This window comes from Stegastes partitus, unplaced genomic scaffold (genome assembly GCF_000690725.1).
Source record: "Stegastes partitus isolate 25-593 unplaced genomic scaffold, Stegastes_partitus-1.0.2 Scaffold68, whole genome shotgun sequence".
In the NCBI taxonomy this organism is placed as follows: Eukaryota; Metazoa; Chordata; class Actinopteri; family Pomacentridae; genus Stegastes; species Stegastes partitus.
This window is the reverse complement of record NW_007577799.1, coordinates 1-71834: the sequence shown is the minus strand read 5'-3', so window position 1 is coordinate 71834 and position 71834 is coordinate 1. Positions and strand designations below refer to the sequence as shown.

General features: G+C 40.3%; 4 protein-coding genes across 5 annotated transcripts; 1 reads left to right on the top strand and 3 right to left on the bottom strand.

The window, feature by feature from the left end:
* Positions 1-14214: 14214 nt before the first annotated feature.
* Positions 14215-28140, bottom strand: hnf4g (hepatocyte nuclear factor 4, gamma). Of its 2 annotated transcripts, none has more exons than XM_008276277.1 (11): positions 28110-28140; positions 20905-21070; positions 20427-20521; positions 19569-19675; positions 19290-19439; positions 19055-19142; positions 18481-18633; positions 17451-17500; positions 17002-17188; positions 14721-14840; positions 14215-14336 (listed from the first exon to the last, which is right to left on the bottom strand). In XM_008276277.1, exons 1-11 carry the CDS (start codon positions 28138-28140, stop codon positions 14215-14217), a joined length of 1269 nt encoding a protein of 422 aa, XP_008274499.1. The 2 variants fall into 2 exon arrangements, with proteins under 2 accessions (XP_008274499.1, XP_008274498.1); XM_008276276.1 differs by lacking the exon at positions 28110-28140 and adding an exon at positions 24386-24515.
* A 395-nt stretch (positions 28141-28535) lies between these two features.
* gpr141 (G protein-coupled receptor 141) lies at positions 28536-31179 on the bottom strand. Its single transcript, XM_008276275.1, has 2 exons — positions 30952-31179; positions 28536-30492 (listed from the first exon to the last, which is right to left on the bottom strand). The coding sequence occupies exon 2, from the start codon at positions 30490-30492 to the stop codon at positions 29530-29532; it is 963 nt and encodes a 320-aa protein (XP_008274497.1). The 5' UTR covers positions 30952-31179; the 3' UTR covers positions 28536-29529.
* Positions 31180-35894: 4715 nt separating this feature from the next.
* Positions 35895-47946, bottom strand: pign (phosphatidylinositol glycan anchor biosynthesis, class N). Its single transcript, XM_008276274.1, has 29 exons — positions 47657-47946; positions 47010-47283; positions 46683-46804; positions 46171-46269; positions 45771-45877; positions 45281-45405; positions 44988-45118; positions 44758-44877; positions 44629-44669; positions 44460-44519; positions 44179-44271; positions 43304-43359; positions 42873-42951; positions 42596-42778; positions 42334-42473; positions 41327-41426; positions 41027-41119; positions 40495-40586; positions 39881-39986; positions 39694-39802; positions 39364-39466; positions 39144-39246; positions 38566-38652; positions 38288-38343; positions 37612-37687; positions 37279-37352; positions 36905-36947; positions 36732-36784; positions 35895-36584 (listed from the first exon to the last, which is right to left on the bottom strand). Exons 2-29 carry the CDS (start codon positions 47234-47236, stop codon positions 36461-36463), a joined length of 2802 nt encoding a protein of 933 aa, XP_008274496.1. The 5' UTR covers positions 47237-47283; positions 47657-47946; the 3' UTR covers positions 35895-36460.
* Positions 47947-48364: 418 nt separating this feature from the next.
* On the top strand, positions 48365-71494 carry LOC103353364 (lisH domain and HEAT repeat-containing protein KIAA1468 homolog; the record flags this gene model as incomplete). The annotated part of the gene is made up of 20 exons (XM_008276300.1): positions 48365-48880; positions 55391-55480; positions 58342-58413; positions 58554-58609; positions 58772-58885; positions 59186-59380; positions 60739-60833; positions 61309-61438; positions 61680-61831; positions 62691-62766; positions 62854-62949; positions 63845-63868; positions 68574-68686; positions 68840-68930; positions 69795-69866; positions 69985-70125; positions 70242-70406; positions 70520-70664; positions 70767-70923; positions 71371-71494. Coding segments are annotated over exons 1-20 (2562 nt in total), but the record flags the coding sequence as incomplete, so codon positions are not given.
* Between the last annotated feature and the right edge of the window lie 340 nt (positions 71495-71834).

The window sequence follows — 71834 nt, the reverse complement described above, 5'->3', positions numbered from 1 at the left end:
AAAATGAAATAAATGAATGAAATGTGTCACGAACAAAATGAAAAAATGTACATGCACACAGTAATACATACAGCGACAGAACAGGTAGATCTGAAGTGAAAAGTCAAATAACCGATTAGCTGATCGACCTAAAAAACTTGGCAGGGAACATTAAATTTTTTAAGCAGTTTCTTAAATGTGAATCTTTAAATTACTTTCTTAACTATTTGGGGGGTTTTAGAACTGTTTGACTGCTGTTGTTCCCTACTTTTGGATATCTTACAGAGCAAACAGTTGATCACCAGATAAAAGAAATCAACAGACAAATCAACAATTGAATAAATAAAATGTTCGTTGTTAGAATCTTGTGCATATTAGGAGCAAGTTTTAATCACAATGCAGGGATGCTTCTTTCAGTATAGCACAAACCAACACACAATAGCAAAGCTTCTTTATGTAACTTCTGAAACATCACTTTTTCACCTGCTGATCATCAACAGGCACCTTTTTTTTTTTTACCCACTTTTCTATTTACCAATCCAACACTGTTTATCACTGAAAAAAGTCAAAACTGTGGTGAAAAATCTTGTCAAACTTTTTAATTCAACTTGTCATGCCAGTGGACGACTGACACAAATTCTGTTGACAGACCTCAAATACCCAAATGAGCTCAGTGGAGTAAGCCATGCAGGCGGAGGTTTGCTTGTGTGGAAAGTCATTTATAAACGCCAAGGGTAGCCATTCATGCTCAATGATTTAGGACTTTCAAAACACATTTCTAGCTCATTTGAATAATAATGGTCATAAAAAACACTGCCTGAGGCGCAGCAAGCATACATCAAGCAACAACAAATGCCTTCTGAAGTTGTCGAAAGGCCCACAAACACGAAAACAATTAGGACACACAACTTAATTTGCAAAGGGTATATTTCTCAGTTACGCCTTGCTCATTTTAATGAGTTTGAAGGCAGTAGTGTCCTGTAGTTTGTGCTGCTGATTGATTGACTGTTGCAGCCATACAGTGCGGTCTCAGACAGACCTCTATTAAACTTCACTACGTGTATGTAGATGTACACACTCGGGCCTGTTTACGCATACACATGCAAAAACATATTTTGCTTTGCCTGGTTTCTTATGCCTGACTTAATCACACCAGGTAGCTGATGATAAGACGTCCAAACACCCTCATGCACGGACTCACACAAAGACGGATCAAACAAACCTATCCACTTCAAACAGATGACCCCGTGATTGCCTTACATCAAAACTAGCATGCAATTAAGGCTGAGTAGTGTTCATCAGCCTCGCCTCGCTTTGTCCAGAGGCTTTTCATTGTCCAGCACACTTAGCGGCAAACATCAGTGTAGAGAATCAAAAGATGAGTGCAATTACACATCACCAGTGCGTGTAAAAAACAACAACGAAAAGAAAAAAAAAACCGACCTTTAACTTCTGAATAAAAAAGAAAATTAGATTTGAACATTTATTCTTGCCATGCAAGCTGTCTTACATAATTTACCAAACTGTAAATATAACCCTAGCACATGGCTGTGTATAGGTAAACATATTACTGTGAAGCATGCCTGTTAATCTGTGTTTTTCTTCTGTGAATGAACCGCAGGTATTACAGAATACTCGAATAGTATTTTTCTATCTGGTGGGAGTGGTTAAAGCAACTTTAAGAGAAAAAAAAAAAAAACTGGTTGCAAATATAACTTCTAAAAAGACTATCTTTTCCCTTGAGAAGAGCTAAGTGAGAAAAAAAGAGATTTGTGAAATTGAAAGCTTTTGTGCAGTGTGTTTGTGAGTAAAAGCTCCGATTCATGCCTTTTTTTTGCATCTTCAACTGCAAGAAATGTGATACAGTCTTGCATTTGTGGAGTTGTTTAACTTTCAGTTTGCTGGTATGCAGTAAAACCATCACAATCACCAGGCATTGTGATTGTGAATACATTATTTACCGAAATAACCAAGTGAGACATAATTGCCATTGTCAACCAGACAAGCCCAATCAACATTTATGAATGTCTGTGAATGGATACCTAAGCATTTTAAATATGGTGTACATTTTCAGTAGGAATGCTTCACATAGCATTACAACATGGCAAATGTGTACATTTTCATTTGTGGAATAGCGAGGAATGTAAAATAATGAGAAGAGCTTGAGCAACAAAACAGCGTCTCTTGACTGTTTCCACAGCTTGTTTGCCAGGTGGATGCTGCACACTTCCATAAGGTTTGAATTACAAACTGACTTTTCCTGTTCCACCGCTTGTCATACACCGTGGCCTCGCTGATTGGCTTTTATTGTCTTTGTAAAAATGAGAATCACACATCGTCTGTCTCCACTGGAGACCATGTACACACATCCACACATGAAACAGCACGCAGAGATACACGTACGCTCTTTACGAGCAGAGGACAATACCCACTGCAGCCTAGGTGGAAGTGACACAAACAAACACGCGCAGCTCGCTGACTAAAAAAGCTACTAGCAAACAATGCAAAGTGAAAAGATATTAATATTTAAATAGATCATTTGCAAGATTGGTATAATTAGCGGCTCATATTCATGTATTCACTTCAGGGATATCACATCGAGACATGTCTACTTATTCAAATAAGATGCAACATGTCACAGGGTGCATATATGCAAATGCACATATGCCACTAATTACACATTGCCTGTCACAAAGAGAGAGAGGCTTTCAGCAAAAATGTTCAAAGTTTTCTATGAACTGTTCAACCAGGCTGCTCAGGCTGCTCAGGTCTAATTAAAACATGCATGTCCCCAAGGCCTTATCAAAGCACTGTAGAAATATGTACATCTCAAATAGAGGAGAATTAGCTAAATAAAGGACCTCCCTGGTGCTTTTGTCCTGCTCAGATTCCAGGCTCTGCACTAACAAACTTTATTTCTGATTGATACTGATAGTCCACCGCAGGGATTTGAGAATATTTTGACCTGAGGCGGGGGACTTTTATTTTGACATCTTTTCCCCTGGCACAATCCCAGATTTGATACTGTGCTTGACACCAGCTGTATTGAAGGCTTCTGTGATCAAGATTGTTATTTTAATGAGGTGGAAATGAGATGTAAACCTTCTAGGAAGTGTTTTCTAATTAACCAAATGATTTGGCCTATAGGGCTGGCTACTGACAAATCATACATTGTGTACCACACAAGGTTGATAACAGGATTTATTTTAAGGCATCAAAGAAAGTGAAACTTTACTTTTTACAAGAGGACCAAAACTTTTGAGTGATTCTCACTAGAATCTAATTCCATTGTGCTTTGACTTGATGTTGAAACAACAGGGAATCATTTATAAAGTAATTAACTATGAATAATTAGACGTTGGACTGTAAGGTGGCGCAGTTGTTAGCACTGTTGCCTCGCAGAAAGAAGGTCGCCGGTTTGCGTCCCGGTGGGGGCACCGGAATCTTTCTGTGTGGAGTTTGCATGTTCTCCCCGTGCAGCGTGGGTTCTCTCCAGGTTCTCCGACTTCCTCCCACAAGTCCAAACACATGTTGAGGTTAATTGGTGATTCTAAATTGTCCGTAGGTGTGAATGTGAGTGTGCTTGGTTGTCTGTCTCTAAGTGTAGCCCTGTGATAGACTGGTGACCTGTCCAGGGTGTCCCCTGCCTTCGCCCTAAGTCGGCTGGGATAGACTCCAGCCCCCTCGTGACTCTAGTGAAGATTAAGCGGTGTATAGATAATGGATGGATGGATAACTAGAAGTTGTACATGCATATCCTACCTGATCTTGGCCCCGTCTCCTAAAAATCAGGTTAATCTATAACTAAACTGCATTCTCAATTACGTTAGAGCAGGGGTGTCCAATCCTGGTCCTCGAGGGCCACAATCCTGCATGTTTTAGATGTTTCCCTCTTCCAACACACCTGAATCAAATGGTCAGCTCATCATCAAGCTCTGCAGAAGCCTGATAATGATCGTGGACACCCATGCATTAGCTCAAATGTATTTTCTCCGGGACTATGCTTGTTTGTAACGTATCACAAACACATTTCAAATCAACATATCTTTGCTGTTTATTTGATTGTTTTACTGTCTCCCCTGGTGACCTAGAAAATGGAGGAGAAGCAACAAACGTATTGTAAAAGGGTTGTATTTTAACCTGAACCTGAAGGGTAGATTTGAATCCAAAGCATGATATTTTCTTATGTCTAACCAAGTAGTTCTGGTGCCTGAGCCTAACTAAACAGCAAGAGAAAAACAAAATTAAATTGGCAACAAACTTAAACTTCAGTCTATGAGTAATGGTCCCACATAGGAGCCCATGTGCTGCCCAAAATCTAAACAATACAATGATCTCAAACTACTGTGCATGTGTAGAACAAAGTCCTCCCAGTGGATAACAAAGTAGTATCGAAAAAAAACCCTACATATCTGTGATGTCTTCAGCTGTCCGGTTGTGTGTCTGCAAGGGAGAATAATCAAGTTTTAAAAGGCTAAGTCATCCTTTCCTTGTCCATGTGTCCACAAGGGTACGCATGTTGTAAATTTCATCATCTATCCAAGTTTGCGAGGGTTGGTGCAGACCTCTGTTGCTGCTGAAAATGTGTGCAGCACCAACTATGCACACTACAAATGCATTATCTGTGCACCAGCCAGTAAAACAAAAAAGGAGAGACTGGACAAGGAGATGCTCTGTCATCCACACCTTTATAATCCATCATTAAAACATTGCGAGTTTGGAGGTGCTTTGATTTGTAGGTACAGTAGCACAGTGGCTATTTCTAAATTCTCCAGAAATCCTGTGCAGTATACACCTACTGTGCCCGTTATACTTCAGAAATAATCATATTCAGCCCAATCTATAACTAGCTGCTATAAATTCTAAAAAGCACAGCCACAGCCAGCTTTTCTGTAACATCCACGGAAGTCCCATGTGTTTTCCTATGTTTAATATGACAGGCAAGGCGACCATCTGTGCAGCAGACCGTCACATCCTCTATAGTATGTATATTGTAGTGTGAATGAAACCGCAAGCGCATCCACCTCCTAAAAGGGTTTCCGCATCCCTGTGCACTGACTGAAGTAAGATCTTTCCAATATGGAGCAAAATTGAAGTCTATCTGCCTTTTAAACCAGCTAATTGAGTTTTTTTTTTTCATGCTCTGTCTATAAAGTTGACATATTATTAAACAGTGGGGACAATCTCTACGATGTTTCCTGATAATTCCCTGCCCGCGCTGTTTGACAAACAAATACACAACAAACAGTGAATATTTTTATTATTTTATGGCCAAAATCGGTGAAAGAAACCAATCAGTCCATTCACTAAAAATGGACAAGTATAGCAAATGCATGTGTCAAGAATAATTGTCAAAATGGACAACTGCGTCTCACTTTCTTGCTTTCAAACACATCTACATTTTTATTAACATATACTTGCATTTGCACGCATAAACACAAAGGCTGAAGCATCCATTCTGCAGAGCTCAGAGGTGTCCAGAAGCCTGTCTGTGTGAGGAAAATGTATGCTGCTCAAATCAAAGTGATGTTGCACACAGTAATCTTTCTCTATTAAGGATGTCACTTTTTGCAATCTTTTTGCAATTGCAGCCTAATATCCTTTACCAGTCCACTGCTGGGCTGGTGAGCTTCTTACGAGCGTACATACACACATACACTCACTGTCTCATCACACACATCCACGGTGTGTAGGTATCCCACTGAAGGAGTCAGTCATGTGTATCTTTCAGATAGGAGCTGAGAAAGCTCTTGATTAGGACAGGAAGTCATGTGTGTAAAATTCACACTTTTTTTTTTTTTTAACCGCCGCCGTCTTTCTATACATGGCGAAGGTAATGTGGGTGTGTCGAGCACACATCTATAGAAACCATAATTAACTGACGTTAAGGTAAATAGTAATATAAAATTAATTACACGCTTACAGTGAATTCCTTTGTACCTGTTAAAGTGAGCTCAGTTCTAATTTTGTGGTAAAATAATTAGATCTGGGGCTGTTTTGGAAATGAAACGCCTTGCCTCTTCTATGAAAGACAAATTATTTACACTTGGTTTGTTTCTGATGATAAAATTCAAAATGAACACCCAACAGTCATGTGAAGTGGAGATAAAAGTGAGTATTGTCTAATTCTTCTGATCTTCCTCAGGTGCATTTAGATCTTCTTTTCTTCTCTTGATTAAACTTCATTTACTCAGAAATGCTCTGATTCACACTGATAGTTCCACACATTTTCCTCAGTGTGCCAGTGCTGACCAGAAGCCACATCTGTTGAAGCAATTAGCAAGTCATGCATTTAAAATATGTATATTCTATTGGAAGCTTCCTACATTTCTCAAAATGCCCCTGAAAAACATCCAGAGAATGTTCTTGTATGTGTCGAATCCAGCTGTTCTTGGACTCGAGCATGGGTGTAAGAAGCAATGAAAATGGAAAACAAGAGAGCCAGCTTTTCCAGTAGAGAAAAAGTGAGGGTCACAGATTACTCAAGACACAACTTGTCTTATGACAGCAATATTGCATTATGGACTATTGATGCAAGTGTCACTGGAGAAATTGCCCTCTCTGCCTCTTCTTTGATGGATTTTTCCCTGACTGCTGAACATGAAAATGGTCAAAAGCCCTTCCTACTTGATGCTCAGAGGCTAAAAACAAACATCTGAGATTGGATGGTGATGTTTCAGATATAGAAGCTGATGATTTTTCAATTTTCTCACTCTACCTGCGCAGGTGTGACATCATGCCATTTATTTATTTTTTTTGCTATCTGCCGCAACGCTGAGTAATCAGACTTTGATTTATTATGATACATATTTGTATATGTGTTTTTGTTGTTGTTGTTGTTGTTTTGCCTTGCATGACTGTATGGATCAAAAATACCTGTTTCTGATTTTTTTTTTTTTTGGCTGACATTCATGATCTCTATCTAACAAAGCCCACTGACTGGTTCACCAGTAGTAGAGCAAGGGTTTGTGTGAAAAGTCTTGATAACCAGCTTGGTTGTTGTGAAATTTTGGAAGTTTAAAACGTTGGCGGTCCTTTAACCAGTCAGGTTTGTGTCATCAGAAGGCCGTAATTTCAGTTGGCCCTGCACCAATGAAATTTCTACCAGTCTCAGCTGTACTTTGCCTTTCGTGCTAATTAGCAAATGTTAGCATGCTGTTACACAGATAATGAGATAAGATAATGAACATGGTAAACATTATTCCTTCTAACCATTAGTAGCACTGTAACCATGAGCATGTCAGCATGCTGATGACACAGGTTTGACCTCTTGTCTTAACCAGTGTATTCAGTCCTGTCACACCGAAGCCACTGGGTCTGCTATCGCTGCTCTTAAGAAGGTGTATCACTGAAGGCTGTCATTCCAACAAAACCCTATAGCATGTAATTTAACTGAAACCACCTTTAACCAGAAAAGTGGGTGTAAGAATCTAAATCATCTGCTTGTTTGATTAGAAAGAAAATGTGCAGAATCTTTGGCCTGCATGGTCAAAAACAACTACGGTAAAAGCATTTTCAAACAGTGGTATCCAGCTATTCCAGGCGCCATAGTGTATAAATAAGGGCAGTATTCATGCACCCTTATTACTGTTGGATATCATCTCTTATTGTGCAAAACATAGCCCACCTACATGCTGCAATTTGCAATACATTTCGTATTATTGACCAAGGTCCATAGGCCCCCTATAATTTAAGATACCAAGCACAGACTTCTACTTGCGCTTCACTACAGGGTGTCTAATATCCTTTGGATTGAAGGTGCTTTAGTTTCCGCAGCAAACCCCTGACAACACGAGATGGGTAAAAAGGTAAGAATTTCCTCAATGCAGATGGAGTTATCTGAAATCATGGCTCTAGTATTCGGTCCTCTCCCTCCTTCTGCCTTCTCTCCTCCTCTCCTCCGTTTTTTTTTTCTCTCGCCCCTTCTTTCTCAATTGTGTCCCTCGCCTCTAGCAAATGGGAGTCATTTGTTTGTGTGAACTTCCCATAACCCGCAGTGTGTGAGACACTTATCATTCAGAGTGGTGCTGCTTCGTCCTGAGTTGTAATACCTCTTCTCTTCTCTTCTCTTCTCTTCTCTTCTCTTCTCTTCTCTTCTCTTCTCTTCTCTTCTCTTCTCTTCTCTTCTCTTCCGGTTGACTTTCACCATGGTTTATCATAAACGATACTCCATATTTGTCTATTCTTTCTTTCCCCCCTCATAATCCCTGCCACCCCATTCCCCTCCCTTCATGGTATATTCCCCCCCTTCTCTCTCTTCCTCTTTTCCCTCTCCCTCTTTCTCTCCAATCTCATTCCCTATAATCTCGGGGTACAGAGGACCATTTTCATTACTGCACTACTCATCTTATCATCCACCCTGTCATCTCCTCTGTCCCCTGTCCTTTTTATATTCCTTTATTCTAACGAGTCTGCATCTCAGAACCCATCACTGGTCCACCCCTTTTCATTTCCCTAATGTACCCCAACAACTACACAGACACACACACACATGCACACACACTCTTACGTGGACCTAACCCCTAATTTCATTGCCCTAACCTGTTCCCCATCATCCTGACATAGAGTGTATCCCAGCTCCTTGGAACCATGTAAATCACTGTGCGCGTAGCCACCAGTACAGTGTGTACATTTTATTTTATTTTTTAAAAAATCTTCAAAATGAGCAGTAAGGAGACAAAATAGATAACTTAACAGGGAATGAGATGATAAAAGTGGGAGGGAAGGAGGCGAAAATAAATATGGAGACGGAAAGAGGGGTGAGACAGGGAGAGACAGACAGAGAGAGGAATAAGAGTGATTTTAAGGAGGGAAAGCTGTCACTGAAGGCCGAGGTGAGCCCTCACCCTCTTGCTTGCTTTAATCCCTCATTTATGTGAACTCAGCTTTGGAAATGAAGCTGTCGCTGTATTTTCCTTCCCTTCACCCATCCTGGGGTATAATCAGAAACCACACATGCATGCAACACACACACACGCAGGACAGAGACACAGAAAATCACTCAGGAGAGGTTTTAAATTCATTCCAGAGTTAGAGGCAGAGATTCATACTGCCTCACCTTGTCTCCTAGAGGAGGAATCATCGGATACGTTGGAGACAGAGGGGAATTATGGGTAAATGCACTGGTGAGGAATGATAGTCTGCAATCTCCGGTTGTAATCTGGGACCGCTGACACATGCCATTCATTTCAGACTGTACCAATATTCCCCTGCATGGTGCAGAGCCTAAGTGTGTGACTTTGCAATCTTTTTCTGGCAATTTTTGAGACAGAAATCTGTTCAGGCAGTTTGGAAATAACAACAAAAAAAAAAAGTTGCGTTTTACAAACCTGAAAAACACACTTTTTGAATAATTTTTGAAGTTATGTGAAATTACAGATGCAGATAGGATGAAACGGGAAAAAACAAACAAGAAAACCGCAACATATGTCAGGATGTTTCTCGCTTTTGTTGATAGGATTTGAGAGAAAATGATTGATATACAGTAGACGCTATGCCTTCCTAAACGCTGCACCCTATTGAGTGATGCTCATGGCTTTGCAATCTTATTAAATATTTTTAATTACATTCTATTTTTTTTCTCCATTTTTTATCATTTTGACTTAGGATGACAGAGGAAGGGGAAACATACATAGATAACAGCCATTAAACAGCGATCTGTCATGCTGGAAACCATAGACTTGCACTGCCATCTAGTGTTTATGAAAGGAAGAGGCTTGAGGATGTGTTGGGTGGATTCTTATTTGATGAACAGGCGGTCAGAAAAGGGGGAAACAACTTCTTGCTGTCCAGTTTTGCAAATTCTAAACTGCATATAGGCATATAAATAATACAATATATATTAAATCTCTGCAAAAACAGATGCTAACAAGTGTCCCGATGACTTTATAATATCAGATGCACTTAGTGCAGAAAGGGAAATTCATCAACAGTGTGTTTTCATTTAGCAAGTTAAGTTTAGAGTAAATTATTTATTAGAAATGTCTTATAACAAATAAGCCTGTCTTGATATTCCAAAATTTTGCCATCGTATTAACTTTAAAATCTTTTGCCCCCTGATCTTAAAGTAAACCATAGCTGAGCAAAACATAATGACCTTTAAGCCACAGAAGAAACATTTTAGGAAATTACAGCCCTCATTGACAAGTCAAACTAAGATACAACTAAAAAAAAAATAAAAGATAAGAACATTTCATATTCCTGTCCATCCTTTATCCTTCCATCCCTCCGTCGCTTCATCCCTCTATTTCTCCTCAGGTGGAGCGAGTATCATACTGGTGTGTAATAGCGTGCTGTCAGTGTGGGCCGCGGTGAGGTGCGGGGAGGAGAGCCGGTGCGTCTCAGATGAGATATGTGACTGGCATGCTAACACACAGTTTTATCTGAGGAAAAAGAGAGAGACAAGGCCCCCACATCTCCTCACTATAGGCCTTTGATTAAAGCTCCCTGGGTACACACGCATGCACACACTTCCAAAAAAAACGCACATATAGGAGCGTACACACATGTACCCGCTCAGATTATAAATAAATTGCGGGTAGGAGCATACACACACTTACTGTATATGCACATACACACGTCCTCCCATCGTAGGTGATGTTGTTTTGACCTAAGCCAGGTAGCTTGTCCATTATGGAGTTGATAGGAGGATTTGGCCATGTTGATTCTAGACAACATCATCTCCTCGCCATAAATAACCTGAGTGTTTTCTCTGAGTCACACAACAATATACAGAGAATAAGAGCTCTCAGCTTTATCCCCCGGCCTCATCCACTGCGCGCAAACACTCACCCATACCACATAAACTCCCAAGAAAATGATTGTGTGTGGATGGACATAAACAAAATCACAGATTTAAAAGTACAGTTGGCCCCAGTGCAGCTCAGTTTCAGGGTAAATTACTGTTTTGCATTCTAGTTTGGCTTCACTATTTGTCTCCAAGCGTGTTCTCTTGGATGGACGACGGGGGGAGGCTGGTTTGATTTTAGATGAGCAGCATCATCCGACAGTGTGGTCTCAATAGCTTGCCAATAAAGCTTTGGATACAAACTACATATCCCTGACCAATGGAACTATGGGGGAGCATAATGACTTCCATGAAGGAAGTAATGGACAAAGCACACCGAGTATTACGGCATGTGGGTAAACCATTTTGAAATACATTTCCGTCAATTTATCATCATCTGTCTGTCTATATTGTGTTCCTTGCAGGATCAAATACGAAAAAATGTCAATTTAACTTTTTTTTTTATATTTATCAAAAAATGTGCTGAAATGATTTGCTGTGGCTCGAGCAACAAACAGATCGGAGAGGAATCTCTTTTTTCGATTGCATACTTGGCTTACTTTTTTTCCCCTATTCATCAAAACAAGAAACATGAAAACACACACAAACACAGAGACACACACACACACACACACACACACACATATACATAATTCAAGCAATCCACATTGACCGCTTCATTCATCACTTCTTCAAAATTGTTTAATCAATATAGAGATGAAGAAATGTACAAAGTATCAACACAAACCAAACTAAAAAAAACCCAATAATAATAAATGCATTTGATTCAAAGAACTCAGCAAAGCAGGCTGATCATTTACATGTATTTTATCCTCCATTTGACTATGTACAGCAAGTTCAATATTACACATGATCCCTATTCCTTTTTGCGGTTAGTATGACATCATCAAGAATTATTTATAAATGATATTATTGCCATGTTGATCTTTATCCCAAACTACTCATATTTAGCTGCTATACATGTTTATTAGAAATATGTACATCATTGTGTAAGTGATATATTTATGGCTCAGTATGACATACAACAGAAGAATTTTTGTTGTTTTTTTGTAATTCCATCCGTCAGTTTCTTTCAATGCACATTCTATATTGAGTCCATAAAAATCATTAAACAAACAAACAAACATTTCTGTGGTTCAAAAAACAAAATAATTGATCTTAGTGTATTTTAGAGGTTAATAAATCCCGCTGATTCATACTGTCTAAACAAAACACTGTTGTCATTTCTTATTTAATAGCTGGCTGGAACTTTTTCATTCAGTAGCTGTTTGAAATTAATTTTTTCCACTGTTGTTTTTTTTTTTTTTTTTTTTTTTTTTTAATTTTTTTTTTTTTTTTTTTTTTTTTTTTTAGAAATCTCCAAAATTCCAAAGACAGAACCATCAGGACTGAAGACATTTCTGCACATCTATGCCTCATCAAGTAAGTATTACTCTAATACTTAAATACAAAGCAATACAAGATATAATCAACAGTTCAAACCAACCCAAGATCAGAGGTTCAGAACCCTTTCATGTCAATAAGCCACATGTTTATGATGATGTGCCTTACTGACATGAACACCCAGAAACTAAAACCAAATCTTTAGTTTAGAGATTACAGAGATTACATGGCTTGTTTAGTTAAACCATCGTTTAGAGTTTGGTGCATTATTTCACTTCATTTTAAGCAACATATTAAAGTTTGAGGGATCTATTTTCCTGTAATATCACAGATCTTCTGACACAAACACAACTGGGCATGATGAGCAAACTTGGTTTACAATTATGGCAGCTGAATGCATCATTAGGATTAGTTTAGAACCTACAGAATTAGTCGGGCGAGCTCAGAAATGACCAAACTCATCCTGTCCCCTTTAAAAGCAGCAACAGGTGAAACAAAGTGAAAGAAACTCAGAAGGAGAAGCGAAGTGCCTGAAGTTCTAAAATAAAAAACAAACAAACAAAAAAAAAACACCATAACATCCCACATTTTAATATGCACCCGGCCATAATAATAGGCAGCGTAAGTTATAGAATGAACTGGCAGATAATTGGTGCTGCAGGAATAACAGTACAGCTGGTTATAGCTGTGCACTTAATTAAATAGACTCATTTATGTCTTAAAGCTACCATAAACAAAATAAACACAAAACAAGTTTCTTTGTGAAACATCGGACCTCATTTACCGAACAAAACAAAAACAGTCCTCATATCCTTTGGAGATAAGCTGCACCAGGTTGGCTACCACTGAATCTGTCTGGAGGTTTCAATAACAAACCGGCATCCACCCAGTGCCAAGTATACATTTAGGAGAGGTGTGTGTCATCCAGTTGATCCGAGCAGACGGAAATCCACAGAAAGCTTAGTGTGCTTTAATTTTGGTGCCATTTATTTGCCACCTTGTGCCACAAGCTTTTATCTTCACCGCCCAACATGCAGCTCTGACTCCGTATTTAATTATGGGTCGGGGTCAGGTCAGGGCTTCTATTAATGGGGCAGGTTCCACAATTGATTTAGAGACAATCACAGGTAACAGATCAGTGCATCTGAACCTCTCCAGGAGTCTGTTCCTTCCACGTTTTCAAGCCTCCGCAGCAGACTCCAGACCTCACACACGTAAACTTGTTTCCACCAACATGCTTTATTTGTTCTCTGTGTGTAGGAATGGAAGCCGCAAGAGCAAATATTTATAAATGCGGATTCGATCCCAAACTATAAAACTCAGTCTAATAATCCACTTGATGTGAAATAAGTTCTTACTAATGATTTCTATTGCTGGAGCTCAGGACTCATCCAGGGGACAGCGGCACTACTCCAGACGTCTAGTGTGATGCTTATAAACACAGAACATGCCCTTACATGACGGATCCTGCTGCCATGTCGGGAGATTTAAATAATTAATGAAGTTGCTGCTGTGCCATTCATGCAAATTACGCACCGTCACTCTTCTCATACCAGAGACTGTTGTGTGATCACCACAGGTAAACAGTGGTATGGGCAGTTTTTAACCCAAATTAAGTTTTTATTTATTTTTTCTTCAAATGTGCACCAGAATTGCATTGCGCCACCTTGTGCAAGCAAGTGTCAGCATACCCTGAGCTTTGGTTTTGTAGTGCTGGGAAAAAATAAACAATGGCACAGATGCAAAAAAAAAAAAAAAAGAACTTGCACCAGAGGAAAATTGCATAGAAACTGTGCTTACCTTAGTGCTTACTTGTGGGAAAATAGAGCCCCGCAAGAGCTCCACATAGCTGCTGCTTTCATTCTGTCTAAGCTATTGTTGCAGCCACACCAGGAGTCACAGTAGAGAGAAGAAGGGTGAAGTCTAACCACAGACACTGAACAGAGATTGCTGTCATAATTTTTTATACCACGACTGGGATAATGAACAGGAGGGGGGGGGGAGCTGATCCCGTGTCAGATTCTTTGACAGAGTGCAGGAAGGAGTCAGGGGTCTGTCTGCGTGGACGGCGAGGGGCTGGTTGGAGGACAAAGAGGCTGAGGAAAGTGTTTGTAAATTTCCGGGGCAGGACCCTGCGGAGGCGACGGGATGGGAGTGTCTGGAGAGGCTGCAGAAGGAAAACAGTGGCAGAGAGGAATTTTTAGCTTCCTATGTGTTTATTTGCAAATGAACCTGCTTTTATTTGGGGAGGGAAAAAAGTAAATGACATTGTGCGGCCATTAGGTGGTGTACTATAGCCAAATGCATTTTTTATTGACAAATGAAAGCAGATGATATGACCAATGTCCATCAATTCCTGCAAATTATAGAATTACAAGTTGCATTTAATGTGGTTTTACAATCAGGATTTTTGGTTTATTAGCTCAGTTAATGGAAGTGCACCTGGAACAAACTTTTTCATTGGAACAGATAAATTGTCCGTCAACTTTGATGCATGTGCTACTTGTTGTAGTGAATGTTTGATTGCATGCATGTTGAATTGAAACCTTACCTATTTGTGGAGTGTGAGTGACGGGCATGGTGCTGATGACCAGTGTGTGTCCAGTCACTGGGTCCTGGGCCAGCTGGGTGTGGGCTGCATGGTGTAGGTGTGTGGGCTCTGATGTCAGGCCTGAACACAAAACACAGTGGCTCAGAAATAAACCGCAGCAGACGGATGCTAATGGATGGAAATTAGCCTTGCGCTGAATCCGGCATATTTACTGCAACCTTTATTTGTGATTTTTTGCAATTTTGGAGGATGATAGTTGTTTTGCATTTGTTTTCTCTGCTGTCGTGTGCTGTCCATTTCAGTGTGGAGTCTGGATGTGATTAACTGTGTTTTCTGTAGTTTTGTGTTTCTTACCTGCAATTTTCCCTCAGGAGATAAAAAAGTTAAAGTTGAAAGTTGACCTTGTGTAAACTATTGAGATTGTATGTTCATTAATATGAACTGTCCCGTCCAGAGAAAGACAGAAAGTGTTCGAGTGGTAACCAGCTGACAGAAAGATGCTTTAATAAACCAAGTAAAGTGAGGGTTTTTTTGCTGATTTCAGTTTGGGAGTTTGCATGTTCTCCCCGTGCAGCGTGGGTTCTCTCTGGGTTCTCCGGCTTCCTCCCACAAGGTCCAAAAACATGTTGAGGTTAATTGGTGATTCTAAATTGTCCGTAGGTGTGAATGTGAGTGTGCTTGGTTGTCTGTCTCTAAGTGTGGCCCTGCGATGGACTGGCCCCTGCCTTCGCCCTAAGTCAGCTGGGATAGGCTCCAGCCCCCCGTGACCCTAGTGAGGATTAAGCGGTGTATAGATAATGGATGGATGGATGGATTTCAGTTTGTGCTTTAAAGTGTACTGGCATATGTACGTGTTTTAGATCATTTAGTGGTTGTGTTAGATCAATGTGGCTTCATTTAAAATAGCACAGGAAACCCGTGTATTCCACTAACCTACCTGGTGACCTGTCACTTAGTCTAAAAGTCTTTACACCTCACATTCAAAAAATACACAAATAACTTTTTTTTTTGCACACATATATAAGGCATTCAATTTAATTTTGCTAACTTGTTGTTTGTTTAAGAGGTTGACCAGTTGTCGGTTTGGCTAATTATTGGATCTGATGTTCAACATCCATCCATCCATCATCTATACACCGCTTAATCCTCACTAGGGCCGCGGGGGGCTGTAGTCTATCCCAGCCGACTTAGGGCGAAGACAGGGGACACCCTGGACAGGTCGGACTACACTTAGAGACAGACAACCAAGCACACTCACATTCACACCTACGGACAATTTAGAATCACCAATTAACCTCAACATGTTTTTGGACTGTGTGGGAGGAAGCCGGAGAACCCGGAGAGAACCCACGCTGCACGGGGAGAACATGCAAACTCCACCCAGAAAGATCCCGGTGCCCCCACTGGGACGGGAACCGGCGTCCTTCTTGCTGCGAGGCAACAGTGTTACCAACTGTGCCACCTTGCAGCCCGCAAAAGTATATCAGTTTCGAATATCAGTTATTGGTCTATTTGATTACTAATAATCAATAATAATCACAAAAAAAAAGTTTGACCCGTAGTTTGGTTTCAAACTGCATCTCTATACTTTATAAGTTGCTCATTCACATTACTATATATATCATCTCGACTACATTTGAATAGTGGGGGGTTTTGTTTGTGTTGTTGTTGTTTTGTATGTGTATTAGTTCCACATTCTGACAAGACGTTGGAAAGTAAAACAAATGCAGCTCTTTCTGTACACTGTCTTCTAAGTCAAGTTGTCATATTCTGGAGGAGGTTTTTTTTTTTCTTTTTTTTTTTGTTTTTTTAGCATGTATGGTGAAACTGGAAGACATTTTTGGAGATGACTTTTTACTTTATTTCCATATCTCATCTTATGCTTGAGTTGTCTGTCACGGCCCTCCCGTGGAATGTATTTGATGCATTTTTACTTTAACTTCAGGCTTCCTTATTTATACACATTTAGATGTTTGCAGATGTCCCGAGCAGCATCTCACAGCCACTTCAGTCTATTTTGGCTCTTCCTAATATATACTGTATGTGAATTATGCAAAGTTGGACCACCTTTCTATAACATCCTCAACTTTTTACCCATTGTAAATATCCTAGAAAACTTTGCAGAGCATGTATACTTTTAGTTTTCTACATTGCTTTAAAATTCTACAGTTCCCCACATTCACGGCTGAGGAGCTCCACTGGAGCATTTGGTGGTGTTTGCTGAAGGTCAGCCTATTTGTCTTTCTGCAGATTTACAAGCACAGACGTCGGCCAGCCTCACCTCCCAGTAGCATCTCGTGCAGCAGGTTGTCTATCTTGGCCAGGCCGCAGAGCTTAATGAACTGGAGCTGTTCGATCATCTGCCAGGTGATGCTCTGCAGGGTGGGCAGCAGGAGTAACAGTTCTCCAAAACGACCCCTGGAGTCATACTGACGGTCATTAATGTAGTCCTCCAGACTCATCTGAACCTGCACACACACATACACAACACCTCTAGTTTTTAACAATGAAAGCAAACTACTCATTTGTCCTTGCTGACTGATATATTGATAACAAATGTGTAAAAATGTGAAGTGAAATACATAGTGAGGCTAAAAATGAGGTGAGTTTGCTTCTGGAAATCAAGAAATATAGATGTTCATTTGTAACATTGTTGTAAAGTCTAAAAAAAACATTCTAGAAATTGCTTCAACTCCACAATAAGCTATAAGGGTCAAATAGTTGACCTACCTGCAGTCGCATAGCCTTAATCTTCGAAGGGTCCCGCAAAGACTTTGCATCTGCAGATTGGAAGGCAAAGCATGGAAGAGGGGGATGCATTAAGGTAGGGAGGGATGGAGGACAGGATTGAAGGACAGGATAGGATAAAAAAAAAAAACTGAAAGATCAGGGATGGAATTGAGGATATGAGTGAAATTGATGGAACGATTATGGTCAAACTGGGGCATGAAGGCAAAATGAGGGGATTTAGTAAAGGGGGGAGAGAAAAAGGGGGGGGCCAGGTAACGTAAGATGGGGGCAGGGATTGTGGTGACACTAGACCGAGGAGGCATAAAGAAGGGATGGAGGGATTGGGGTCTAACTAAAGGAGGAAATGTAGCCAGGACACATTGGAAAAAGAGGGATCTGGGCAGAAATGTCGATAAAAAGTCCAAATTTTGATTGCTATTTTTAATGTTTTGTAATTCAAAATGTCAGGGTTTCCCATTTCCATCCTTTTTAAATCTTCATCTGCTTAGTTTCTGGGGGATTTTGTTTTTCTTCTAATATGAAACAAGACTTTAAACATGGCATTTATTTAGCTTTTAGTATGTCACAGTTAATTTGCTGTATAATATTAAAAGAAATAAGTAATTTGTGGTCCTTTACAAAATATGGCCCCAATTCTGTGCATCATGATGTGTCATAAAGTTCTGTGCCACAATTCTTGCCAGTATCAATTCCTAGAAATTCTATTGCTGACCTTTACCAAGCGATCGTAGTTCCCTCACATCTATTTAAAACTAGAACCATCCTCGCACTAGTTCTCCAAAAATCCCTATTACCCAAGCTTTTTGACTTGCCGTAACAAACAGACGGAGATTTAATTACATGTAATTGCAGGTTACAGTTTTAGAATGGACAAGCAAGGGTGCATGTAAAAATCAGGGCAACCACTCACCCCCAGTAATGGCTACAAGCATATGTGATTAAACGTATCTCACAAATGACTTGATGGCTACTGGGGTTAATGCACTAAATGTTACTTTTAATTCATTACCTGGGTCAAAGAAGACAATGGCCTTGAGGGCTGCATACTCGTTCTCATCTATTTGAATATCCTGGAAGGGCTGGACCAGCTCATCCAACACTCTGTTGGCTACCCGACATATCTCCGGTTCTGGACTGTTCCTGTGGATCACGCAGCCATTACCTGCAGAAACAGGGATTATAGTTAGTTGAGGAGAGGTGGCGGGAACTGAAAGGTATGTGGGTGTGTATGAGGTGGGGCAATGGTGTGTGCTTGTGGGGAAGGGTGAGTGGGATTGTTGTAACCTTGAGAGAAACATGCATTTAATCTTGTAGACTTTTATGTGTCTTATTTAAGGGTTTCAGCAAACAGGTGTGGGGAAGGTGTTAACACAAAAGACCTGCTTGAGTGTTTGTAGTCGACAAATCAGTGTACAGTATAATGTTGGTGCATGTCGCAGTAATGAATAATGTCGTATACAAGAGACACTTTTGAAGTCAAAAAGAAACAGAAAGACTTAGTTAATCATTCACAGTACTTCAGTGCTGAACCACCCGGTTAGACCACACATGCACAAGATGTCATTCTAGGGGTGAGTTTCTACCTAAAAGCAGGAAGTCCTTGAATTGCATTGACCTTTTGGCAACCCCGAGCAAGAGGTGTTCACCTGCATGAGCCCTGAGCAAGCTCACCTGGGGACAAACACAAACAGTTAAATAAAGAACACCAACAATGCCTCACCTTTTTGCAGTTACGTACATCAGACAAATGTCATGCTGGCACTAACCACAACCAAAACAGAAAGACAAAGCTCCAGAGCTACAGTCTGAGTTTGTTACCTGGTCATCCAGTGGCAGTTCTCCGAAAGCAGGAATATATTTGGCCCATTCCACCAATACCAATAGCTGCTGTCTCATAGAATCACATACATCCCCCACAGTGGCCGACTTCTGCTCGGATATGTCTGCTATTCCTACTGGAGTAGTGATCTGCAGGAAGAGAGGACAAAAATCTGCTCATTTCAATGGGCAACTGCGATTTAGTCACACTCATGATGTGATGAGTGATCAGTTCACAAACAAAGTGTTGAAGCAGGAAATGTACAAAAGGATTATCACCTGTTGGGACAAGGATTCTGCTTGGGCCAAAATAGTAATAGGCGGCAGGTCTTGGGAGTCAGGGATACTTCTTCGGGAGCTGATTCGATCCCTCTCGTTCTGTACGGCTATGACACGACAGTTAAAGTTACTGTGTTAGCGTATGCCTGCATAAATCAAATAAAATGGGAAAGAAACCGAAACTCCTCTACTTTCCTTACTGTAAAAATCAGCTCACTTTCAAGCAGGACTGTGAGCCGTAAACTCGTTCCTGGTTTATGCATTTTCAAGAATTCATTAAAGCTGGTATTTATCACTGTTAAGAGTTGGTGGGGAGTCTTGATTGCAAATGTTGACAGGAGACACTAAGGCAGTTCATATTTCGGAAAATAGCCATACAGGCTGGCAGCAGCAAGAGGAGTAAAACGTTAACCAGTTGCAATCCAGAACAACATGTTTGAATAACACATGATTAGGTGTCATAAAACTCTGTGCCAAGGTTATACCCCTCATAAATACACACACACACACACACACACACACACACACACACACACACACACACTGAGCAATCTGTTTTATGGCTGAGCCAATTCAACCATCTTGAAGCAGCTTCTCAGATTCTCTGACGACAGTCTGTCTTTCAGTGCTGCTGGTTTAAGCCTCTGCTTTGTGGCAAAAATGAAAATAAACTACATTGATTGCTCATTGAATGTGATGTAGCTCCTCTGTACAAAATTAACAAGATATTTGAAAAGTTGATCTTTCCTGTGCTTGTATCTTTGCATCTAAATTTTAGTGCAGTTTTAATATTGAAGCAAATATATTTTTGCTGATTAGGTGTAACAATGTAGTCTTATCCAAGGGAGGTTTCCCTACCTTCTTTTTTCATGCCAGCTCTGAAGCATTTGTTGAGTCTGCAGAAACGACACTGGTTCCTCTTATCTTTATCCACAATGCACTGTCTGCTGAACCTTTACGTGACGAACACACAATGATATAGGTAACTTTACAATGCAAGACATGATGACTCAATGTACTGTAACACAAAGTAATAATATGTACCACAGCATAATGACTGGACTGAAAAGAAAGCTATCAAGATATCTGCACTTTACAATAGGGGTGCACATAAAAGCATCTTTATGCGCACACTTATGAATGTACATTATGTCCTGTAGTTACCAAACAAACACATAACATTCCTTGCACATGGTAAATGTCAACTATAGTATACGTACAGTACCTGTCTTCAGTGAGCATTCTACATAAAGGTGTATATGTCTACTGTTGCTTGTTTGTTTGCTGTGTTTATGTATGAATGTGTGCTCACACAGTATATCCTTGATTTGTATACCTGCAGGTATAGACGTGGCTCTTGCGTATAGAGCGCCTGAAGAAGCCTTTGCAGCCATCACAGCTGGAGGCTCCATAGTGTTTCCCTGTAGCTTTGTCTCCACAGATCGCACAGTTACTGCTGACCCCATCTGGACCAGGCAGGCTCGGTTCTGTCGGCATGCTGTCTGAAAAACACAAAAGCACGTGAAGGTAAGCACACATATAAGTGCACAGAGACGTGCATCTTTATGTTATGCACCTAAATACCCAAGAAACGGTATGCATATGTAGTTCAGTACACAAAATAGTTAGGCCTTAGCTTATGTATGAATTTATGTGATCCATTGCGCTATGGCATCTAACTGAAGACACTATGTAGAATTTCTATGCAATAACAGCATCTCTGAAATTATTGGGTCTTAATTCCTCTGACTGTCCATGTCAGATCTATGGCATGTCACATAATGCATTGCTGCCTGCTGTAATGTCTTTTCCCATAGCACCTCTGGGACAATAGCAAAGTCAGAAACAGGGTCTACGTGATGTAATTTTCGTCATCGCCCAAAGTCAGTGAGAGCCCACCACAAGGGCAGTAGTGTGCATGATCAGCAGTAGTGTGGATGCATGGGATACATAATCTACTGTGCATGAATGGAATAGAGTTCTCTCAACAGACGTCAAGTGAACTAGAAAGTAGTATAAGGCTAGTTTTAAACCTTGAGGACGAGCGCACAGATAGGTATTAAATTTTGGCTGATCACGTCTCTGGAAGGGGTCCATGCAGACTCTAGTGTTCTAGAGTAGATGCTGACATTTATGTCACGACCGAGAAGATCCTGGTTTACATCTTGCAGATGTAGGAAGTACAAGCATGAGCCTTGATTATACTCTTGTGTGGACACTGACAGCTGTGAAGACCCACAAATACACAGTTGTTGTTAGTATACTACTTCCCTACCCTGCAAAAGTTCATTTTAAAGACTCTGTTTCATACATGATACTGGATCGGGGATGTAAACAGCTGCTACAGATCTGCAAACATCTCGTCCATGAAGTCACAGCAGAACATTACATATCTAAGAATGCCAACAGTACTTCTGAGTATGTACAGTATTGCTGTTGTTGTTGTATGGATTGTCTGTGCGGACACGAATTTTAGGTTTCACGCAAAGTCAAGGAGACGTGTAGAAGATAAAATTATGTTTGCAAGCAGGGAGAGTGTAACACAAGTAGACAAAGTAGAATGCTGGTGTGATATCTTACACATATTACAGGTGTGTATGGATAGAATACGGTGGTTTGACTGACTGTGCATGTATGCAGTTTCCAACCATGCAACACCCATGCACCCATGGACGTCCACCAGTGTTCATGTGCGACCCTAAGCGAAGGCTTAAGGCCCCTCTACAGACATCTGTGTGCAGCCCAAAATTTTTGTCTGCCCTGATTACACCGCAAGGCTAGTAGTGTGCGTATATGAAGAGAAGAGAAGAGAAGAGAAGAGAAGAGAAGAATGGAGTTCTGTAAGCGAAAATAGTATTATAGCCCTTTTTCCCCCCCTTAAATATTGTAGGTTGGTTTAACCACATCATTAAACTACTCCCTATTTAATTTCAGTGCTTTCAATAAACAAATAATCTGCACAAAAAAAAACAAAAAAACTCAGGAGTACCAAAAATGACAAAAGGCGTGGAGCAATTGCAGGAGAAAAAAACAGGCAGATGTTGCCAAGTGCGCATATTACACAGATGTGTTTGCTGCAGGACCTTCTTCAACACCTGTGGCCGAGGGTGGTGGTGGTGGTGGTGGCAGTCACATTGACAAAGGTGAGCAGAGGGAGTGTAGAACTTCCAGTAAGCAGAGCCTAATAACAGGCGAGCTGCCAGGCACAATAATATGTCATAGAGATAATGGTGATTTGCACAACACCATCTTGCTCTGGAGTTTAAGTATCCATTCAAATCTTGATAAAACTGAGCAAAAAAAGTGATAGCAGTGAATAAATTAGCTACTGTTTGCAAAGTTTTGTTGATCACATTACAGTAAAAGTCAGTAAACAGCAGCGCTCTTTTGGGAAATGGAAAAAAACAACCTGTGGCTGTACAGGTTACGTAATGTTACTCTGATTTGGAAAACAGCAATCACCTCATTAATCATTTATCATCTACTTGTCGCAGTAAAACATACATTTTTGCAACGTCACCTTTTGAAGGTATTTTTACGAGGCTACCATTTGCATAAGGCTCCTCAATTCTCTGTCATTACATGGCTGTAATGTTTTGGGTTTTTTTGCGTTTAGGGAGGTTGGTTTACATGTTAAGAGGACAGTGTTATGTGGTGCATGATCAATTGTGTTTTTGTTATGGCAGTTTTTTTTTTTGGTCCCAGCCCATAGTGAAGTTGCACAGGTTTGCTGGGGCTTTAATAACTGCAAAGATATTTGCGTGTGTTTCATTTGTTAGTATATGCATTTGCAAATCAGGGAAAAGAATCGCATGACAGTTCAATTACCAGGCATATTAGGCATTATCGTCAATGTCTTTAGTTTTACTCTCCTCTAATCATTGTCATCATCACGACAATCACTATCATTACCACCTGCAGCAGCACTGTCCCCATAATTTACACTGTAATCGTTGCCATTTCTGCATATTTATTGTTCTGTTGAAGCCTACGAAAAACAAAACGTAGTATCATAATGGAAAAAGCTCAAGATGTTCCAGCACAGATACATCCACACCCTTAGTCCCACACCAGGCAGCCAGTGTGAGAACAATTAATGTTTGACTAACTTGGGTATCACTAAGATGCGTGCGTGCTTACTCCTCAATAAATACCTTTATGACACATACCTGCAGTTCCCTTTTTAGCATTCTGATTTCATCCCTCTTTCCTTCATAACCACAGATTTCCTCCTGCACACTACCTCCGTATCCAAGCAGCAGGCAAATGAAATATCTACCCCACACTTGTTGCAAACTGGATGCATTTACTTTTAGCTAATATTAAAATTACATGAAGTTCCACATCACTCAATTTAGGCACATGGACTATGCAAAAAAAAAAAAAAACCCACAAGGTTTTCCCCGTTCCTTAAACAGCAACTCATTTGCCTTCAGCTGCTCTCACGTCACATTATCAAAAAATATCCAGCCTTACAAACCACTACCCTTCCTCATCCTGTTCTGAGGCCGATGACCCATGCCAAATCCTCCTTCTCATAAGATACATCACGTTAATGAAGAAGCTGTAGATTTGTAAATACACAATGCCACACTCTTCTCTTTTCTTTGTGCACACCAGCTTCTTTGTTGTGGTAAATGTGTGAGTGAGCTGTATTGGTGCTTGACAAGAAGTGTGTGTGTTTAAGTCTGTTTTATCTGCACAGTGTCCTAATGTGTGTGTGCTGAAAAACACATAAGTTGTTTGTGTCTGTATGTTTGTTTTTGTGGATTCCTCTCTATCTCTGTATGTAGGTGTCAGAATCGAAACACACTTACCTCCTCCTCCATAGAGCACCTCTGCATTCTCAAAGCCCAGTGTGCTGTATGAGGGATCCAGGCCTTCACAGTAGTTGGCTACTTCCATATCTAACAGAGATTTACTCTGAGCAGCAGAAGGATATTTCATTCCTGTTGCAACCTGGTTAACCTTCTACCTCTTCTCTTCTCTTCTCTTCTCTTCTCTTCTCTTCTCTTCTCTTCTCTTCTCTTCTCTTCTCTTCTCTTCTCTTTTTGTTTTTTTTCTATCCTCCTGTCCCTGTTCATCTAATTCTTACAGACATGACAAGGGAGATCCCTTGGCATAAAAGATCTATAATCCCATCCGATTGGGTCTTGAACAAGGAGAGGGGAGGAGCTGGGGCTAAGACTTCTCACCTTATTACACCTCACTTATCTACCCTCACACTTATCACAGCGATGAATAGATAGTGGTGAAGGAGATATTTCTCTTCTCTGTCTCTTTTATGTACTTCTTTTTCCCCACATGAGACAGATTTCATCACATTTCGAACGGACAGCTCGTACACACTGCAAAATGTGTACCTGCATGCACAATGGGCTGTTTGTTTGTATAGACACATGCCATTCATGATTGTGTATGTGACTTGCCCATGTGTGTGTCTGTGTGTCCTTCCCAGGTTTCCTAATCTAATCAATAGCAGAGTAAAAGCACCACCACCCCAGCAGATATAATCTATAAAAGACACAAAGTGAAGTAGAAAACACTGATAACTTCCATTAACTCTTCCACAAACACACTCCTCGGGTTTATATTCAACTCCTCTGTTTTTAGGTCTACACACTTCTACATAAACTGACCATAAACATCTCAGATAACATCCTCAGTGATCACACTCAAGTTGATGCTGTGCTCTCATTATCTTTTTGGTTATTTAATCAAATATTTAATTCACCCAGAGCATCATTTTTAAACTTAAAATAATTTTAGAATCAGAATTTTTTGCAATTTTTGCAACTTTATGCCAGTAAATATCAACATTTGCATTGCTCTTCAGTGAAAGTCTTCACCTGGGCTGATACTCTTACACCATCTATTTTTTTCTCCTTCCTTTTAAAACTCTGTCACACTTCTTTAAACCTCTATTACTATAAAAATAGACCAAGTTTCACAAGAAGTGTATGGTCTGTGGAAGAGAAGCAGGGGAGTGAAAACCAAAAATGAAAGTTAAAACCCTGAGCGCCCCGTCTTCCTCTTCAGGGGCAGGCACGTTATAAACAAGCTCTAAATTACCACCATGGTGTAAACCAGTTAAAATGTTCCTTCCTACCTTTTTTTTTTCTTTTTTTACACCAGGGGTTTCATTGCACTAAATCTTATTGTGTGGTTAATCAGTTTGGGCTATTGTGTTAGAGAGGGCTGTAAATGATAAGACGCCATATTATGGGAGACTCGATGCCCTACATCAGTAATGAGCGGGCCGATCAGAAAAGCACACACTATACGAGCAACCGTGGGGATAATATATTGTCACTTTAGGCACAGTACATCAGAATGCACATTACCGCAGATTACTGACTGGGCTCCAAGAGAAAAAGCCATTAGTATTTGGTCACAGGGTAATAACAGATATAATATTGGAGGCTGGAATAAAGAGGTTAAGAGGCAAGAGTGAGGGGTGGGAAGAGAGAGAGAAGTGATAGAGAGATTACATTTTAACCAGGCAGTAAGGTTAGGCCTCCTGACTCATCAAGTTTTGTGGAGAGTGGGGAAGAATTTACTCTTTACAATCACGTTCCCAATCACCGCTGAAGCTGTAACTACAGCGGCATTAAAGTGGATTTAGGAAGCATAAAGTATGCTTTTAAGTACGAAGACATACGGCGGAAAGCGTGGATGTGCACGGCGGTTTTTGTGAGAGGCTATAAGAGGTGATCAAGTCGGTTTAATACACCAGAAGAATTCAAGACTCACTGGGCTTTTAAGCTTGTAGACATACACAATAATAGAAAGAAAGAAAAAAAAATCAATATTCACTGAAAGGTAAACATCTTTAGTCTATAGCTATTGCTAAACAAGAAAAAAAAAAAAAGCTATAAAAAAAAATCTCTTCTTAGCCTCACCTTCTCTCTGAAGTGCAAGAACAACAAGCATAGTGATTCAAGTCTATTGCTGTAAGAGTCCATTTGATCTTTTTCTTTACACATCTGGGATACGTGAGAAACCATAAGCACCTCCTGATTTGGATGGATGACGATGTATTATTCAGAAACTGTGAATCTGATCAGCTGTACATGTTATTTTAGATCGTCAGTTTAAGAGTATTGTGGGGACATTTACGATTATTTTAGAGTGAAAATAGCAACAAGCTGGAAATGCTAACAAGGTCGTGGGCATGCTCAGGTTGTTGATTTTGTTTATCTCACAACAAATATGTAGAAAACATGTTCAGAAAACGTAATGTCAAAGCTGATTCACCTATTTTACAGGTGAATATAGAAGTTTTGTTTAAAGAGAGCATGATTTACACAGTTAGAACAACAAAAGGGTACTATGACTTCTTCCAGGACATAACCGAGAAACCTTGCATCTGCCTAGCAACCAAAAGCTCTCCGCGACCATAAAACCCAGCGCTAAGAGGCTATCTCTGTGTGAACTGGCCATAATACTGTCGCCTCTATTTAGACTGGAGGTTTTAATAGTCACAGATGATGATTAGCCACCTAACTCACTTTAGTAAAACCCTACTTCCTGATACTCAGGCAACAGTTAAAAAAAAAAAAAAGTACTCAGTTCAGTAGATCTGCATGCATTCACCTCTAAAACTCTACATCATTTACTGTGAATTTGCTTTTATTTGTTGCCTCATTTTTCCATTCTGAAACCGCTGCTGTCATGTTTTTTGCGGAAGGAAAGAGAAATGTGAATTTAAAAAAATATAGTTTCAATAGTCAACTGCACTTCCTTAAATTTTAGAGGTATAAGCAGGCTCAGGAAAATGCACAACAAATGCCATGTGTTGTTAGACTGCACAGTTACCACAATTACTTTCACAATTTAAGGAAGTTCAATACAACATCATATACATACTGAAAAGAACTGTCAACTCTCTGAACATCTTAACAAAACTTCACCATTGCAATCTTCACAAAATGACTTCAGCTCTGTGGTTTGTGCCTTATTGTGTGTACATGTATATTTAATGTTCTAACCATGCCAGAAGTGACGTAAACATGATAAAAACTGACTTTTTTTTTCGCAGGTAAAAAGAAAAAGTCCTTGAGTTTACTGACTGGGTTTATGTTCAGTTCCAAAATCGTGGTGTGTATCAGAGAAGTAAAACACATTGTGAATGAATTACCATCTTCCTCTTAAGCAGACTGTTGCTTTTGTTACAGATTGTGTCCTTGTGCGGGTGAAATGGGTTATCACATGATCTTTACAGCGCAGCATGCGTGACAAAGTGAGTCTTTCTTATCTGTTTTCGCAAAATGCCGTTCGCGGACAGAGAGGTGAGCTCTGGCTGCGAGACGTACTGTATAGCGGCGGTGTTTGTGTCAACGAGGAGTTCCACCATTGCCACAAAAATACAAAACCACGTGATTTAGGAGAACATGTTGGCGAACTTCCTTGAAAAACTGCTAAAGGTGGCTTCACTTCCTCGATAAAAGTAGCGACACATCTCAATATGCTCACTCTTTTTTTAATCCCGATATGTATACTCTGCATTTTAGTGATCTTATAAGGTAAAGCTCGACTTACCTGTGCTTCTGTTTCTGCCTGGGATGTGCATTTATCCAGGTGTACCGTTGTTCCCCGACAGCGAGCAGCCCTCAGTATGCCGTTAGTCTAACTGACACCAAGCTTGGGAAAATGGTTAAGGTGTCCGACAACATTAAAAGGTAAGGCTGGAGAGCTGAGCGGCCTATAATTCATGAAGCGACACATTGGATGGCGCCACCATAGCCCTGTCATTAGATCGATTTACTAAACAAACTCAAACTAGGGTGGGGATGTTAAACAGTAACCCAGCGCCATAAAAACTAAAAGGAAAAGATCACCAGGTGTGTGTGTGTGTGTGTGGTTGTGTGTCTGTGTCAGGCAGGACCTCTAACGTCACCTCCGAGGGCAGAACGTAGCAGATACAAGAGGTCTGAGGTAATGTTTCACAAAATAATGGGGGAGCGGTAATGATTTCAGATATTTATTTCTCTTCTTAGCTATGAAGCCAAACACTTGAGCTATGCACACAGGGGTTAAGTGTTAGCAAATACAGTGAAATGTATTTAGTTGTCATTTCCACTCCCTTCAGTTGAAGGCAGGTGATTAAAAATAAATCCATAATCTTGGAGTACATTTCACAAATTCCAAGTTTGAACCCTTTGTAGTATAAGCACAGACCAGCAGGTGGCAGGAGTTCATTCATTTTGAGTCCAAAGCAGATGGCGGTGTACAGTCCAGCGAAGTGTCTCCAGTAATTTGATTCATCTGCTGTTTGACTTTGGCTGTCACATGTCACATAATTTCTCTCCTCGTGTTTTTTTTTTTTAACCCTCTATGGACAACTTAATTATCAAAGAAGACAAAAAATATATAAAATAATAACATTATTAGTATCTAAAACATAGAAGCCCAGTTTAAAGAGTTGCATCATTTAGAAACATTTTGAAAACCTACATGGCACAGCAGCAATAGAGGCAATCAAGCAGAACGGAGGATCTGTCAAATAACCAAAACAATAAGCTATACAAACTAAAGAAAACTGACAACAGCTCAAAAAGGCCCTTAAATAGGCACTAAGAAAGATTATTTTGTTTAAGTTTTGCTCCCAAGGTTCATTGTTCAAAAAAACTCTCAAAGAAATAGTGATATATTTTCAAAAATTAGAAGTATTCTAATAGTACTAAATGTATGTCTTAAGGATTTTTGCTCACCTTTTCCATTTGTGTGTTTTAATTCATTCTAATCTTTGTAAATGTTTGTTTGTATGCTATTTTTGGACAGTTGTTCCGATATCAAGTTGTCAGCGGTTGTGGAGCAGTAACAAAAATAAAGATGGGCAAAGTGAATCACGCCCCCCAAAAAATGTAAATGGGGTCTCTTGAAAGCCCCCTCTATACACACACACACACACACACACACACACACACACCCACGCATGCATTCATCATACCTACAGTTTTCATATAGCCCTTCCTAACAAGCATACGTTGCAAGTTCTCCTCCCCAAGAAGGTGAGCATGTCCAAACAGTTGAAAGTGGTAAAACTCAGAAACACCTCATTAACATTCTGCAAATGAATGTGCTCCAAATAGTACAGCCGGAAAAGGTGGTAGGGAATGAAGCACGCCACCATGACTAGGGCGAAGCACAGGCTCTTCAGCTGAGCCCCGAAGTCCTGCTGAGAGGTGCATCCCTGGCGATGCTTCTTGTATAAAACCCACAGGACGTTGGCTTGCAGGGCTGTCAACACGACCGCCACCACTATGATCAATGTGCTTATGATGTAGTTGGCCGCCTTAGCAGACTCTATGTTGTCCCCAAACCTGAAGCAACGTTTGGTGTCATCAGTTTTGTTGTCATCAGTTTTGTTGCCATTATTATTTTTTTTGCCATAGGAAAAATGGATGATACAGGGGACCATGACCAGCACAGCGATCCACACCAAAGCGCTTAAAATGAATGCGTGAATTCTCTGGAAGTAAGCCAACCGGTCAGCTTTGTGGTAGAAAGTCAACAGCCGGGTGATGAGAATGATCACATAGAAAACAAAAGACATGTACATGTGGATGTGGATCATGCCGCTGACCATTTTGCACCACCCATGGCTCAGGCTCCACTGGCTAGTTGCGTAGTAGTACATTCGGAAGGGCACCGTGAGGAGGAAGATGAAGTGGGCAAAGATGAGGTTGAGTACAGCGATGGAGGTGGTGGAAGTTGCGCTGGATTTCATGACGTGCACCATCAGGCTCAGGCTAATGGTGCCGCAGAGCAGAACCACAGAGTAGATGACTAGGAGCACTGTGTGGTAGTCATCCTGGTCTTTCGGATCACTCGGGGACATGGAGGTTTGGGGTACGGAGGTCATGGACAACGTGGAATTTATGGCCGTGGATAGTGTGCTCTGGGCAACTGTAGAAGTCATCTTAAAGAGAACAAAGGAAGGGAAGAGGTGAGAGGGAGACACATCATAAATAAAAGAGAGACATGAAGAATCAGTGAAAAAGAAAAAAGGTGTAAAAGAGAAAAAGGGTAGAGACAAAACACAAGTCAGGAAAACTCAGCTCTGCACTGCACATTATATCCACCTTCTTTACTGCTGCTATATCTTGGCTACGTTTGACCACAAAATACCAGTCACTAACCACAATATAATTATAGTCTGCCTTCTTGTATATCTTCAAGTAGCTTACCTACGGTTAGTTTAACAGGAAACAAGACTACAACACACCAAGTACCTCAATTTGAAGAAACTAAAATGAAAAATTACAGCTTTTTCAAGGGTTGAGAAGTACAGATGACTGTTGTTGACCATGTAATTATTACCAAAAGAACAATGCTACAGTGGAAATTGCCGCACTGCAACGTTTAACAACTGACTTACCTTTGGTCAAGGAAGAAGTGGCTGCCGAGTGCGCGTACACATCAAAATAAGGCATTGAAGGAAGTGTCTGCCCTCTACATTAGTAGTTCAGTGTTGGCGATCGCGGGAAAAGTTCTGCATCTGAGACAAAAAAAAAAAAAGAAGAAAAATGTAGCTGTCTCTGTTTCTGCTTGCGTGACTGGGTGTGTTCAAAGTTGAATGTGTAATAATTAGGGGAAGCGAAGGTTATGAAAATGAAATGTTTGTCTGTGTGTGTTGTGAGAAGCTAACGTCCTCTTTTGCATACTGGCTGCTTGTGTTCTGTCAGAAACAGGAGGTGACTGCAAGCCCATGTCAGTTCAACCACAAAGCTGGTTGCTTCCTCCTTCTGGTCACCCCTATATAACTCCGATTACTTTGCATCTGCACTTAATGGTAAAATACAGACAATGTGATGTGATACTGTGCACAGAGGGGGGTTGCTTCTAGCTTCCTGGATTTAGAGGATAAAGGTTGTAGGGTGCAGCACATCTCTACTGATATACATCTTTCCTATTATATTACCAGGGAAGTAACAGCTTTATAAAATATGGAAGTACTCTTCATTCATCTGTATCAAAAAAAAAAAAAAAGAAGAAGAAGAAAAAGAATGCATGACTTTTTTTAAAAATCTCTTTTTCTCTGAATGATTCAGATATCAGTAAGGTAGCCTCAGTCAACACAACGCTTTATCAGTTGACTGTCAACACTGTCTTGACAAATTCAAAAGAAGTGAGCCAGGATGTGGTGATGTTAACTGTGATGTTGACAGATGTGTTACTCTGGTGAACATTGCAGCAAGTCAAATGAGACATATACCGCAACTGTGGCTAATTATTAGGGATGACTTTGCGACTTTGAGTCCTCAATTGAACTAAAAAATAAATAAATAAATAAAACATTAATTACAGACAGTTATTATCTACTTTCATATTGAGGAAACACCTCGCTGCATTTCCCAACACCAGGAAGTAGAAAAAAAGCCTTTGTAATTACCCTTGCCACAAATGTGACACCAAGTTTCAGCAATTCATAGAAAAGAGTAGTCAGTATATGCAGCAAACACTTGCTTATGTTATTAACCTCTATTCATGTTTTATTGGTAGATTGTTGTTTTTGTTTTTTTTTTAGCAGCAATCCAGTTCTTAGTGTTCAGACAGTTAGATTAACCAAGGAGTTTCCAAAAACAAACCGCAGTGCTCGTGTGGGCCGCTCTGTAACCAAACTCTCAGGGCAACCGGGTATTTTTTTTCTAGAGCATCTGGTCTGTAGTTGCTTTAACCCTTTATAGGTCACTCCTTGAAATACTTGGAAAATGAAAATGTTTTTGAAGAATATTTCAAGTTATTTTTACTTTTGTGACTTAAATTTATTTTTTTTTAAATGTTGCAAATCTACAGTTTTAAAAAAAGAATGTATAATAAACAAAAGAAACAGTGACAAACTGCAAAAAACATTTATTTAGAAGCTTTTTAATTTGAGGTGATAATACTTACACAACCAGTAACGAAGTATTTTTAAAATGCTTGGCCAGTTCATTTAGTACCATTTTTCTTGGGGTAGTGGTATTAGTGGCACTAATCTCAAAAACTAAATCAAAGTGCACATGGTTCTTCAACCTCAAGAAGCGGCACAGGGTGGACATATTGAACATCTATGAAAGTTACCAAATGTGGTCACTTGCCCTATAAAGGGTTAAGGACATCTGGTGAGTTTTCTTTCACTTTCTCTGTAGTTTTAATAAGTCTAACACATACCTATGGCTACCTACTTGTTATAGCAAAGACTACAATAGTTAGTTTAAAAATGGAAATTGATGGGTTTTGGTTTTTTTTTGACACATTTGGACACCCAAACATTTGATCATCTTTGAAACAGTATCTACAGAGAAAGGTGTGGCAAAAAACATCTTTATCAGTCATTTAGTGAACAAAAAATATCAATAGGTATGATAGTCTTCTGTGGAAAAAGCCTCAGAACTACTACTGCCTGTTGTAGTAGAAAAAAATAATAATAATTCACAAATGTCCACTGTTACGATCCAGTCTCTAGGGTTAGCTGGCACCAGGGGCCATAACATCCACCAGTCTGTGATTTCACCTTGCTCAAGTTTTTGACCTTCTTCAATGCAAAATTACTTCAGTTTAAGATGTTTGAGGGTTTTCGTGCAAGTACAGCCCATTTCAAATGCTCCCATAGCATTTCAGTAGGATTCAAATTTGTGCTACCTTTCTTGTGCCATTTTGTAACTCTCTGTTTCTTCTTTCTTAAGCCATTCCTTGGCGGATTTGCAAAATTTGCTTTGGATCATTGTCCTGTTAACAGGTCCGCTCCCAGTTCAACTTCAACTTTCTGCCAGATGGCTTCACATTATTTTCAAGCACTCTTTAATACGATGCAGAATTTATAGATGAATAAATGACAGCAAGCTGCCCGGTCCCAGAGGCAGTGAAATAATGCAGAAGCATAACATTACCACCACCAAGCTTCAAAGTGGGTATGAGCTTGTTTTCCTGAAAAGCTGTCTCTCATCTCCACTAAACATGTCTCCCCTTACTGTGGCCAAACAACTGTTTTTTGTCTGTCTAGAGCATTTTATTGGGCTGCACGGTGCACCGTTGCCTCACAGGTAAAAGATCCCCGGTTTGCGTCCCGCTAGGACGCCTGGCAACTTTCTGCATGGAGTTTGTATGTTCTCCCTGTGCAGTATGGGTTCTCCAGCTTCCTCCCACCGACCAAAGACATGCTGAGGTTAATTGGTGATTCTAAATTGTCCTTAGGTGTAAAGGTGACTGTGCTTGTTTGCCTGTAAGTGTAGCGCTGTGATAGACTGGCAACCTGTCCAGGGTGTCCTCTGTCTTCACCCTGAGTCGGCTGGGATAGACTCCAGCCCCTTGTGACCCTAGCAAGGATGGATGGATGGATTGAACACTTTTTTCCAAAAGACGTGGGGCCTCATGTACAAAGATTTGCGTGGATTTCATACTGAAACCTGGCGTACGCTTCAATCCAGAAAATTGCCTAAGCACAAAAAAATCCAGATGAACGAAAGTGAGCACATACCTATATCCAAGCACATTTCCTTTGTACATCTCATTCAGTGTGGAATTGACCGCACATGTTGGAGTATCAGACTCCTCCCTCTCCATGCCCCTGATTTAAATATGCAAATTAGTATAAACAGGGCTGACAGGTGGATTCCCCTCACTGCAGGATCAGATAAAAGTAACAAGGATGAGCTCACCCCTTTTGAGCAGAGAGTCACGGCTATTGTGGGTGACACTGCTTTTCACAGGGGTGGTGGGAGCACACGTGGGTCACTCGGATCACCTCCAAGGTAAATATATATTGTGTAACTCACAAATTTATCCATTATATCGGTCATACAATAATCTGCTCACAGCCAAACAAGATACAGGTTCTTGCATAATCATGCCAGGATATCAAAGAGGAAGTCAAAGACTTTGTCTCATGTTGAATTACTCAGTTTATTATTTTCAAACAGACAATGAGTCAGGAGAAGACTGTGAGACGCAGTCCCAGCCTCGTATCACAGAGCCGGAGGATTCCTCCAGCCTCCCTGGCATCAGCTGATTCTCCAGTCCACCGCAACAGCCAGCTGCTGATACACGCACATGCTTAGTGCGTGTCAGGGGTATTAATATTAGGACAATTAAATGATTTACTTACCTAGAAGCCACCCATCCTGCACCGGGCCGTCTTGTAGCTTGTTCCCAACCATGCTGTTGGTCAGAATGAATGAGTCGTGTGTTGATCCAGGCCACCTCGCAACAATGTTACTTAAATACATTTGCGCATCACAGATGATCTGCACATTGATGGAATGAAAATGCTTCCTGTTTACATAAACAAATGCATCTTGTGATGGTGCCTTTATAGCAATGTGTGTGCAGTCGATAGCTCAGATTCCATTAGGAAAACCGGCCTTTGCTGCAAATTGCACTTTTATGTCGTCCTGTTCAACTGCAGTGTGGGAATTTGATATATCTGGCTGACATTCGGATGGTTCCATCCCACACAGCTGGCACGGCTCGGCTTCGTGTCGACTGGCACAGTCCCGATCGGTCGGCTAGCTCCCTCTGAAATGACCCTATGGCTAGGAAGCCCAGTGTGGTCAGCACCTGTACGGGCACAGGTAGAACATGGCTCCAGGCCGTGTTGCGCTCTAATAATGACCGCAGTTCTGCGCACAGTTCTAAGAGGATTGCCCTCGGGAACCTAAAGCAGCTGATGAGCCAGTCAGGTTTTCCTCTCAGTCTCTGAAAACCCGTTCTCTTGGCACTGCTCCATTGGTAATATCCTCCAACAGTGCCAAAGCTGCCATTGTTGTTAACGGTATCTTCTGCACCATTTTTCGCATACTTTTAAATCCAATCATCTGATTGCAAACACCTGGGTGTGCTAATTGTTCATCTGTGTATCTCTGATGTGCATATCACTTTGAGAAATGACATTTATTTTATTTTTTTTACAGTATTAGCAGTTTCGCAGCATCACCTCAAAGTGTCACCAATGGCTCAAAAGCAATAGAAACGTGCATACGCCAGTCAAGAAGTTGTCGTGGAGGAACGCACATTTCCACGATCATTTCACTCTTGTTACATCTGAACGTAAGTGTGGAAAAGTGCGTACGCCAAGTTTTTGTGCGTACGTACCCTTTGTGCATTGGGCCCCTGGTCCTTGCATCTATGTTCCTGAGCAAACTGTAATGCTCCAGTGTTCTCTTTGGAAAGCAAAGGCTTTTTCCTGCCATGCATCTTATGCAGGTCAAATATGTCTCTTTATGATTGCAGATGCAAGTACTAAGAGCTGAGTGAGTTAACTGCAGTGTAACTCACTCAACCTCAAGTGTTTCCTAGTTAAAATATAAAGAAAAAGTGCAATAAAGCTACATGAAGCACACATTTCTGTTTCACCACTTAACTTTTATTGGTACATATCTAGTTAAAAGTTCAGTTTCAAAAACAGCCCTTCACCTTTTACACAAGAATGCATTACAGGCAGCTTCACAGGAATTAGTGCACATTCTTACAGAATAGGGTTATGAAGTCACCCTTCTTCAGTGGATCGTAAATCGGCAGCTTTGGCAAAGACTTGATTCACAGTCAAATATTCAAGTAGCTTTAGTCAGAATCATCAATGATCAATGCAAAAACAATGTGCTTGTAACAGAGAGTGTATTTGTACAAAATAAAAAGAACAAACGTACTGTGCAAAAGACTTTGGCCACTATGAAACATGTCCCTTTAAAAGTATAGCACAGTACTCTGTACTCTGTAGTATACAGTGACCTACAACAATATCCCACATCTTATCCTATCTCATCTTATGACACCCAGGTTTTTTTTTTTTTAATTTTTAAATATGAGACAACATACATGAAACCGGTGTTAAAAAAAAGTTAAATAAATACTAAGTATTTGGATTAGTTAGCCTATGTATGTAAACATCAAACTACAAACACATTTCTTTATGGGAAGTGCATCTTGGATCTCCGCCACAAAATGAGCCTTTGTGAGGTGAGAATGTGTGTGACGACACTGAGCAACATCAGGAAGATCGTCATGGACATCACTATCACGTAGTGGCTGATGCTGCAACAGACAAAGACAGATTAACACGTTCAAGCGTAAAAGCATCAAATGGCGATACCACCAAAAAAGAAGGGTGAATGACTTTGTCAAGTTAATCATTAGTAATTAATTAAGACTTGCAAACCAAGCATTTCCTGGCTAATCTACCTTGTGCCAATGTCCAACCAGCTGCCATAGTCCTGCACCAGGAAGAAAAAGTGCTGGGGAAAGGGAGAGGGAGTTAAAATTTTATTATTCAAGGTCCACAGTGTACTCAACAGTCTGAAAGAGTGAAAGAAAAATCCTTAAAGGAAATAACATGAATGCCATAAACGTCTTACCAGGGCCATCAAGTCAGAGATAACCAGGACAATAAGGAACAAACTGGAATCATAGAACAGGAGACAAAGGAATGAAAACATCAGGATCAGTAACACGTGTTTACTTCATGCTCAGTTTGAACAGTAGATTCACACCATCTCCACACACAATGAAAAAAAATGTTGGCTTTGCATCATTTACTGTAGTTATCTGAGCTGACTCATGATGTAAGATTGATGTCTGACTCAAATTCAGTATAAAGGATGGACATCCTCAAAACCAGCAGAGAGGATCACACTAACAATCCAAGGTTTGTGACCAAACCAATGTCATGAGAGTTCAATACATTTGCTTTCACATGTATGTTGTTTTAAATGCTGCAGTGAAAGGTTACCTCCTTGATGAGAGCTGTGTTGCAACTTGGATGGTCTCAAATGTACACATTACTATGATGAATGGAATTATAACCTGCAAGAACAAAGGACAGCTTAAGAAAACGGAGGATTCCACAAATAAATTAATTAACTGAGAATGTTGACGGTAAAATTTCGGTCTCTTATAAATCCTAATTAGGCGCTGAAAAATGTTAGAACTTTGTGTTACAAAGGCAAGGCAAAACATATTCAAGCAAATTTCTCTGACAGATTAGAAACTAGATTAGTCACAATCTGCTTGACTACTTCCCCTTCTTGAAAACACTGTTTACCATTAAAAGAAAATACAGTACCTTCCACATCATCAGCCCTCCCATGATAAAGGGGTTAAAAACCGTGAGGAAACAATACACAGATGCTGGGTCAAAACTAGAAAAAAGGTAAAAGAAGCAGACAAAGTGATTACAGACAACACCAGACTGGAATCTTTAACTTTTGAGATCTATAGATTTCTTTTTGATCTTCAAGAGTTTTACGTTACACACGGACAAAGTGTATTCCGTACAGTGAAATACAATGGCACACCCTAAACAAGAGATCAGCTTCTCTATTAAATGCAAATGATGCACAGTCAGTATGTAATTTTTACAGGCCCTTTATTTCCTTCCTTGTTCAAATAAGATATGATTTATTGTCATTGTACAGAGTACAACTAAATGACAACAACAGATTTTGCATATCCCAGCTTGTTTGGAAGCTGGGGTCAGAATGCAACACACTGAGGCCACCCTGGATCTGATGGGGTTAAGTCTCTTACTCACAGCCAAACAGTGGCAGTTTATCACTCCTCCCCTGTGGTGACGCATTGCTAGTTATTTAAAAATAAAAGTCACACATCATCAACGAAACCAGACCGTCACTTCATCCTGACTGCACAAATACACACCAGCCACAGACTTCCTGCCATTTCGAACATGAACACACACACACACACAAGCATGTGCGTAGACATCACAAATATGTATTTACCTGTTAATGGACGCTATGTTTCCTGTCCCAAAGAAAGCAGTTATTATAAAAAATACCTGAAGAAAATGTACAGTCAAGAAAAGCTTTGAAGAATCGTTAAACTAATCAGTTAGGTTTCACTTCACACTTAAAAAAATAAAGTTACAGTTTTAAAAAAGATGATCTAATTTGATGGAGTTTGTCTTGAACAGCACCACAGCACTTCTTCTTGTGACAGTTAGGGATGCTATGTGCTTCAGCTACTGTTAATGTTCTGCAGATACTCTTAACAAGGATACAAAAAAATATGATCTTCGGATGTCGTCCAGTTTCAGTTGGCGGATCTTGGTGATGTCGATGTTTGCAGAGAAGTCAATAGTGGACAACTGAGGGTGAAACAAAAAAAACAGACATATTCCCTTAAACTCATTCACACACAGAAAAATACACGACAATAAACAGTCAGTATTGACACTAGTATGTACAGATGTCGAGCTTTGTGTGATCCAACTTCACAAATGACAGTATGGCACCACGAGTAAGGATTCGCTTCGTATGTTTTGGATTTTAAGAGTGGATAGGAAAAACACTGGAACACTTAGGCCAAATTATATGTTCTGCACACAAGAAAATAGAATTGCAAAAGCGCTTTTATGCAGCTGATAACATCGAGCAACTTAGATCACCATCTGTTTTCTATTTTAAAAAGGATTTTAAAAAAAAGAAGAGCTCATGGGTGTAAAAATAGATTTAATCTAAATTTAAAACAATCCTACAATAGATAGATTCACACTTTGAAATGTGCCTCTAAGGTCATTATGTGCGTCTAAGCCGCTCTGCTAATCTAAGTTTGGAAACATACACTCTAGCACTCTACCTCTTGCCTGCCGGAGACACCCTGAGCGAGCAAGGCCTCCTGTTCGATGTTGATCCACACAAACATTAACCAGGATAACACAGGGGGGAACAAGGCCTCTGACCTGGGTGGGAGAAAACAACAACATTAGAAACTGTGTTATTTTGTAGCTCTGCTGCACCAGTAAGTAAGTAATTGTTGATGTGTGTGTGTGTGTGTGTGCGTGTGAGAAATGCGTTACCCCGTGCTGAGCAGTAGGTATGTGGATGTGAGAGACAGAAATATGCTGAGGAGTCGATGGAAAAGACGGGTTGAGCTCAGCAAAGGAACCAATATAGAGGATACTGAGAAGAGAGAAGACACAGCAGAGGTGTGTTGGGGTTTAGACCCAGGAGGGCTTATATTACCAGAATTTGATTTATATCTTAAATATCTGATGAATATTCCGACACTGAACATAAGTGATATATCATCTATACCGCATAAATATAATTAGAACCACCGCAGGAATCTCTAAGATGTCGAACACGGGTAATTTCCCAGTATCTTGCGCTCACGTCCACCCACCTACCTAATGTGCTCCAGCTGATGATCTGATTAAGAAGCGGTAGACCCTGTTTCTGCTGCAGGCTGGAGTGCGTGAGGGATGGCACGTACGCACACACGGCCACGTGAAGCATCTGTTGAGTTTGGAATGTGATGAAGTATTTTTGGCAAATGCAGTGACACAATCACACCATAACACATGATGTGTTTACCTGAGCGACAAACTGCTTTCTGTCACTAGGGTGCAGAGGCGTCCTCTGTCGAGACGACCACAGGTAACAGGCTGAGGTGAAGAGAGTGAGCAGACCTGCACAGGTACTGAGCAAACAAACATCACATGTTGCTTTTTTTTTTGTTTGAAATACACGTTTTAAAGTCATGGAGGTTAATATTGCACACATACGTCGAGTAAAGCTGCTGCTGTTGCTATACTAGGCAGTTTATTTCTGTGAGATTCTGTTTTTAACTTCTCCACTATCAAATTTCTAGTCATTTTTTTTAGGAGAAAACAAAATAATGAGATTTTTAACGGGAAAACACATTGAAATACATTCAGTTTGCTTGTTATGGGGAGCTGTGCTCAAGGCTCCACATTTTTAATACATACACTGATGCTGGGAAATGTTTCTATTATTTCACAACATTGATTCCGACCATATTTCTATTTTGATTCCTAGCAAACAGCTTTTTCCACCCTGTAGGGATGTTTGATATTTCCTAACTAGAGAGAAATCACATATTTCCTGTAACTGACCTAACCTGTTTTGAATCTCACCGTCTGGTACATATTCTGATAAGTATAAAAGCAAATAAAGGAAGTACTCACACCAGATGGAGGTTAGGCTCTCTACCCACCACAGGCATCAGGGGGAAAGCAGCCAGACACAGACAGCCCAGAAACCAGCTCAGCGAGCGGAACTACACAACAACAGACAGTTAGTGTATTTGGTATTTGATACCACGCATGAACACATGTGCCAGAACAAGAAGCAAAATCTATATTTTGCAAAATGATCTTGTACCTGTTCTATCACAAAAAACTTTTTTTAAACATTCATCGTTGTGTATCGTTTGTAAAATTAATCATTTTCTTTATATTAATGTAATTATTCAAGAAGGAAAAGATACATTTAGGATTATCTGCAGCATATATCAAGTCCTGTAGCAACATTTGATTATAGAAACCTAAGAAAATGACTTGTATTAGCTTTAATCGCTGATGAAAGACAGAGTTTCTCCCATTGACAGACTTCCTGGAGACACACTTTTCCATAACCGTAAAGGTATGGAAATTAAAAACGGCATTTCTTTTCTTGGTGTAATGTGACTGCATGAGCCAGGCTTCGTAATGCAGTTACCTTGGCCTTGTGGTAAAGTCCTGACAGGAGGGGCCAGAGGGAGAGGACAACCAGGCCCACGGTCAGCATGGCGCGATGAAAGAAACTCACCACCTGGGGGCAGCAAAGACAAACAACCATCTAAGATACTGAGAAACATCATACTGTGCATGATGAACCCAACACATTGGTGAACAATTTGTAGTGTGTATGTGGAGGTCAGATAAAGGCTAATGAGTCATTTGTTACCAAAATACCGTAGCAGAAAGATGTTTTTTATATTCCTAAACAAGAAGACACAACAGACTTAAAGGCACCTACCAGTAGCTCAATTCCAAATGCCACCAGCACAAAATAGCCAAAACACTTCCACAGAGGCAGAGATGGAGCTGACCGAATCAAATCTGTTACAGTTCCGGACCTAAAATAGATTATTAATGAGATTAATTTTCCTGTGATAAAAGGGGGGGAGAAAAAAAAACCCCCTGCCAAGACCATCCCTTTATCCATTTACTGAGAAGAAACATGAATGGATACATCAAAGAATGTAATTAACGCCTCACTACATGTGTGCCAGACATGCATGCAAATATGTACGAGGTAAATAACATCTGATGAAAAAGTGCTAATTCTTTTTGCCGTGGATGCGTTTTGATTTCTCTGTTTGTGTGTATGGTGTTTGGTGCACTATACTCTGAGAACAGCATACAGGAACTATGCAGTCGTCTTTAATTTTATTCACACCCTTCCATTAAAGGAAAGGCAAAATTCACAATCGTAACTCAAATAACTAGAAACTGAAAAAAATAATAATAAACAACAATTTGCTAAATTATAAGTTAGTGGAATAAGACATTGCTTTTGAATTGTGGTTGAAAAGAATAATTCAAAAAAACAAACAAAACTTTCCTGGACAAATTAGAGCACTTTGCTGATGAGCAGTGGACCAAAATCAAAATACCTGTCAACAGGTGCAGAAGTCTGATTGAGAGTTAAAGAGAACACTTGATTGCAGTGATTGGCTCAAAGTGTTGTTCAACAAATTATTAGTTTATGGGTCTCATCATGCTTGTTTGCTTGTTTTTTGTGTTGTTGTTTTTAAATATTTCTGCTGAACCACAACTCAAAAGCAATCTGATGATTTTCATTAAATCTTTATTTATTAATAATTTTGTCAGTTTCAACTTATTTCAGTGACAGCTGTTTTTATCCTTCTTTAACGGGAGGGTATGAATTCATTTGATGAATGAGTTGTTTGAACAGACGGCAATAAGACATGGTTTGTGTATCTGTCTAGCTTACAGATTTAAACCGTGTTTGCTACTCACTCTTTAAGAACAGAGTACCATACAGGGACGGGCAGCAGGCAGTAAATGTAGTAGGTAATGGGGCTCCTTTGGATAAGCAGGAATGCAGTGATCACCACTGCCACACACATGCACAGCCTCGCCAAGTTATGGTTGGGATTCTGCACACACAGAGGAGCAATACCGCCTTAACGAGACATTCGAGTTTCATAAGCCTGTTTTTCTGGAAGAAATCTTATGTAGCAAAGAAAGTGGAATTACGCTCTGCTGTGTGTGTCCCAACCTGTTTAGTGAGATTTGGGTGTCTGTGGAGGCTGGCGTGAGTCTTCAGTATGACTAAGACGACATATGAAGTCCAGCCTACAAATCCAAGCACCACGCTGCAACCCAGGAAGAACCTGTCGTAGGTGTGGTAGTAGACGAGGCCTTCCAGAGAGTAGGATATCAGAGACCGGCACAGAGAGATCTGACGAGAAACAGGAGAGCGGAAATCAAATGGGGTGCTCAGAAAAAAAAACCCTTACACAGAAAGTGCAGACTGTCTTTTCCCTGTTACTCACAGCATCGTTATACTTCTCCAGCTGAATCAGTATTCGGGCCTTGCGGGTGAATTCTGCTTGTTTTGACTCAGTCAGGACTCTGGGAAAACAGAGTAACAAAGCAATAAGAATTGGATAAATTGAATTTAAATGTGGTCTTGAATGTGTTGACCGTACAAGGGGAACATTCTTTGCCTTTGCACTTAGGCAGCAGCGAAAGTTAATCTAAACAATGCGTTGCAATGTCAGCAGCAGAATCTGGTGAAACATATTATATACTCATTTCTCGTTCATGTTACTTTACAAAATGCAACTTCTAGTCTACTCCCCCCACATTTTTACATGCTATAAACTGAGCATGACATGAGCACTTAGTAAACATGACACGCTATCATGAACAGTACATTCAATTTCTTCACTCAGTTGCTGTAAGTAAAAGTTATTGAACTTACTGATATGGAGTGAAGAGAAAAGACAAGGTTGTCTCCTTTTTCTGGCTCATTTTCATCTACAGAACAAAGAAACAAACAGTAAAAATGAGCTTTTATAGGAATACATTATGTCAACCTCTGTCCTGGAGATGATGGTAACTGAGGAAACTTTTCTATCAGTCTTGGTTTATTCTGACATTTTGTACATGCATGACTCAACTGCAACTCTTGGGCCACTGGATGCTGTTTACCACTCTGGACTAGTGTTATCATTGTTGACAAATGTATTCCTCATTATTGTGAGCCGTATGCTAAGGTTGGGTGGTCATCCCTTCCTATAGGTTGTGATAGACACTGAGTTTTATTCATTTATAAAGTTCTTAGTTTTTGTTTTTTTAACCTCCTTACATTACTTTACTGCTGTTGTTGAATACAGGCCCTCAGTAAATGCACTCAAATGATTGGATTACGTTTCAGGTGCTGGCTGTTGTTGCTGAACTTTGCTGAAATCTTTACTCACTGTGCACCTGCAACCTGGGGTAACCGGCAGAACAATCCCAGGTTTTATTTTTTGTTAATCTTTAAGGCAATTTGGGCTTCTAGTTTAATTTATACTACTTAAAACTGTCAACTTTTAAACTGGCTCAACTTGTTTTAAATCTTAATTGCTTTAGCTATTTTTAGGCTTCATTATTTTACTAATTTGCCTTTTTAATGTCTTTACTGCTAATTTTGTCTCAGTTTTCTTCAACTGCATCTTCTGTCTATTTGTGTCTTTGTTCAGCTGTGTCATAAATGAGGCCCCTGCCTTCAATGCGGCTCCAAGTTCAAGTAAAGCTTGATGTACAGTTACTAATCAACATGCCAGCTTGTAGGGAAGATGCATGCTGTCATACCTTGAACTGCTCCAGCACTTGAATAGCATTTGTGTACATGCTCTCTGCCTTGAACTGGTCACTGTTGTTAAGGTAGAGAAGCGGTAACACACCCTAAAGAGACACAAATACACATACAACCATGTCATAAAGTCTTTAAAAAAAAGGATTGTAATACGTTTGTTTTAAAAGAATGCTCAAAATCCATCCTTGACAACTTTGCGCTAAATAGTTACATATGACTTTGTAAGATGAAAATAACTAAAATCATTAAATTGTGCTTAATTTATCTCAAGACTTACAACCGAGTTAACGGGAATTGGTGCACCAATGAGAGAAGCCATGAGTGGAGCAATGTCAGCCTGCAAAGAAAAGCATAAAAATATAACAAAGCTTCCATGCAATTGGAATTTAGTCGTGCTAATTGATGACAGGAACATATTAAAAAAGTTCCCTTGCAAAGAGACTTACTTGATTGACGTCAACTCTGCGAAAGTGCTCCAATTTCCAATCTGGGAGACAGTAGGACAAATCAGGACAACACTTAGACTAAAAGCATATAGTGTAAAAATTGGGGGAAAAAAATTTGCTTGAGAGTACCTTGCAGGTACCCGTCATTGTACGGTTGGGGTTCCGTAACTTTCTGGGCATTACGAACGCCAGCTCCCCACACCACTAAAGGGGTGAGTGTCTCAGAGGGATGACCTGCACCGTGAGAACCTGGAGGCACACAAACATGGAAAAACAGCAGTGAATTTGTATGTTGCCAACATTATAATTTTTAAGAGGCAGGCGGCAAAAGGCAAAATGTACACAAAGAAGAGATTTACCCCAGTTTGTCATGCCATGATCAGAGGTGAACACATAGGCTGTTCGGCCATCATAACCAAAGAAGTCCTCCACCATGGAAACCAGCTCAGCCACACCGGTATCTACTAGACCGATATTGTCGAGGTATTCCCTGGACAAAGACAAAGTATAAGATAAAAATACTTCTTCATCAGCAAAGGTTGATTTAGAACAATTTGATGATTTGATTGAAAACTACATAATGTACAGTTAAATCAAAATTAATATGGAAGGAAAAACAAGAAAAAGTCCTGAGACTAAGTAACCTACTCACTGTGACATTGGTCTGTGAGCATGTCCATTAGTGTCAATACCCAGGAGATGCAAGAAGAAGACGTTCTTATCCTTGAGCAGACTGGCCTTCAGAGTGGAGTTAGACTTCGCTGACTGGAAGAAGGACTGTTACAAAAATTAAATATAATTTGTTAAATTAATTCAAGAAATCCATGTGCAAACCTTCATCAATTGCACTGGTGCAATTAAACATAAATTGTCCAATAACGTTTATAGCAGCCCTACTACAATCTATTGAAATGACCCCAAGTGGCTTCAGATTATGCTACATGAAAATGCATAACTTGAGCACAAAAAATACAAACATGGCATGTATACAACATATGTTTTATGTTGGTAAATGTTGTCCTAGTTATAGCAAAAGCTACAAGAGCACTTATTAAAAGATATTTATGTGGCTTAATCAGTTGTTATTATGTAATCATTTATCGCAGCAGCCATCTTTATTGTTTGTACTTTCACTCCCGTACTTTGACTTGAGTGAACACCCAGGTGTCCAGTCTGGATGCATCTGTGGAGGCAAAGTCCTCCTCCTGTGCTGGGTATGTGTGGGTATACACATGGTCTCCACTGGCACCTGGAGGAAGCAAAGCGAGAAATGAGATTCATTACAGTTAATGTTCATAGATGTTGTTCTGATATAATCCACACATTTAATTAGTAATGAGGACATAAAAAACAGAGACTATGAAAAACAAAAAGTTGTTATCCACTCATTTAAGTTAGTAAATTCATTTCTAAGATTAAATGTCTTATTTTTGATACACTCTTTATCTGTGACCTTTTTTGCTTTTGTATTGACTAGGGTAGTGGTTCTGTGTGCAATGTTTGTATGAGTGTGTGTTTGTGTGTGTGTGTGTGTGTGTGTACCTTTGGCAAACATGGGCAGGATATCAGGACTGCCCCAGCACCAGGTGTGTCTGCTCTCATTAAACACCGAGTCAAACTCTACAGGGTTCTCCTTCCAGCCTGGAAACATGCACAAACAAGAATACTCACATTCACAAACAGACACAACAGTAGAATCCCACACGGAGACATAGGGAATAAACCATCCATCCATTTGCTAAACACCCTTTATTCTGTGGAGGGTCACTTGCAGACTGGAGGCTATTCCAGGTGACACAGGGTGGAAGGCAGGCCACAGGTCACCAGTGCATCACAAGACCAACACAGTGAGATAGACAATCATGCCCACTCACTCTTACACCTACTGCATATCTCTGCACTGTGGGAGAAACCCGCAAAAAACCCATGCATGCACAGGGAGAACATACACACAGAAAGACCCCGGCTGACAAAACAGAAGAATATGAGGGCAAAATACAAACTGACTGTTCTAATATCCTTTTCTGTATACAGGAAACACAACATGCACCTACCTTTAGCAACTGCACTAACATCCTCATAGAAGCCCGCGATGAGAGCAACATGGCCAGGCCGAGACTCAGTAGGCACTCGTGTGTGTGACACGCCCCAGGTACCCGTGTTCTCTATTACACTCCTAATATTGGGAAACAAGCGCACAAACTCACATGAGCTCACACAAATGCAAGCTACTCAGGAGTTATGAACAAAGTATGAGAAAAGAGCAAGCACAACTACCACACTTCTACAATAAAGCACTGAAAATGCATAATCCTTTCTGCACTGGACTAATTAATATGCACAAAACACTCCATGCAAGAGCTTTACATCAGTTCTCTAACCTCAGGTATGGAGTCCTGGATGAGCCATTGGGGAGCAGGGTGAAGAGACTGTCTGCTCTGAGGCCATCGGCCACCACTAAAACCAGTCTGGAAGCAGGAGGTGCCAGAGGTGTGGACTGGGGTGTCATGCCATGCACCAGAGGAGAGGTGAAGTAAATGTCAAAGATGGAGAGGAAGAAGACCACGTGGACTGTCAGTCCAACCAGGAAGAAGGTGATCATCCTCATTTTGAGTGTCAACAGCACGCTGGCTCTGAAGAACAACTGTGGGCTTTCTTGAGATAGAAAGGGGGAGATTTTATTTGTTTTGGAGGTAAAGGAAAGTGAGAACAAGGAGACAGAGAAAGAAAGAGATACTAGAAATGACTGAGGCAAACAGAGACGTAGAGTAATACAGACTGTGGTGGTATTAGAAAGTTTTAGAATAATACAGACTGGTTAAGCCAAAGTGTGTGCCATGTAAAGACCGCTTAAAGGCAGGATTAACCCTTGTCCACCATATGTCATTAGCAAGGTGCAGCAGTAGTGACTTTATTTATTTACATCTTAACAGTCCTCCATTGTGCCAGCAGAGTGAGTGCTATTATTGTTAACAAGAGAATGACTTAGAAAATAGTTTACATCTCTAGGCCATACAATAAGTCTTACCTGCATGTATCGTCAGCGGAATATGACCATAACGACGGGGTACGTTGTCTTGTTAAAGAATGAATGGAAGCGCGGGACTAGTTTATCACTATCACACCCATTCACCTGTTAGACGCATTGATTTAGCTTCCACTTTTATCTCCATAGATGACCTATTACATATCCAGACAACTAAACAGATAAAGGCTCTGTTGCCCGAAACAAGATCAACGTAATCTTTAAGTGCGTACTTTTACAAAACCAACTGTCCGGCTTTCTAAGAAGATTACTACTACAATTCTGCACTTCCTTGTTGTGACTTGACCGATGACGTTTTTTTGCAACTGCATTGTGGGTAGTGTAGTTGAAGTACACTATATTTTCCGGCGAGCGACATACCTAGCTTAAAACGTTGTGAAAAATAAAAAAAACATTCAGTTTGGTTAAACTATTAGCATGATAGTGCAGTTTAATTGGGAACGGTTTTGTTTTTTAATTTGTTTTTAATTTATATATTTGACAACACATTTGCTAGCAAAGGCTATAAACTGTCAAATGTGCCCTGCCCAGACTTTCTCTCTACTTCAGAAGTATCCAATGATTTTCCAGTATCCAACAAAAGGGGCGGGCTCTTATTGTACGTCCCTCAACTTTGACCAATCACGACTTCGTATTCCTTCCCCTTGTCAAAGCCACCTACCAAACCTCGGCTAGCTTGATATCCATTCAGGAAGAAGCGGGTCTGATTAGCTTAGCTAGCTTAGGTTGCTAAAAATCTTTATAGTGCAAAAATGGCGTCGGTCAACCCATTTAATCTCAGTGATTCTGAGGAGGAGGCTGAGCGGCGCCCCAATGAAACAGTTGACACAGAGAGGAGCCCGAGCGACGGAGCGCCAGGGCCACCGCCAGGCAATCCTTTCTCTCCGCCTGCGGACGCCGAACCTCCGACGCTCCTGCTGTCTAGCAACCGGACGAGCCCCAGCGGTGAGGGCATCTCGGTGTCGGCCGCGGCCACCTCCGCTATGGCAGGCAGCGCCGAGGCACGGGTGTCTGTGGATGTCATTGCTGCTCAGCTATTAAGGGACCAATACATTCTCACGGCCCTGGAGTTTCACACTGAACTGTTGGAAGCAGGCAGAGAGCTTCCGCGACTGAGGGATTATTTCTCCAACCCTGGCAACTTCGAGCGACAGAGCGGCACTCCACCGGCCAAAGACCAGGTACTCGGACCTGGAGGACCGCTGAGTGAGTAACGTTAGCTGCCCCCAGTGCTACCCGCCTAGCTGTCAGCTAGCCCGGTCTTTAACGTTGTATTACTCAAAGTTAGCCCCCAAGCTAGCCAACGTTAGCTTAAAACATTGCATTTGGAAACCAATCGATCTTGAGATATCAGCTTGCTGCACCTGCCCTCCCGTTCGGGCCGCAGCCAATAAACGGGTTTTGTGGGTCAGCTTGTGTTGGCAGACACACAGACCAGAGCCTCGCTGAAATGTGATTAGGCCAAACCACATTGTCTACTTGCTAGAAAAGATGCTTTGTGGAGACGAATGCGTGATAATATGACAGACCTGTTGTGATCGCTCGCGTGTAATTGAGTCAGGTAGGAAGCCGCTCCTTTCTTCAGGCTACCGAGGGGTCGGAGGTCAGGATCAGCGACAGAGAAGAAAACAAGAGAGGCATGAGAATAAGAGGATGTACAACCCGCTTTAGCTGTTCTGTATTTAACTTTGGCAATGCCAGGAAAGCAGTTCTAAATTTGAAGAATAGGCTGCAGTGGGTTGGTATAAACAGGACAGTGTTGCTTGCATTAGACTTGAACTGAAAGCTACATCATATGGTTTTGGAGCACATTGTGTTAGTAGTTGTGTTTCTCTGTAGCAGATGTGTTTATCAGTCTAGGGAGATAAAATATGATTTTAGTTTTCTGTTGAAGGGCATATATCTGTCGTACCATCATCCACTTACAGGAGTTTATTTCTGGAACAACCTGTGGCATTATTTGGTGGCTATAAAGCGTGGATGTCTCTGGATCTGGAGCTCCTGAACTACAGCCGCTGGCCTCACTTTCTGCATCCTTCTGCCCCCACCACGATGCCTCCTGTTACCTCCACCAACTACGAAATTGAATATTTCATTGGTACATTTGAAATGGAGGAACAAAAGAACAATAACCTCTAATCACTTGTTTAACTGTACACTAAATTGTATAATTCATCCTACACCCACCCAACCGGTCGAGGCAGATGGCCGTCCCTCCCTGAGCCTGGTTCTGTCGGAGGTTGTTTTTTCCTCTGTGGGGGTTTTCGGTTCCTTCCCACTGTTGTGGACTGCTTGCGGACTGCTGAAGCTTATAGGCAATGTTTTGGATTGTTGGATGTTTCTGCCTTTGTAAAGCGCTATGAGATGACTTCTTGTTGTAAATATGCGCTATACAAATAAAATTGAATTGAATTGAAAGAGTCTGAACCTGTAAACAGACATGCCATGCAAATGGTTACTATGGTCACAACTCCAGCCACTACATACATAAAGCTGCTATTGAATGGTGTTACTGATATTACCATAAACTACAGCTCAACTGTGGCCAAACATGGGGGCTTTGCATTGTAGGGAATATGAGTGGCAAGCTCTTAAGGCCGGATTTCACTGAGGTGAGTGGAGCAAATGTATTCACATGTATTGTAGACCGACAATATAAGGTATTATAAAGCTCCCTCAATAAGGAAAAAATAAACTTTGTAGATATATTTACTTAACATGGAGAAATGCATTGCTTTATGTAAGGAGTGTTGGGGCGTTGAAATGATAGTGATTTACAAATGTCCTTGTCCTTAATCAGCTCTTTAATGTAAGTGATGAATCTTGGAATTGATTCAGTGATTGGTATATTGAAGTTTAGATGCAGGGTAGAAAGGGTAGGAAGGATGTGTGTGTGTGTGTACAAAGATGGATAATACATATTCTACCTATGTTTTAAGCTGTCACAGACATTTTATCCAGCACTGTGGTGACAAATTGAATTGACAGAAACCTAAGTCCCTTGTTCACCATCCAAATGTAACAGAAATAAACAGACCTTTACTCATTCTTTCTTCTTAAACCTGCCCTGAAAAACAAGACAAATCTCTGTGTTCATCAGTTTATGTGAAAACAGATGGTCTTTGTGTCTTGATGATAAATTGCCATGTCACACCAGTGAGTGTGAATTGCCTCCTGGACAGTAGTTTCAAATTAAGGAAGGAAAACAGCGCACTGCTTCCAATAGCTGTCAAATGTCACACTGGTACGTGTTATCAGAGTAAAGGTAAAATGAAATGGAAATACATGATCTGTTGTTTTATTTGTTTGTAGTTTAGTAGCAGTTCTACCTTTCTCCCTAATAATTCAAGGATCTGAATCAGTGTTTTTAGTTTATGACCAGCTCCATTTATTTATAGAATGAAATAATTGCAGCCCTGCAATTGTAATTTAGACTTTTTTTGATGCAAGCTGAGCAAAAGGCCAGATGATGTATTTTCCTTGTGTGTAACTGGCAGTTTTCCAGCTCAGAGAACCATAGTATATGAATAAACGCTGAAGAAAAAGATGATATGGTTTTATGACCAGACGATTTATTTTCCCTTACTTTATATGCAGTGGCAATGGGCAATGACCTGATGTTTCAGAAAGGCTGTTGCACAGTTTTGAATGTGAGTCTCGATAACTGGCCTGAGGCTAGGTGTTGCAGATAGCAGCAACTCAGATTCTCTACATCCTTTGCTTGTCAGTATGAAACCCCAACCTTAAATACTGACATATATCTTCGACCGCAGCAGCACACATGAACAGCTGTGATATGTGTGTGGTAGTTGTAAAGGTCTAGTGGTTGCATGCAAACCCCCAAAAGGTTTAAAGCAAAGTAACGGAATAAATGTTTGATGATGGTGTCTTCGAAAAACATGACAGGACCTGACAGCTCCCCTGTTGTGGTACTGTCAGGGATGTTGTAAAGAAACAGTAACCTCAGTCTCAATAGATATTCATGAACAAAAGTTCCTAAAAATATGAAACTTCGATACAGCTGGAAAGTCAGATCTGTCAAACGTAGACAGAAAAAAAAGCTGTAGTGATTAATAAATTGATAAGAGGGACAGACTCAGCCCAAGGCACATTCCAGCATATTCTAATAGCCAAGACCTCATGTGATCACTGGAATGGTATTTTTACTCATGTGAGGATTCCCCTGATGGATTCCAACATGAAGATACACTTAAGTAGTTGTTAAAGAGCGAGGGATACCGTGTGAATGTGTGCTGTCTTGTTAACACAGCAGCTAGCTGTTTAGATAGCAATTTCTTTTGCGTTTTTGCAAACAAAATCTACACATTCATTACCTTGCTTTTGACAATATGATCCTTGAAGACTGCACACCTAAAAAAAAAATAACCTCTATCTTTAATTTGCTTATTGTGTTGGAATGAATTCAGCCTGCATACTGCTATGACCTCAGAAAGTGTTGAAAAGATGCATGTTGTAGCTGTAGCATACAATCAAATGGACCGTGTAACACATTGAGACATGGGACAGCATGATAACCACACCGCTGTCAAAAAGGATAAAGCAAAGAATGACACATCATCTAATGAGTGTGGTGATACTTTGCTTGGATGTTCTATCCTTAACCCAAATATTGCTTTAATATCATCATTCAAATGTCTGGTCAGCCTTCTGATTCCTCTGCTGAAGTAAAGTATCCATTCATCATCTAATGCCCTACAAAAGAACAAAGCATTCAGCTGGCCAACCAGAAATGTTCTTGGTGTAATCATTACGAGTGCACAAACTGTGACTGTAGCTGTAAGTAGCTGATTGCAAATAGCAAATAATGACTGTGTTATAAACCACATCTGTATCTGTTGATCAAAGTCTCATGGCACAGCAAGGCATCTCCCACCACCTTGCTAATTTGCAGCACGTATATATGAATGGGTTTGTCCACTTGTCACTGACTAGTCAAACAGTTATTTGCTCTTTGACACAAACCTTTTTTTTTTTTTTTGTCGTTATGTAAAATGTTACACCCTTGGTTGACAGAAACCTGCCATATATCAGAAGTTTGTGTGACTTGCCACATCAATATAATCTCCAGACAAGACAGTAAAAATTAACATATTGTTTTAGACCCTTACAAATACTCTGTGCAGGCCACATAGTAGGTTCACATCATAAATTCTAGGTTAGGCTTTTTATGACTACAGTTTATGTTATATTGGAACAGTGGCCGGCCATCCAGCTCTATAACACAGCACATCTGCACAGTGAGCTTTAGGACACCAGTTACATTTATTCAGTGGGAGATTCAAAGATAGTCACTGTCAGTCTGTTGAAACAACAACACACTTGCACATCTCCCAAACAGAAGCACTGTGTGTGAATGGGTCCAACTTCATATGGTCTCTCATGTTCCCCTCCCGTCCTTTTCTCTGTCAGGGGCAGAGACTTGGTATTGTGTGAGAAGGTGATTAATGATATTATTGGAGCACTGGCAAGGCTCCTTGTCGCTTTAGACCGGCTGCGACTGGTTGCCTGTTCATAACGCTCTGCTTTTCATTAAGCTTTGTGTGTGTGTGTGTGTGTGTGTGTGTGTGTGTGTGTGTGTGTGTGTGTGTGCAAATGCAGGTGTCTCTGTGCATGTGAATGTTGGTGCTTATGTGCAAGTGCATGCATCACAGCAGTGGTGCTCACTTGGAAAGTGGGTTATTATTCTGTGTTAGGTTATGACTGCTTCTGGTGTTAATAAATGCAATTTTTTCATAGAAACCCAATTTGTTCCTCATTATCTACATGCAAAAATTACATATTTGCAAATCTCTGGCCTGGTTCAATTCCACATAAGTGTGGTTTATTATTATTTTTTGTATAATTATATAATATTTATTATTTTACATGTGATCATATTATGTGTATTTTTTTCAGAACCTTATTTACTGCTACATTTTATCTAATTTATTTTCAACAAATGTGCCTTCAGCTTTGTGCTCCATAGTTTTATCTCATCTTTATAAACGCTTATAAAACCAGCATCAGTCTTGCCAAAACATCCCTCCCATTAAATTAAAAGAGCTACTTGGCTACATCCTGGGTATTTGTCCTCGTCTGTATCCTGTGTTTGTATCAGCTCACTTTTAATGTGTCTTTTTGTTCCTGGTCTAAACTCTTGTACCTCTCTCTGTCTCCAATTTATCTCCTTTGTCATTCAACTTGCCAAGCAGAAAATCTGTTGTCTTTGTGTGTCTGTGTGTGTGTCTGTGTCTGTATAAGTGTGTGTCTATGTGTGTGTCTGTGTTGTTCACCCGGCCAGGCAGGGGCAAAGTAAGGAGGAGACGGTCTAAAGTGTCAGATCTGTCTCAGTCCAGATAGTACACGCCACAGGCACCGAGCTGAAAGGTCAACCAGGCAGAAATACTTGCTTTTTGCAAAGCAAGCACATAAACAAAACACATCTGTGCATGATTCTGCACATTATGAAATTGTGTTGTTGTTGTTTTGTTTTTTTTTCCACATGCATATACCTGAAAACATTAATTTACTGTTTTGCCAAATGCAGGTAAGACAATAATCTGCACACATCATCAGGAGGTAAGGACAGCTGGAAGCATTCTCCACAGGAAAAGCTATTCACCTGACATCAACCGGACAGAGCATATAGACACAACCAATGCAAAACAAAACCCTCTCACTCTGCAGTTACAGGACTGAGAGTGTGTGTGCTTAGTGAAGCTGCATGTGACACACACACAGATAAAAGAATCTACTTTTCTATGTTTTCTAAACTTATTTACCACAAAAAGAATTTTATTCTTGTGTCAAGGCGTGACTGTTTTTTTTCTGTTGGTATCCTCCTTTAAGATTCCGTCATTTCATTTCTACATTTTTAAAGGTCTTGGTTATTTTAATCATACCAGGTCATCATATAATTCAGGTGATGCTTACAGATAATGAATGACAATTTAACTTTGTAACTTAAGCAAACTGCTGCTAATAGGTGTCACCAGCAACAGGTTTGTTTAGGAATTTTTTTTCCTGCTTCACTACTCACACAACCCCTGCTCTTTAGCTTGGCTTTTACGCCAACAGGGCTACATTTGCCTTGACCTTCTACTGTATCTTGATATCAGAGAACAAATAGGCCAATCTCACACTTCCATTGCAGTGGAAAGAAAACTAACACCATTGGAGAAGCTACCGGAGTAGCCCAGCTCAGTGACATATGAGCATGACTATGCTGATTTATCAGCTTTATTTCTTCTTTGGGTGAGCAATGCTTTTGGTATTACAACACTCAGATGACAGGTTATTGTTTGGAAATAGGGTGTTTCAGCTAAGCAATGTTGCATTCATGGTTGATTAGTTTCTGTCCATGTGCAGCGGCTGAATTGATTCCTGGCTAAAGTATAACCTTCCCACATAGTTTAGAAAGAGCTCTGCTTTCAAGTGACTTTAGTAAGGTTTCTGTTTGTATTGTAGAAAGGTGGACTTTTAACTTAAGCCCAGTATCGGCATGCTTTCAGCCTATTGAAGAGTCCTTAAGCAAAATAGTGAATCCCTGCCACACACAGTGCAGCTAACTCTGTCTCATCAGAGGAGAGCATGCAGCATAAAACGCTGTCACATTTTAAGCTCTGTGAGCTGCTTGATATTGAGATCATCTAACTGTGTGATTATGTGGCTGTATAGTTGTCTCACTGCTACCCCTGTCTCTGTGTCTTTACTCAGATCGAGCTGGCAGCATCAGCACCTTGGACTCTCTGGACTTTGCCCGATACTCGGATGACGGCAATCGAGAGTCAGACGAACGGGTGGCAGGTAAGATGAACTGTATTGACAGGGCTCAAAGCTAGAGACCCAGCTCACCTTGGGGAAATAAAAGGGTAATGACTGAATGGGAGAGAGCAATAGAAAGAAGGGAAATAACACCTCAAAGCTGCATCCGTGACTATAAAAGCTGTATCAGTTTATTCTAATCTATGATAATAATCTGAAGTATTCAAAAGCGTAGATGTTTTTTTGTTTTTTTTTTCTTCCTGTTATTGTGGCTCTGCTTTGTCTTGCCTCCTTAGTAGGTATGACAAAATCACGAGTATACTTTTTGAACACATGGTGTCAAATAACCCAGATAGTTGGGGTTTCTCAGTGCCATGGTTTTGTCACTGTAGGCTTTTTAAACCAACTAAGTAGCATAAAGTAATCTTTCTTTAACATATTCTACTTTCAACATGCAGTATGCTTCTTTCTGTTCTGGGGTTGAGCTGCTGGTGTCTCCTCTCATCAGCTAGCACACTGCGGAGTCAGTCTGTGGTATTTTTGGTCCAAGACCTGCTTCAGCATTGTTTGATATTACACTCTCTTCCCCCCGTGGCTCTGTCGTGACACACCATTAGATAGATTTAGGCAAATACATTAACTGTTGTGTCTGACACCAATGATGCGTCATCACACAACGCTGCCTTCTAAGAGCAGCTGCTCATTTATGAGCACGTTATTAGTTTTCAGATGTTGTGTGATGAGTATTTTCACGCTGTTGACGAAAGAAAAGTAAACAAATGAATAGGCCTGTTACTTTAACGTAGGACAGTGTTGTCATACAGGGGCCGTTTCTGTTTTGTTAAACTGATCTAAATCGAATTTCAATCTTTCTATTTCTTCCAACATGAAGACATTGCTTTTTAGCCATGGTTCAATGCCATAATACAGTGGTTAACATTATCCATTATCAGCCTTTTGTAGTCATCCACCCTTTTGGTCGGTAAGTGTCAGTCACTTAGTCCTGAAAAGCCCCAATCCATAACTGTAGTGTGGATTTATGTAGTTGTGTGCGAACTGTTTTAACACTGGAATATTTTGTGCTTAACGTTTTCTATTTCTTTGGCATTAAATATTATTTTATCCCACCATTGTACATAGATACTTCGTATATACACTGTATGTACGTTGTTTGTAATCATAAATGTCAGTAAATGTAATGTGTGTATTTCATTATAAGAGTAGAAGAAGCACTATTTTGTAAATGTCAATATCATAACTCGTGCAGGGGGAATGTACACCTAAAATGTAAACAGTGCTTGCTTATGGTTTGGGGCTTTTATTAGTTGATAAAAACAGATTTATAATAATGCGTAGTAAGGGCTCATTTAAAACCATGCAGCAGAGATATTGGTTCCGCCTCACACCTACAAATTCTGCATCTTTTCAAAAAAATGGCAATTATTCACACACTTTACCAAATTGGCACCTCCCCCTCCTCTCTTCACTTTTCAACCATCCCCACTCTCATTCCCCTCAACCTGTTCTTCTCGCCAAGATGCCTGCCCCCAGCTGTCTGACTCTGGGTTTTCTGGCTTCCTCCTGACGTTGATCAAACCCCAGTGAAATACTGGACAAGTCACTCCATCCAGACTAGCTTTTTGCTTTTTTTTTTTTTTTCCTCTTCCCGTATTCAGTTCTTGGTTTTCCATTTTGTTGCGATTGCATCCTGTGCACTCTTGATCTGCTGGAAAACTTAGTTGGTCAAAATGGGTGGTCTCTGTTAGACAAGTAACTAATAAAAAAAATATTGATGTCATTCTTTACCTGAATTACGGAAACAAAAAACTGACATGGCCTTTTGAGAAATAGTAGGTTGTATTTGACCCTTATTATCAAAGATCGTTAAAGAGTTATACCTACCTTTTACACTTCCTGTACTGGCTTATTTAGCCCTTAAAGGAAGAAGTGTGAAACCTACTACAGCACCCATTGCACCACAATCCTAGACATTTAATGACATATTTTGAGACAATAAGAGGATCAGGATCAAGTAGCGGATTTTCAGTGCACAGCCATGCAACATAGTTTTCCTGCTCCATCGCTTATTACTTTTTGCGTGTGTTTTTTATCTAACGTGTCTTAAGATCTTGTGTGTACTTTTTCTTTACTCAGTGTTAGTTTAGCATTTCAAATTGGAATTTAGTGGCCTAGCCCAATACCTGCTGCTTCTGATTGTGTACGATGTCAGAAACAGCTTGCTCGTGTTATGATCTATGAATGCAGTGGTTTTTTTGTTTTTGTTTTTGTTTTTTATGGAAACAAGTCTAAACGAGTACGGCTAAATCATATTTTGACTCTTAATTTTTATAGCTTAGAATAGGTTTGTTCATAGTGTAAATCCAAATCTGTTGAAAACAAGTAACCTGAGCAGTGGCTGTCCTTTTGAGTGGCTTGAAACCAAATGTTTTAATTACTTACAAGTAAGGCATTTGCCTAGAAAAAAAAAACCTGTGTCAGACAGCTCCTAGATTGTCAAGGGCATATTTTAGTAGCTTGAATAGATTTGCTCACCTCAGCTACAACTGAAATAAATTTTGGACTCCCATTTGTTAAGTCAGGCACATTGTTGATGTCAGTGGGAGGAAAACGAGGGCAGGAGGTCCTGTCATTGAGATGTATCTCAATGCATTGCACACACCTGTCAAACAAACATCCAGGCAGCTTTACCATGGTCCTCTGCTGCATGCGTTCCTTAGACTCCATGATTTGCATGCATCCTTTTTTCTTTTTGTTGTTTTGTTTTATGACTCTTATGATCTTATGTGTCGTTTGGTTTTTCATGCCCATCTTTGTTTTATTTGTTTGTTCCCTGTCTTTGGTTGGATGCATTTCCTGTGTGTGTGTTGTCAATTCCTGTCCAGTGCTGGAGTTTGAGCTACGGAAAGCAAAGGAGACCATTCAGGCTCTGCGCGCCAACTTGACTCAGGCAGCAGGTGTGGCGTACTTTTAACTTCTTCTCCACCTGAACCCTTTTTGTTACAGCTTTCTCTCTTTTTGTTTCTAAGAGAATTCCTCTAGATCAGTAATGCTCAGGATCCTTTCAAACCCATCTAATGTCTCCTCAATTTCGCAGAGAGCGAAGTGCCCTCTCAGGAGAGAAAAAACTTCAAGTCAAGTCCTGAAATTCAGGTGGGAGATCTCTTAAGTGTTCCAAATGCAAAGATTTGTGAATTTTTCTCTTGTGTTAGAATGAATCGAGAGATTAGACATGCTCCTTTAAACTCCTGGGAGGCCGTCACTTGTAGGCCTTGAATGAATAATTTTACAGCTTCTCTTTCTTCTCTACCTCAGGAGCCTATACGCCCACTGGAGAAAAGAGCCTTAAACTTCCTTGTGAATGAATATTTATTAAAAAATGAATACAAACTCTCATCCATCACCTTCTCTGATGAAAACGATGATCAGGTAAAGCTTTTTCTGGCTCTCTCATATGTAGAGACACAATGACAAATGTCTAAATAGAGTTGACCTTTTTAAGACTTTATGTTTTGCCACTTTTTTAGTGTAAAGTTTCTTTTTTCTCAAGGATGAATAGGAATTAGACCTGAGTTCCCTGACACTGGTTGAACTGTGTTATCACAAGTATATTCAACAGCTTAAATGTTCTGAGCTGACATCGTGTCTTGCATAGATAAAAGCAGAGAAAAACCCTACTTTGAGGATGAGGATTCTATCATTTTTATTATTTTTCTTCTTTGTTCCCAGGACTTTGAGTTGTGGGACGATGTCGGCCTCAACATCCCAAAACCTCCCGACCTGTTGCAGCTCTACAGGAACTGCGGCACCCCCCTTCCTTCTCCTCGGGACACAGTCGACGTGTCAGTAGGGGTGGATTTTGGTGATCTTCCAGGAAACTGCATTGCTCAAGATCCCCCAAAGAAGCCTGACTTGTCACAACAGGTGTGTATAGTAGACGTTAGGGCTGCACGGTTATGGCAGAAACGACGATCACATTTATTCACCATGGTTATTCATTGATTGCGCCCATAATTCTTATCCTACTAGGTCTAGTGAATACATCAAGCTCATCATCCCCAATACCTCTACTACTTTTGACCGTAACTCGTTTCGCTTTGCAGCAGCTAACAACTGGAACATCGTACAAAACACTTTCAAACTTGCAACTCTGACTCCGCTCACCACCCTCAAGCTTAAAATCCAACAGACTGTAGTTGACTGTTGCTCCTGCTGATCATGCCAGATTTTACTTACATACTTGTATATACACACACACTTTCTTACACCTCATGCACATTGTTTTTCACTCACATGCATATGCCCCCATGCTTCTTGTTTAATTTTGTTCTATGTTCTGTTTATGTGTCTATTTGTGTCTGTAATTTATGTGTATTTGTTCCTGCTGGCGCCTCTTGGCCAGGTCATGTTTGCAAATGAGAACTGGTTCTCAAATATTTTTACCTGATAAGATAAAGGTAAAATAAAAAATAAAAATTTTAGGAATAGAATATTTCTATTGTACCTTATCATTGATATAAACAGAGCACTGCCTTCACTTCCATGTTGTGCTACATTGTTGCTACACACGTAAATTCTGTGCATCGTCTTGAGACAAATTCTGTCTATAATTGTATCCAAAATGCCTCACTTGCTGAACTTTCGCCTATTGATAGACACTCCAATTTACCAATGTTCTCTAAACACCTCACATGCTAGCTAAGTGGCTGTGCACAGAGAAGCCTCTAGTTTTCCCACTTTGTTACTGCAGTGCAGCAACTATCATAGGCATGTGGCCAAAACTTACTTTAAAAAGACTGAAATACAGCATTCGATCGTCACATTTTCCAAGTTAAACCCAATTATTTTATCTATACCGGTTGCTTTCTATGAACACAGTTTTGTATTTGCAGTACACACTATTTAAACATCAATACTGACGTTGAGGTCGTACGCCCATTATCTTGTTTATATCAATCAATTCTCTATTACAGAAAATTACAGAAACTGGCTGAAAGCGGTGCATTTACTCAGTCATTAAGAGACATCATCAGTTTCCCCAGGAGGATTGATTGATTTGACTCATTACGTAGCGCAGTGGAAGCGGTCCACAGAACTACAATGATGATAAAAAATCTAATTGCCACCTCTGCATTCACATTGAGTAAAAGACTGTTAAACTAAATGGAGAGTGTTCGCCTCGTTCAATAAAGTCGAAAGTTATGTAGAGTTTTGGCTCATTAGTGCGTCTGCTTTTGAACTGAAGTTCTAACACATCTGTATGATATTTTTGCCCTCTGCAGCAACAGACAGAAGTCGTACAAGAGCTAGAGTACCAGATCAGCCTCCTCAACAATGAGAAGCAGAGCCTAGCAGAGCAGATCAAAAAACTGCAGAGGTAAGTGCAAGTTTGTGCTCAGGCACTGATCTGTATTGATGTAGACACAGTTTCCTTTATTCGTTGCAGTTGTATTTCATTTCAACAAGAACATTTGCCAATGATGCTGGGGGAAAATGAGAAGCATTCATAAAAATTTGAAAAGTTTTCAGTACTCCAGTCCACATTATTACCATAACTTTGACCAAAACTGGACCAGAATGGAAATTTCCCCTGAGCACCACTGCTGCATGAAATTACAGAGGAAAAAAAACTCCTCTGAAACTCCATGTCGAGCCTTTAATTGCCACCACCAGGGTTCCGACCAGTTTGCTTAACCACAATCCAGAACTGCTGAGGCATTTTACAGAACTGTTCTACTAATGCTTTTGGATAGTACTGGTTGAACAGTGGATTGTTTATTGATTTGCTGCTTCACTAATGTGAAATGTGTAGTCTTTCTATAACACACTTTTTCATTTTCTTGGCCTCACAGTGAGATTCAGACACTGAAGAGGACTGTCTCCTCCCCACCTCCGGCCACTCTGGACTTGGGTACCCAGAATACATTAAACCCCTCTTCCACTTCTACCGCCACCGCTTGCTCCACTGACCCTCTCTCTGTGGTATGTGGTCAGGTTGAATATGTCGTGCACAGACTTCTGTAAATGCATGCCAGTGATACACAGTATTAAAAGGGCCTGTGTTTTGCAATTGCAAAATTTTTGCAGAATCCCAGTTATTTGAACCACTAATCCTGACTTAATTTAGTCTAAACCTTCGCCTCCTACGGGATTATTGCAAAATTTTTGCAGACTCCTCGGTATTTGAACTTCTAATCCTAACTTAACTGGGTCTTATCCTTAGCCTCCTACAGATAATGGCCAGTATCTGGATATCAGAGGGGTTTCAGAAGCTGGTAATGACCCCACCTCTACTCAAAACACATCACAGTCCCACCCACCATCCCACAACAAGCTTAAGAGTCAGCCACCCGTCCAGTTTGATCAACCGAACAGGTGAGTGGATATTCAGGAATGTCAGACACTTGCAAAACTGAGAAATATGTAAATATTCAAAAAGATGTATGTGATCTAACAATTCTAAAAATTCTGCTTGTACTTCCTGCATGGGAATATGTAAATACACACTACTAAATAACAGTCCTATTATTAAAAATGTTGTGTTTGTTTGTATATTACTTGATGTTTATGGGTTCTGTATTAGATTTCCTGAGTTTAATGTTGCACAATTAAGGTAGCGTACATAAAATACAATGACATGAACTGTAGTTCCTAAATATGACCACTAGATGGCGATAGTTAACAGTCTATGTAACCACAATGCAGAAAATACAGCAGCTATTAGGTGAGTTACTGCCCTCTTGAGTTTAAAAAAAAAAAAAGGGTCTTGGTACTTGGTTAATTTTCACATAGTGCATAATGGGAAGTGAATTTAGATTTTTTATTTTGACTGAACACGTCTTCCCTCTGTCCCACTCGTGCTGTAGAACGTGGAGTGCGTCAACAGCTGGAATCAATGGATCGAATGAATGAATGCATGAATGAATGATAGTTCCTTTTTTTAAAATTCCAGATTCATGCACAGTTGGAAAAAAAGAGTGGTAAAATGCTGTTGGTCCCTTGGCTGTTGTTGAAAAGGTGTCAGTGCTGCTTTTTTAAAAATATTTTTTTATTCCACTGCCATAAATAGTAGTTACGTGAGTGAGTGGCGGCACTAAGCTCTTTGGCCGGGTAGCACAGTCTACTCCTGAATCATTCAATGGTCATGGCCCTCTCCAGAGTTCTGGTGAACACAGATTAAATGTCTCAGACTATCGTGACTGTTTTCGGTCTCTTGTTGTTTGTGGTGACTCAGGAAATTATCTCCGGCCTTCCTGCAAGCCTTGCTGTCCTTCTGCAGAATGTGTTCCGACAGCCGCCTGGGAGCAGAGGTCAGTGCCACTCTTTTCTTGTGTTTGTATATATAAAAAAGCTTAATTTAGGACAATCACAGTTCATAATGCCCCTCTCATTTCCAGGTGTCTCGTATAGCTGACAGCGAGGAGAGTGTGATGTTAATGCTGGGCCGCTGTCTTCCTCACATCGTCCCCAATGTGCTTCTTGCTAAACGAGAGGTAACCCCAACTCCTGCTGCTCCTCCCTCTTCCTCTTCTTCTCTCCCTCCCTGTATCCCCGTCATTATTGTCATCATCACAGGCTTCTTGTCTTAATGTCTAATAGATACACACACAGCAGCAAGGCTAAGCAGGGTAGAAATTCAGGAAGAGCAGCCTCAAGCATCATTGGGTAAAGGTGCAATGTGTGAAGTTATTTGTCAGTGTGTTTAACGGTGATATCTTTGCGAATGACTGTCAGGATGACATTAAGGTTCGTTCCACAATAAACAATCCCTCCTCAGTGCCAGATATATTCTCCGTAAACCTCGTGAAAAGTGAATTTTGCGTCAGAATTTATCTGAGAGGATAAACAAGTCTCTGCTTTCTGGTGGTGATTCACTCATGTCACCATCTGCTATTGTGAGAAATATTTAGCCCTGTTTGCTTTGAAAGAACACCACCCTTTTCTTGGTTTGTGCAAACTGCGTAGAGGCTGCCAGTCTGTTGGCAATGGTCTAATTGGTGTGATTAGTGGTTTGTTTCAGATAATTTATACGGAACAAAGAATGTCTCTAACCTAATGCTATGAAGCCGCACAGAGCACCTTTATCTTTGTTGCCTTTGAAGATTAAAAAAAGAATATGTGTAGCGTTAGTTTGGAAATTTGCAAGACAAAACAGATTTTCTTTACCTGCAAACCCCCAGCTGACTTGTGTCTATCTATTGATTGGGAATTTCACCTTCTTTTAAGATGGCGTTTGTCTTCACCAGTCATCATCATTCCCCTCCCCCCCCTTTGCTGTTTTTGTCCCCTACTCACATTTGCTGTCCTTTTTGCCTTCACTGGTTTTATTTTTATTCTTCTCTTTTCGTCTCACTCATTCTCTCACTCTCATGCATGCCTCTCTTCTAGAGAATGGTTGCGCACCTTTGCCAGGTGAGTCTTTCACGCACTCATCTGCATGGATCTCACATGACCTGTAGATCAGAATTGTGTAACTAATGCCCAGCTCCTTTAGCTACAACTGCTATCACTTAGGCTCTGACTTGCTCTTATTTTTTCTTTTAACTTTTACTCTTTTTTTCATTGTTTGCAATTGCTCTGTCATTTCTAAAAAGTGCAAATGATCGTTGTCTTATATTGTGCTGTCTCAGGAAAAATATAAAAACTGATTTGTAACTAAAATATAATCTAACATGCAAAATTAGCCTAAGGTAAGCAGTTTTAGCCTTACATGGGTTGTTATGTTTGTCTCTTCAATCCAGTGTATCTTTAGTCTTTACCCTATGCTAACTGGTCCCCTTTATGTTTTATTTGCTGCAGCTCTAATCATTCTAAATGCCTATGTGGCTGAGAAGTGGTTTTAATCAATCCTATACATTTTTGCTACCAATTTTCAAGATTTTTTTCAAACTATACAAATCCAAAGATTTTTTTAAAATCCTTGATATAAATTGTATTTTTTTTTCAAGTAACTTGACAAAATCTAAACCAGCTCGCTTGCTTTAAAAGGTGAAGCCAGCGATTATAATCCAATACATTTTTGTGTGCATTCTGTCTGTGCACTGAAAAAAAAAAAGTCCTATGTTTATGCACAGCTCTGGCTCTGTAAATGGGACACAAACAAAGTGGCTCAGGGCAATCAACACAACACCATTCCAGTGAGCCCCATGCATGTTTGTACACAGGATAGGGAGAGAGGGAGGGAGATTGGGGGGGTAGTGGAAACGAGCAGGATGGTAAACCATGCACCATGCTAACTATCTAAATATGCTAAGTAGCTAAATATCAACAACCGTGTTACCAAATCACAGACTCCACTTTCAACTGTTCGGGAGCGGAGGACTGTACTACGAAGCGAGATCAGTGGGTTAGCGAGGTATGTTGAGCCTAAAGTCAGAGTTTTTAGTGTCACGAAGGTGGCTCTCTTTTTACCTGGCTAGATCTCCATGGTAACTTACGCTGTGGAGCTAACCTGGTCAGGAGCAGGTTTTGTTCAGAGTGTCGGATTTAAATTGGCGAGAAGAAACATCTCACTTTAATCAAATTATTTCCTGACTTTTCTTTATGAGTGGTGCAGATTCTCAGCTAAGGGTATGTGTTGTATCTGCAAATATGCTGCGTTGTGCGTGACTAATATCAATAAATGAAGTCGTATAGTTACAGTATCGCACACTGTACGCATCGTGTTGCCATGGGAACCCGACATGAATTTAACTGGCGATGCAGAAATCACATAAATATGTTTCTATGTTTGGCTCTGACTTGTTGTGAAGGCTGTTTACATTGCTGGTACTGCAGATGACAGAAAAAAAGAGAAGAAAATTAATTATTCTGCTCGTATTTATTACCAGAGAATATTCAATCAATAACATTCATTTTGCTTTGATTTAGCCAAAAATTAAAATAATATCCTTCATTATGGGACTAATGACATATGGGTCGTTATGTCAGATCTAAATGCACTTCAATGAAGTTTAAAGGTGAATCGGTTTAATGTGCAGCTGTCAGAAGCAAGTGCCTGCATTGATTAGTAAAATGGATGTATTGCTTCATAGTATCTACCCCTCAGAGTAGCTGTTCATGATTTGAGTTCTAATTTCTTCTGAGGAGAGAAGGGAATGAGATTTGACCATAGATTAGGCATTAACAAGCAGTTACTCTTTGGAAGCTATAATGCCGACACCTGTACAGGTGTTCCATCAACTCATAACTGCTTGCATGAAATGTGTGTCTGTGTGTGTCCATGTACAATATGCTTGATTTTTTTATTTTTTTTTTTCACACAGTATTGAAACTTGATAAAACACAAAATGGAGTGCCCGAAAGAGGTAAATCTGGTTGGAGTAGCTCTCAGTCGGGCTGCTTTGCATATCGTCAGGGTTATGTATTTTTTTTCAACCACAGACGGTTATGGAGAACTTAATCTCTTTGCAAAATCTGGATAAACAAACTGCAGGGAGAGGTTGGCAAAAAAAAATAACGCAGCATAACATCGAGGCTTTAGGGTTCTTCTTGAGTGGTGTGGACTTTGTACCATGTCCGTTAGAGTCACCGTGCGTGACATTGTACACACACACACACACACACACGTACACACACAGCTGCTCACACGTCCATCTTGCAACTTGAAGCTTTCTAACCACCGCAAACCTGGAGACACACCTTCAGTTTTTTGAATGTGACACCCCCTTCAGAACAAAAGGTGTTTGACCTGAAACGGTAGTATTGTCCATTGAGACGCTGCCTGCCACCTGGCTGTATTATCAGACACTGTAAATCATTAAACATTGTGTTTTTCTTTAATACACAGGACAGCACTGTACTTTGATTTGCATTCTCTGTATGAACTATTTGTGTTTAATTTTTTTTTCCTTCAGTGAATTATTGTTCTTTTGTTGTAGCACTGTTTTCTGAACACCATTGCTGTGTACAGTAAAATGACAGTATAGGCTTTTCAAAGGGTTTCTCTATAATGACAGTAAATAAATGCTGTAATCATTGACTTCCTTTTTTCTACCGGCCAGAATAACTGTGATCTTTAACGAACTCCAGCAAGACAAAGAGCATTGATAGTTTTATCAAGATTGTTGGTATGACGCATGGCAGACAAGTTCTGGTGATGCTTTAATTGAATGCATGAGTCAACAGATGTTGAACAGAGACCATTCAGAGAAGAATAAACAGCAGACTTAGGGCTAAGACATAACAGAAGCCAAAAACTTGGAGTGTAATCAAGTACAGTTGAGGCTAATGGGTCTGTTATTAGTCTTGCAGACATATGGTCATAAAGTATTGGACAAATTAAAATGTTTTACCTTTATGTTGGCCTTTGGTGAAAAGTCAGTGGATCATTAAAGTTATGAGTATTAACCCTGAAGGGGAGATGGATGTGTTTGCAAGTTTACAGGAACCATGGATGTCTGTGCCAAACTTTCTGACTGTCCAACTTGTAGAGATATTTCACAATTATAGGTGAATATTTCAGCCTGGTAGTCGCACTAGAGAAGAAAGTCATTAGGATACATCCACATTTATGTGTTTATCACACTTGTTTTTTTTTTGTTTATATAAAAGGTATGTTAGGGTAGAGTTACATTAAAAATTCTGTACCATGTTGACTGCATGATGGAATATAATCAGTCTGAATGTCAATGCAAAAAGTCCCAGCACTCTATCACTAATAGCTGTGGAGATGTTTGAGTCTGAACCAAAGTGGCGGGCCAACAGGCACACATTGCTGTTTTCATAGCTATGTAACTGGCATGGCTGAAAAGGATAAAAAAGAATGGACACATGGACGAGAAGTCATTGTGTGGCATTGGATGCAGGCTCTCGTGCATGTCGGTCCATGCACTGGAATGTGTAGTAGTGCTACCCTTTAAAAAACAGCAACGGGCCTCCTGTCCCTGGCGTTCTGGCGTCATTCTGTCCACTCTACCTGCCCACAATGTTTACCCAGAACTGGTCAGATGTTTAACCTCCTGAAGGAGTCTTCACATCAGAAAGGCTGGAGTTCACACCGAAATAGAACAGGGTCATTGTGGTTTCTGGCTCTTCAGATGTGTGCTCTTTATGAATTCCTCTATTTGTTTTAAAAGGCCAGTGCTGTTGACTCTCCAGAATGTCTCTTGTGAAGATGTATAGTATTTTTGCAGGCCAGGACAGAAGATTATTAAATGAGATGGTTGAATTTGGCTGATTTTGGTCAATTTGCAGATTTTTGCCATTTTTTTGACGCTTGAACTGACTTTTCCCACATTGAACTCGGCATGTAACCACTTAAAATGACCCTCAGATACTTAAAAGTCATATTTTTACATTTTAATAGACGGCCAACATGGCACTGACTTCACAGGGTTGGTCCAGTTTTGAGTGAGTGACTCATCAAAGCCTATCTTTACCCAAGTCTCTCTGTTGGGTCCATCTGTCCGTCCAGTGTTGGGGTTTTGCTTGTTCTTCCAACACTTGGCAGGAAAGTACGATATCTTCCTGGAAAAAAAAAAAAAAAGAAAGAAAACAGAGTTTGAAAAAAAATATTTTTAACTCTGTATGCACTCTCTAATTTCGGTGTGTGTGGCGGGAATGTAGGGCTGACCGCAATTTGGCCATGGAGGCCCTGTATCAAGGGCAGCTGAGCTCTCTCCCCTCTGGTTGGAAGGCCCATGAACTCTGCCTGAACTCTGGGATAGAGCTCAGTTTTAGCACAAGAAACTACTGCATTCAGTATGTGTGTGTCTGTCTATATACATGGGTGTGTGCATGCAGTATTAAAACTTCCAAAGTATGTGGCTTGAACTTTATGTGTGTAACCCAAAATCCAAATCAGTCAAGGTATAACACCAACAAGGCATTGAAGGTAAGCATGTTCTCTCCAGTGTTGACGGGCTCCTGTTGGTTTTCAAAGGTGACCCCACTGTGTATTTTTCTCCCTGTGTGACTTGCCCATTTTTCTCTCCTCTTTTTTAATAAAAACCTTCTCCTCTTCTCCTGTTCCTGCTACTCCTTAGAGTTACAGGCCTGCTTGACTGCTACCAGCCATCCTTTCCCTTTGTGTTGTGACCATAATTACCCTCTGTTTTGGCAAAGCGAAACTGATGCCAGCTCTTTCCGTCTCTCTCTGTCTTCTTCTCTACTTCAGGAGTTGATTCCTCTCATCCTGTGTACCGCCTGCCTACACCCAGAGCCTAAAGAGAGAGACCAGCTCCTTCACATCCTTTTCAACCTAATCAAGAGACCGGATGATGAGCAGAGGTGTGTGTATAGACAGGACAATGTGCAAATATCTTTTATTATACCAATTGACCCCATACCCAGAAATAATTTAGACCCAAAAACAAGGAGGCAAATTGAGTTTATCCAGCAGTGATTTCTAATATTTATTTACATTTGTGTATGTTTTCTAAGACAAATGATCTTGACGGGCTGTGTTGCGTTTGCGAGACACGTGGGTCCCACGCGGGTGGAGGCTGAGCTACTTCCTCAGTGCTGGGAACAGGTACGGTACAGCGCTGCAGTGGGCCTTTCTTAATGTGCTACCACTGAGTTTCATATATATATATTTTTCCGTTCATAAATTTATAGATACTGCATAATTTAAGAACTGTGTTGTCTTTTTTCCCTTTCTGAATTCCAAGTTGAATTTTAAATCCATGTATTAAGTGTTGAACTGTTGACAGATTTTGGATTATTCCGCATACAGTTTCCAATAAGTCTAAACATTCATACTTGTCATTTGTGATTTCTTTTATATGTGTTTTTTCCAGAGTTTAATGTGACACTATTTCCTCTTTCTGAGCCACAATTTCTTATGTATTTCTGTACAAAGAACAGGAGGATTAATATTAATTATTGCTATTTCTGTTGGTAATTTGTTTCACTTTGTCACTCATATAAAGAGATTTTACAATTCAGAGGTAAAATTCTGCTAAAAAACGCTAATTTCTAATTAAAATATAAACAATTTATACAAAGGAAATCTCAGCTGAGTGTCGATTTTAGTGAGAAGATTCATTCAGTGTTTAATTTTTTCCTCTGATTCCGAAAAGTCCTGTCATTACCTCCATGGTGTCCCTGACTTAAATGTGATAGCAGTTTTGTTTTCATTGCCACCTGTGTCATCGCATGCAACACAATTACGATCAACAAAATCTACTGCCATGGCAACGGCAGCTCCCAGCAGTTTGGAGGCTGAGAATCTGGGTAGAAAGACAAATAGCGGTTTCCACAGGGTCAGCATGTTGACGATTCTTGACTTGTTTCCATTCCATGGCGGCTGCACTCCCGTCTGCTTCTCCCTTCTTTTTAACTTCTGTTCCTCTATTTCTTTCAACATTTCCTTCTCTATATTTGTCCTCTGCAGATTAACCACAAATATCCAGAGAGGAGGTTGTTGGTGGCAGAGTCCTGTGGAGCCTTAGCACCTTACCTGCCTGTAAGAACGTATTGTGCACACAGAATTTAAAAACTATAATCGTCCATGAGTGTACTGTAAATGAACAAAATCCAGATGAATTTTCTGTTTCTCTCTGTCTTGCTTTGTGTCTCTGCAGAAGGAGATTCGTAGCTCCCTGGTGTTGTCCATGTTGCAGCAGATGCTTGCTGAGGACAAGGCTGACATGGTCAGGGAGGCTGTGGTCAAGAGTCTGGGGATTATCATGGGTTACATAGATGACCCTGACAAGTACTCCCAGGTATGTGTATTTGGAGTGGAACATCAGGACTGTTTCTTTAAAACACCCTGTAGTTATCTGTCACTATTGCTGCAGGATTTTGCACCAGCCAAAACACTGGTTCTATCTTGTTCCAGGGTTTTGAGTTGATGCTGCTGTCTCTTGGGGACCCATCAGAGCGGGTGGTCAGTGCAGTCCACCAGGTCTTCATTCCTGCCTTTGCTGCCTGGACCACAGAGCTGGGCACTCTGCACACTTCACTTATCCCTTCTCTATTAGCGCGTATAGAGAAGCTACTTAATGTAAAGGACTTTTCATGCTCTTTAACCTCATTCATTTCAATGACTATGTTGGCGCCATGCATATAGTTACCATCTCGTCCTTTCATACTGCTTGCTACCTCTTTCTGTAGCAGGGAGAACACGGTCTGGATGAACACAAGCTCCACGTTTTCCTGTCAGCCCTTCAGTCTCTCATCCCTCCTCTGTTTGCCGTGGTGCTGCAGAATGCACCTTTCACCAGCAGAGCCAAACTCCACGGAGACATACCTGCAATAGAAGGTTGGATCACTATGCAATGATTTTATTTATTTATTTTTTTAATTCTTTAAGTAGCACATTAACTGAGTTTCTACTGTGGTTCCTGTACCTTTGGTCCTGCAGTGACCCGGTTCCCCAGGCCAGCTTCTCCTCTCCAGGATGTGGCAACTATCATCGGCAGCAGGGAGATGCTAAGTGCTCTACTGCTACTCTATGACCACCAGTTAGAGCATGAAGGAACCACTGGCTGGGACAGTCTGCTCTGGGTGGTCAACCAACTGTAAGAAATACGCACACACATACACACAAAGTGAGGTTTCCATTACTTCAGAGGACATTACTTTGGCTTATATTCATTTTTTCTAGAGACTTAAAATAACTTTAACCATAACCACTACTTCCCTAACCCTAAACCCAACCTTTCCCTTAACTTAAACCAAGTCTTCATACTAAAATTTGATGATTGATGCAATGAGGACTTCCCTAAAGGGAGTCCCTGTCCCCAGAAGGGAGGCAGGTCCTCACAGTGAGAGTGTGTAAACAGATGAAACAAATTTCTGTTCCCATAACATGAATAATACAAACACAAACACACTCTCTCACATACACACAGATACACATACTTAAAGACACATACATATTAACAGTTTACAATTTACTGAAGAAGATAAAGACATGTATGTGCCACGCAGTAATACTGATTTCCATCTGTCTGCTCTTCCTCCAGCCTGCCTCAGCTCATAGAGATTGTGGGTCGCATTAATGTGACATCATCAACCTGCGTACACGAGTTCTCACGCTTTTTCTGGCGGTTCTGTCGCACATTTGGAAAGATTTTCACCAACACTAAGGTAGGGGCTTGTTTAAATGTAGTAAGGATACCACAACGGTTTGGTCTTAATTGGTGCTCTTAACCCTCTGAACCCCATGCAGTTTCTAGCCGTTTTTGCTACAGTCACATTTTCACTCATTGTGGTCTCATTTTTCACTACGATGTAATGGCCCACACCTCTATGGAAGCAGCACCACCACTGCGAAGAGCAAATACAATTCCCAAATGTGTTTTGTGCAGTATAGCATAGTTATAAAGCCACAAATTATAAAAAAGTAAAAATGGGAGCTCTACATACTATATATAATACTTTAATTTTTAATTTCTCTCCATCCATGTCTCCTATCTGTGTAAACACA

Bases quoted from the DNA above. Each gene is read 5' to 3' on its own strand.
- gpr141 (XM_008276275.1), bottom strand. From the start codon at position 30,492: ATGACTTCTACAGTTGCCCAGAGCACACTATCCACGGCCATAAATTCC.
- hnf4g (XM_008276276.1), bottom strand. From the start codon at position 24,515: ATGAAATATCCTTCTGCTGCTCAGAGTAAATCTCTGTTAGATATGGAA. The intron at 19,440-19,568 runs GTGATAATCCTT...CTCTTCCTGCAG, and splicing joins CAGAATCCTTGTCCCAACAG to ATCACTACTCCAGTAGGAAT. The intron at 17,189-17,450 runs GTAGGTCAACTA...GTGTGTGTGCAG, and splicing joins TTAAGGCTATGCGACTGCAG to GTTCAGATGAGTCTGGAGGA.
- pign (XM_008276274.1), bottom strand. From the start codon at position 47,236: ATGAGGATGATCACCTTCTTCCTGGTTGGACTGACAGTCCACGTGGTC. The intron at 44,272-44,459 runs GTAAGTCTTGAG...GTGTCTCTTTAG, and splicing joins CAATTCCCGTTAACTCGGTT to GGTGTGTTACCGCTTCTCTA. The intron at 43,360-44,178 runs GTATGACAGCAT...TTTGTTCTGTAG, and splicing joins AAGTGCTGGAGCAGTTCAAG to ATGAAAATGAGCCAGAAAAA.